The following is a 72,089-nucleotide window of genomic DNA, read 5'->3' as shown; positions in this document are numbered from 1 at the left end:
CAGTCTCTTAAGGATGCATCTTCTCTGACTGAACCCAAATCCTGCAGTTCTCTGCTGTACATGTATTGGGGGCCTCATATCAGCTGGTATACTCTGCCTGGTTGGTGGTCCAGTATCTCAGACATCTGGCGGTTCAGGTTAGTTGAGACTGCTGGTTTTCTTACAGGGTCACCTTCCTCCTCAGCTTCTTCCAGATTTTCCCTGATTCAACCACAGGGATCAGCAGCTTCTGTCCATTGGTTGAGTGTAAATATCTGCATCTGACTCTTTCAGCTGCTTCCTGGGTCTTTCAGAGGACAGTCAGGAGAGGCCTCTTTTTGTGAGTACTCCATAGGCTCAGTAATAGTGTCAGGCCTTGGGGCCTCCTCTTGAGCTGGATCCCACTTTGGGCCTGTCACTGGACCTTCTTTTCCTCAGGCTCTTCTCCATTTTTGTTCCTGCAGTTCTTTCAGATAGGACCAGTTCTGGTTGAGAGATTTGGCTGTTGGATGGCAACACTATCCCTCAGTTGATGCCCTGTTTTTCTGCTGGAGTAGGGCTCTAAAAGTTCCTTTTCTACTTTAGAGCATTTTATCTAAGGTCTCTCCCTTTGAGTCCTGAGAGTCTCTCACCTCCCAGGTCTCTGGTACATTCTGGAAGGTCTCCCCGCCCCCCACCTCCTACCTTCCAAGGTTGCCTGTTTCCATTCTTTATGCTGGCCCTCTGGGCCTCAGTCATTTTCCCCAACCCAATACCTTATCATGTTCCCCTCTTCCTTTCCCTGTCCCCCTTTCCCACACAGGTCCGTCCCTCCCTCCCCTCTTCTATGGTTGCTTTCTTTTCTCTCCCAAGTGAAATTGAGGTGTCCTCATAAGGGCCCATTGGCTTGTTAACCTTCTTGAGTTCTGTGGAAAGGTTCCTGGGTATTCTGTACTTTTTTGGCTAATATCCACTTATTAGTGAGTAAATATCATGCATGCCATTTTGGGTCTGAGTTACCTTACTCAGGATAATGTTTTCTAGTTACATCCATTCACCTGCATAACTTATGATGTCCTAGTTTTTAATAGCTGAGTAGTATTTTATTGTGTAAATGAACCACATTTTCTCTATCCATTCTTCTGTTGTGGGACATCTGGGTTGTTTCCAGCTTCTGGCTATCACAAATAAGGTCACTATGAACATAGTGGAGCATGTGCCCTTCTGGCATGGTGAGGCATCTTTTTGGTATATGCCCAAAAATGATATAGCTAGATCTTTAGGTAGAAGTATTTCCAATTTTCTGAGTAACCTCCAGATTGATTTCCACAGTGGTTGTACCAGTTTATAATACCACCAGTAATGGAGGAGTGTTCCTCTTTCTCCACATCCTCCCCAACATGTGCTGTTACCTGAGTTTTTGCTCTTAGCCATTCTGATTGCTGTAAGGTGGTATCTCAGGGTCATTTTGATTTGCATTTCCCTGATCACTAAGGAATTTGAACATTTCTTTAAGTGCTTCTCAGCCATTCGAGATTCCTCTGTTGTGAATTCTGTTTAGTTCTACACCCCATTTTTTTTGAGTGGGTTGTTTGGTGTTTTGGTGGTTGGCTTCTCGAGTTTTTTTTATATATTTTGGACTTTAGCCCTCTATAAGATGTGGGGTTAGTGAAGATTTTTTTTCCCAATCTGTAGGTTGTTGATTTGTCCTATCAACTATGTCCTTTGCCTTACAGAAGCTTTCCAGTTTCATGAGGTCCCATTTAGTAATTCTTGATCTTAGAGCCTGAGCCATTGGAGTTTTGTTTAGGAAATTTCCTCCTATGCCAATGAGTTCATGGCTCTCCTGATTTCTCTTCTATTAGATTCAATGTATCTGGTTTTATGTTGAGGTCCTTGATCCACTTGAACTTGAGCATTGTGCAAGGTGACAAATGTGGATCTATTTTCATTTTTCTACATACCAACTGCCAGTTAGACCAGCACCATTTATTGAAGATGTTTTCTTTTTTCCATAGTATATTTTTGACTTCTTTGTCAAAGATCAAGTGTCCAAATGTGTGTTGTTTTATTTCTTAGTCTTCAATTCTATTCTGTTGATAAACTTGTTTGTCACTGTACCAACACCATGCTGTTTTTAACACTATTGCTCTGTAGTATAGCTTGAGTTCAGGGATGGTGATTTCTCCTGCAGTTTTTTATTGTTACGAATTGTTTTGCTATCTTTAGATTTTGCCTTTGAAGATGAATTTCAGAATTGCTCTCTCCATGTCTTTGAAGAATTGTGTTGGGATTTTGATGAGGATTGCATTGAATCTGTAGATTGCCTTTGGTAGGATGGCCATTTTTACTATTTTAATACTGCCAGTCTATCAGCATGGGAGATCTCTCCATTTTCTGAGGTGTTTTTTGATTTTTTTTTCTTGAGAACTTGAAGTAATTGTCATACAGATCTTTCACTTGTTTGGTTAGAGTTACCCCCAGATATTTTATATTATTTAAGCCTATAGTGAAGGGAGTTGTTTCCCTATTTTCTTTCTCAGCCTGTTTATCATTTATATAAAGGAAGGTTATGGATTTCTTTGAGTTAATTTTATATCCAGCCAATTTGCTGAAGTTGTTTATCAGTTGTAGAAGTTTTGTAGTAGAATTTTTGGGGTTATTTATGAATACTATTATTTCATCTGGAAATAGTGATATCTTGACTCCTTTGCCAATTTATATCCTCATGATCTCTTTTTGTTGTCTTAGTCTAGCTAGCACTTCGAGTACTATATTGAACAGATATGGGGAGAATGGACATCCTTGTCTTGTCCCTGATTTTAGTGGGATTGCTTCCAGTATCTCTCCATTTAATTTGATATTGGTTGTTATTTGCAGTAAATTGCTTTTATTATGTTTATATATATGACTAGAATTCCTGATCTCTTCAATAATTTTAACATGAAGAGGTGTTGTATTTTGTCAAATGCTTTTTTCTGCATTTAAGAAGATGATCACATGATTTTTTCTTTGAGTTTGTTTATATAGTAGATTATGTTAATGGATTCTCATATATTTAACCAACCTTGCATCCTGGGATGAAGCCTACATGATCATGACAGATGATGGTTTTGATGTGTTTGGATCCAGTTTGTGAGAATTTTATTGAGTTTTTTTGCATCAATATTTATAAGTGAAATTGGTATGAAGTTCTCTTTTTTGTTGTGTCTTTGTGTGGTTTAGGTATCAGAGTAATGGTGGCTTCATAGAATGAAGTAGTGTTTCTTCTGTTTCTATTTTATGGAATAGTTTAGGGAATATTGGTAGTAGGTCTGATGCAATTCTGCACTAAAGTCATCTGGCCCTGGGCTTTTTTTGGTTGGAAGGTTTTAAATGAGTTCTTCTATTTCCCTAGGGGATATAAGCCTGTTTAGGTGGCTTACCTGCTCTTGATTTAACTTTTGCATGTGGTATCTGTCTAGAAAACCATCCATTTCACTTGGATTTTCCAGTTTTGTTGAGTATAGGCTTTTGTAGTAAGATCTGATAATTTTTTGAATTCCTTTAGTTTCTGTTGTTATGTCTCCCTTTTCATTTCTGATTTTGTTAATTTGGATACTGCCTCTGGGACATTTAGTTAGTTTGGCTATGGGTTTATCTATCATGTTGATTCTCTCAAGTAAGCCTTTGGTTTTGTTGATTCTTTGTATCATTCTCTTTGTTTTTATTTGGTTGATTTCAGCCCTGAGTTTGACTATTTTCTGCCTTCTACTCCTCTTGGGTCTATTTGCTTCTTTTTGTTCTAGAACTCTCAGGTGTTCTGTTAAGTTGCTAGTGTAAAATCTCTCCAATTTCTTTACCAGAGCACTTAGTGCTATGAATTTTCCTCTTAACACTGCTTTCATTGTGTCCTGTAAGTTTGGGTATGTTGTGTCATCATTTTTACTGCATTCTTGGAAGTCTTTAATTTTTTTTAAAAATTTTTTCCATGACCAATTTATCATTTAGTATAGAGTCGTTCACTTTCCACATGTATGTGAATTTTCTGTTGTTTTTGTTGTCATTGAAGATCAGCCTTAGGCTATGGTGATTTGATAGAATGCATGAGATTATTTTAATCTTCTTGTATCTGTTGAGGATTGTTTTGTTCCCAATTAAATGGTCAATTTTGGAGAAGGTACCATGAAATGCTAAGAAGAAAGTGTATTCTTTTGTTTTAGGATGAAATGTTCTGTAGATATCTGTTAAATCCATTTGGTTCATAACCTCTATTAATTTCACTGTGTTTCTGTGTAGTTTTTCTTTCAAAGACTTGTCCATTAGTGAGAGTGGGGTGTTGAAGTCTCCCACTGCTATTATGTGTGGTTCAATGTGTGTTTTGAGCTTTAGTAAGGTTTCCCTTATGAATGTGGGTGCTCTTGCATTTGGGGCATAGCTGTTCAGGATTGAGACTTTCTCTTGGTGGGTTTTTCCTTTGATTAACATGAAGTGTCCTTTCTCATCATGCTTGGTAACTTTTGGTTGAAAGTCTATTTTATTGGATAATATGATGGCAACTCCAGCTTGTTTCGTAGGACCATTTGCTTGGGAGACCTTTTCTAGCCTTTTACTCTGAGGTAGTATGTGTCTTTTTTTTCCTTGAGGTATGCTTCTTGTATGCAGCAAAAAGCTGGATTCTGTTTGTGTATTCAGTCTGTTAGCTTATGACTTTTTAATCAATGAGTTGAGTCCATTAATATTGAGAGATATTAAAGATGATTGTTAGTTCCTGTTAAGTTTGTTTTTGTAGGTGGCATTATGTGCATGTGGTTTCTCCTTTTTGTTTTGTTATGAGATAATTAATGTCTTTTCTTTGGTGTAGGTACCCTCCTTTTGTTGGAGTTACATTGAATGGATAGATACTTGAAGCAATCTTACTAAAATCAGGCACAAGACAAGGATGCCCACTCTCCCCATATCTATTCAATATATTACTCAAAGTTCTAGCCAAAGCAATAAGGCAAAACAAAAGGCAAGGGGATATAAATTGGCAAAGAAGTCAAAGTATCACTATTTGCAGATGATTTGATAGTATACATAAATGACCCCAAAAATTCTACCAAAGAACTTCTACAGCCGATAACTTCCACAAAGTGGTTAGATATAAAATTAACTCAAACAACTCAGTAACCTTCCTTTATACCAAAGATAAATGGGCTGAGAAAGAATATAAGAAAACAATACCCGTCACAATAGTCACAAGTAATATAAAATATCTTCGGGTAACTCTAATCAAACAAGTGAAAGATCTGTATGACAAGTACTTCAAGTTTCTCAAGAACAAAATCGAAGAAGACCTCAGAAATTGGACAGATCTCCTATGCTCATGGATTGGTAAGATCAACATAGTAAAAATGGCCATCCTACCAAAAGCAATCTACAGATTCAATGCAACCCCCATCAAAATTCTAACACAATTCTTCAAAGACATGGAAAGAGCAATTCTCAATTATATATGGAAAAACAAAAAACCCAGGGTAGCAAAAATTATTCTTACAATAAAACAACTTCTGGGGGAAATCATGAGAGCAATAGTGATAAAAACTGCATAGTATTGGTACAGAGACAGACATACTGACCAATGGAATAGAATTGACGACTAAGAAATAAAACCACATACTTATGGACACCTGATCTTTGACAATGAAGCAAAAAACTACAATAAAAAAAATCATTGTCAATAAAGGGTGCTGGTCTAACTGGCAGTTGGTATGTAGAAAAATGAAATAGATCTATATTTATCACCTTGCACAAAGCTCAACTTCAAGTGGATCAAGGACTTCAACATAAGACCAGATAAACTAAATCTAATAGAAGAGAAAATTAAAAAGAGGCTAAAAACTCATGGGCATGGGTGGAGGGGGGATTTCCTAAACAAAACTCCAATGGCTCAGGCTCTAAAATCAATAATTGATAAATGGAGCCTCTTGAAACTGAAAAGCTTCTGTAATGCAAAGGACATAGTCAATAGAACAAATTTGCAACCTACAAATTGGGAAAAAATATTCACTAGCCCTACATCTGATAAGGGCTAAAGTCCAAAATACATAAAGAACTCAAAAAGCCAACCTCCACAAAACCAAACAACCCAATCTAAAAATGGGGTATAGAACTAAATAGAGAATTCACAATAGAGAAATCTTGAATGACTGAGAAGCACTTAAAGAAATGTGCAGATTCCTTGTGATCAAGGAAATGCAAATCAAAATGACCCTGAGATACCACCTACAGCAATCAGAATGGCTAAGAGCAAAAACTCAGGTAACAGCACATGTTGGGGAGGATGTGAAGAAAGAGGAACACTTCTCCATTGCTGGTAGGATTACAAACTGGTACAACCACTGTGGAAATCAATCTGGAGGTTCCTCAGAAAATTGGAAATAGTTCAACCTAAAGATCCAGCTATACCACTCTTGGGCATACACGGAAAAGCTGCCTCACCATGCCATAAGGGCACATGCTCCACTATGTACATAGTGACCTTATTTGTGATAGCCAGAATCTGGAAACAACCCAGATGTCCCACAAAAAAAGAATGGATACAGAACATATGTTTTATTTACACAATGGGATAATATGCATGAAATAAGAACAAGTACATCCTGTGTTTTTCACACAAATGGATGTAACTAAAAAACATCATTCTGAGTCTTGAGTGAGGTATCTCAGACCCAAAAGGATATGTAAGTGGATATTACAAAAAAAAAAAGAAAAAAAAAGAAAAAGAAAAAGAAAAGAAAAGAAAAGAAAAACAAACAAACAAAAAAACCAGAATAGCCATGATATAGTCCACAGAACTCAAAAGGTTAACAAGCCAAAGGGTTCAAGTGAGAATGCTTTAATCCCACTAGAGAAGGAGAAGAAACCAGAAGGCAGAGGTAGGTAGGGTACTGGGTGAAAGAGCAGAAGGGGAAGGGGAGGGCAGAGGAAAAAGGGAACATGATCAGGTATTGGGGCAGGAGTTGGGGCAGGAGGGAGTCAGGAGTCAAGCCCTGAGGGCCAGCAGAATGACTGGAAACATATAACCTAGGGAAGTGAGAGGTGGACAAACCCTCTAGAATGTACTGAAGAACCAGGAGGTAAGAGAATCTTAGACTCAAAAGGAGGGACTTTAGAAGAAATGCCCAACAATAGGGAAAGTTAGAATCCACCTTTAGAAGAAAGACAGAGTATGAAGTGGAGGGATGGGGTTGCCATTCCACAGTCAAAAACTCTGACTCAGAATTGTTTCTGTCTAAAGAACTGCAAGGACAAAAGTGGAGAAGAGACTGAGGGAAAGGAGGTCCAGTAACAGGCTCTAATTGGGACTCATCTCAAGGGGAGGATCCAAGGCCTTTCACTATTATTGATGCTATGGTGTGCTTACAGACAGGAGCCCAGTATGGTTACCCTCTGAGAGGACCAGACTGAGCCAGAAGCAGCTGACTGAGCCAGAAGCAGATACTTACATCTAACCAATGGACAGAAGCTAGGGACCTAGCTTAATTAGGTCCCTATGTTTAATTAGGGAAGGCTGCAAGAATCTTCTTCTATGTGATCTGTGCCATCATGGTTCACCATGTGGAGTTAGCATCTGCCACATGGGTGGGTTGTGCAGTCAGATGTGCCCACACCAGCCACTTAGTTCCAAATTTCCTGCTACCAGATTGCAAAAACCTGCAAATACACAGTGGCATATTGATTGATAAGATGTTACTCCAGTCAGCGTGAGGGACCCTAAATGCCCAGATAGGGCCTGGCCAGCCTTTTTTGGGCTAAGGGGTTGGCATTTCAGTGCCCTGGTCGTTATAGCCAGTCTCCTGGCTGACCTAAAAGTTAAGACTTAGACCCTTGGGTGACTTCCCTTCTTGAAAGTGGTTCATACATACATTCCTCTTGCAGCTGGTCCAGAATTCCTAGATCCATGGTGGGCTGCTCTTTGGCAATTCAGGGAATTACTGCTGAAGCCTTAGTTATTTGTGTGATGACCTGAATATGTAGTTGGTTGTACATTCATGACTCATTACTGAACTCTTCTCTAGATGCCAGTATGACTAGTTCAGTAATGTCCCTATCAACCAGTGGGCACCAAATTGTCTTCTGATGTATTCCCAAGTACCCCCACTGGGATGTCTCCTGGAGAATCTCAAATCTCTGAAGTTAACACCAGAATTGAGGGCATCGAAACTTATACACCTCTGCAGTAAGGTCTGGATTCAGTACCCACTAGGTAATGGGTTCAAATAGCCACTTAATAATATGCTAGATCTGATTATTTTTCAGAGATCTTCATATATACTGACAGGGCTCTGGTAAATGGAAAGAGATTTCTTATGTCCAGGCATTCATCTATATTCACTCCCACCCTTTTATGTGCTCTACTTGTTTTCCAACCCAACTTCTCTTAGCCATGAAACCTACACAACCTCCACTTGATGATGCTACAATCCTGGATCCAGCTAAGGAACCACCTCCCCTCCACCGTAGACTGGTTTCCATGCTGCCAAAAACTGCCACCTCAGTTTCTTCTTCTCACCAGGATAACCCAGAGCCTACTAGCTCGACCTCTCCAGACCCTTACCCTCCTCCTGTGCCAGCTGCAGGTCGTCTCAATTGCCTTGCATTGGAGGCGACCTTTATTCCTCCTATCATAGCTCTAAGGCCACAGACAAATCCCCAAGTCCTTCTCCTCCAGGGACACCTGACCCCACATTGGTCCTTCCTCTAAGGGAAGTTGCTGGGATAGATGGTCTTGTCAGAGTACATGTTCCTTTCTTGCTGAGTGGACTTCAAATAGAAAGCAGAGTGGGTTCCTATACCTCTAACGCCTCTGCTTTTATTAAAATGTTTCAGTACATTATTCAATCTTATAGCCTGACTTTCCATGATGTACATATGATCTTTACTAATAATTTACTTCCTGATAAATGCAGATGAATTTGGGAAGAGGGAAAAACACATGCAGAAGGGATTCATCAAATAGATGGAACATATCCAGTTGGATCTGAGGCAGTTCCTGACCAGGATCCTTGATGGAATTATAATTCTTCAGGTGGTATCTTAGCTAGAGATAGATTTATAACATGCCTTCTGGCTAGTCCTAAGAAAGGCAGCCCCCCCTCTTTTTTTTTTGACAGAATATGAAGTTTTATTTCCAAAAAGATTACATTTCTTTTTAAACCAGAATACAGGGATGCACTTAATGTAACAGTACCTTCTGCAAAAATAGGTTACATAATACTCTGAAATGCATGGAACAAACTTATTCTCTAAAAATTAGACAGCAGGCTTTTGAAGCTCAAGTAGCCTTCAAAATGGAGACAGTAAACCCTAGTGTCACCACAGAGTGATGCTGCACATGAAACCACTACCCCTCAGCTGCAAACCACTCCTGTTCACACGGTGCCAAACACAACACCCTCGTGCCAATCCTTTGCGATGGCTCTCAGTGCTGCGAGAAAAAGTTGAATGGTACACAACACTATGAAAAGTTTCAACAGAACTATTTAAACATCTTCTCTAAAATTGAGAAAAGTAATCGTGTTAAATTTTTTAAAAAGAAAAATAGTCAGCTAGAACTCTCAAGCAGTCAGAGGTCCTCCTACTAAGCATTCAGGGAAAGTTTACAGGAGATCTCAAATTATCTTGAAGCCACAGCAGGAAGCTTGCATTAAAATCGCCTTGGAGGTCCACTCTTAAAAGGCTTAAACCCAAAGCTGCTTCCAGAGCAAGGAGTTGCCACTCATCTGTACAATCCTGTTAACTTGAGTGTTGGGTTATAATGCCTGCTCCTGCCTGGCCATCACTCATTCATCTTGTGTCATGATACCTTAGCCCCTGAGTGGGCCATGCCACTCTTTTGAAAGGCAGCCTTAAAGCCAGTAAATTTTGAAATACTCCAAGAAGTTGTCCAGGACAAACAGGAAAATCCATGTCAGTTTTTAGAATGCCTTACAAAGGCTTTATTGCAATACACTAATCTGGAACCTAAAAATCCAGAAGGTAAGCAACTTCTGATGAACTACTTTTTTTCCCCCCAGAGTTACCCTGCCATAAAAGCTAAACTTAGCCTGTTGGAGAAGAGACCCCTAACTCCACTAGCAGAAGTCTTGGCACTGGCCTTCAAGGTGTACCATGAAAGAGATGAGAAAGCCTGAAAACAAAAATACCACATGCTGGTAAAGGCTGTCGGACCAGCCTCAGTTGCTACCCTAGACTCCTGGTCTTCTAAGGCTCAGGGACCTCAAGGCCCCTGCTATAGATGGAGTCAACAAGGTCACTGGGTGAGGGCTTGTCCTACCATGGGCAAACCAAGGGGGCCATGCCGTAGGTGCCATCAGGAGGGACATTAGGCTGTCGATTGCCCTCACATTGTGCAGAACAGAGGGAAGTCACTCCCAGGTAACCTTCCAGCTGATCTCCTAGGCTTGGCTATAGATGACTGGAGGAGCCACAGCTTTCCCAACCGGACCATGTCTATCACTGGCAGGGAGCCCTGGGTAGCTATTGTGGTATGTAGTGTCCCATCTCCTTCCTCTTGGACACTGGGGTCACTTACTCAATCCTGACAGAGTTTCTGAGACCCACTTCACCTTCCTGTTTTTCTATCGACGGGGTAGGAAGACAACCTTACCTTCCTCACCAGATCCCTCCTCCCCACTTAGTCGCATTTCGGGGTGTACTTTTCACCCATTCCTTTTTGATAGTGCCAACATGTTTTGTCCCATTATTGGGAAGGAATCTTTCAGCAAAGCTGGGAGCCTTTATTTCCTTTGCTCCCGCCATTCACCTAAACCCAAGCTCGCCAGCAGTACCTCTGCTCCTTCTTCTTCCCCATCAACCTACTAACACTATCGTGTTGTTTCCTTTGCCAGCTTCTCAGGTGGGCTCCAAGTTTGGTCTGTTCAGAACCCCGTTGTTGCTAAACATCATTTTCCTGTTGTCATCCAGTTACTGGACCCTATTAGGTACATCACCCAAACTCGATATTCTCTTTTTCTCCAGAGCCTAGGGGACTTAAGCCTATCATTTCTGACCTCTTGAAAAAAAAAACTCCATTTCCCTACCTCTTCCCCCCTTCATCACCCCTATATTAGCAGTTAAGAAACCTAATGGTACCTATCGCCTGGTTCAAGACCTCAGGCGCATTAGTTCTGCAGTGGTTCCCCTCCATCCTGTTGTGGCTAACCCTTATATACTTCTTTTCACCATGCCCTCAGGAACTTCCTGTTTCTCAGTCCTAGATCTCAAGGATGCATTTTTCTCTATACCTCTAGATGCCCAATCACAGAACATATTTATTTGCCTTTACCTGGACAAATCCTGGCACCCAGTTTTCTACCCAACTTACATGGACTGTTCTACCTCAGGGATTCCTTGACAGCCCACACCTATTTGGCCAGGCCCTGGCTTCTGACTTACAGTCTCTGTCTCTCCCTAAATCTAAGATTGTACTTTATGTGGATGATGTTCTTCTTTGCAATCCTTCTCTAGAGATTAGCCAAGCTGACACCTCTGTTCTTCTAAATTTTTTTCCAGTTGAGGCTACAGGGTCTCATCTTCTAAAGTCCAACTGTCTACTCCTCAGGTCACCTATTTGGGACTAAAAATTACTCCAACCCACAATGTTATTACCTTAGATAGAAAGAATCTGATTCAGTTTCTAACTGTTCCTTCTCCAAAGGAAGAGATTCTATTATTCCTAGGAATGGCTAGCTTTTTATGTTCCTGGATTTCTTCTTTTTCCCTCCTGTCTTGTCCCTTATATGAAGCAGTATTAGGCCCCATCCATGAACCTCTTCTCAAACTTGTTGCCAAGCTCCTTCAAAGACTCAAATAGGCTCTTCTTAAGGCCCCAGCCTTACATCTCCCTGACCTGACTTGTCCTTTTTTTCCCTCTATGTAACTGAAAAAGAGGGATTTGCCCTTGGAGTCTTAGGTCACCAACTGGGACCCTCTTTTGCACCTGTAGCAAAAGATCTAACTATCTAGATCTAACCATCCAGAGATGGGCACCTTGAAAATGAGATGGGTTAGATCTAGAAAAACTAGATCTAACCATCCAGAGATGGGCACCTTGTATTCATACCTTAGCAGCCACTGAACTCCTTATTTGAGAGTCAAAACACCTAACCTTGGAGTTTCCTATAACCTATAAGTGTCCTTTCTTCTCAAAACCTGTTACAGCTCCTAACTTACAAAGGCTTACAGACTCTACCTCCCTCCAGGGCTCTTTCTCTTCAGGTAGTCCCAGTAGAAGACTCCACATTCACCTTCCAGTCATGCCCACCTCTTAATATCTTCAATCTTCTTTCTTGACCAAATAATAACCACTCCTTATTCTACTCTTGCACTGAAACTTTAGGGGAACTGTTACCTCATCCTTCATACATGCAGAAGAACACATTGCCTCAGGAAATCTATGTCTGGTATACAGATGGAAGCTTCTTTCTATATGAAGGGGCCAGAAAAGTGAGCTATGCCATAGTGTCAGACACCGAGGTTGAGGAGGCACAGGCCCTTACTACTCATACCACTAATTAACACAGGCTGAAATAAAAGCCCTCATCTGTGCCTTCCAAATTGCACAGAAAAAAATTCTTCAACATCTACACAGATTCCAAATATGCTTTCCATATCTTCCTGTCCTACACTGCTATCTGGAAGGAGCACAGGTTACTTATCACAAAAGGAGGATCAGTAACTAATGCAAACCAAATTATGGCCATGCTAAAGGCCTCCCATCTCCCCACAGCTATTGGGATTGTTTGCTGAAGATCCCACCAGATTGATGACTCTATTGTCTCCAAGGGAAACATCTGAGCCAACAAGGCAGCTAGAGCTTTGGCCCTTAGAGGCCTAGACTTGTCTCACCCTCCCCAGGACATTCTTACACTGCAACCCATATCCCCACCTTCACTCCCTGACACTTGTCAAACTATGTCCTATCTTCACCAACTCTTTCATCCTAACAGCCAAACATTGTCTTATTTTGTTAAGACCCACCTACAGGCTACTCCTGAGGATTTACATTTCTTAAAATCTATCACTGCTTCTTGCAAAATCTGTCAGATGTCAGACTCGAACTCAAGGTATCATAGCACCCCTCTTACTACCCAACAGGCTAGAGATTGCCTTTGTGGAACTGACTGGCAACTTAACTTTACTTATATGCCCACTGTCAAACATCCCAAGTACCTCCTGGTCATGGTGGACACCTTTTCAGGGTGGGTGGAGGCATTTCCCACAACTAACAAAAGGGCTCAGACAGTCTCTCATCTCCTCTCCTGATTTTGGTGTCCCAGCCTCCCTTTAGTCAGACAATGGTCCTGAATTTATTTCACAACTTTTTCAAATTCTATCTAAGGCCCTAGACATACCCTGGCATCTTCATATTCCCTACAACCCTCAATCTTCAGTTAAGGCAGAAAGAACTAAGAGCTCTCTAAAAACCGTTCTTGCTAAGTTGTCACAGGAACTTCACCTTGATTGGGTAAAACTCCTACTTCTGGCTCTTTTCAGCCTAAGAGCTCTCCCCAAGGGACCTCTCCTCATCTCACCCTTTGAACTCATTATGGATGTTCAGTCCTAATTCCTGGTCTTTCACCTAAATGCTCTCCCCTCCCAGATCATCTATTCACCCCATTACTTTGCCACCTCCATTCTCTCCTATGGAACCTTGCTGACCACCATCTACTGTGGCCACACACTGACTCCTGTCCACTGCCTGTCAACATTGGAGACAAAGTTCTTCTATCTTCTCCAAATCATTGGTCATCATCCTCTCTCCCAAATGGCAGGGCTCTTTTAAGGTAATTCTCATGACCCTTACAGCTGCTAAACTCGAGGAACTCTCTCATTGGGCCCACCTGTCTCATCTCAAACTTTTCATTTCTCCACCTAAAAATGGCTCTTTTTCATACACATTGACCCTAACAGGACCATGCTCTGTTAAGCTCTAGAATATGTCGAAACCACCTACCTTATCCCCAATCCCAGAAAATGAGTCTCCACTCCAGCAGCTGCACTCAACCTCACTGGATTAGACATGGGTTTCTTCTTCTACCCCTGCTGTTTGTTTCCATCCAGGTTAGCCCTTACATCTGGAGATTCTAGGTTCAAGAAATCCCCCCAAAATAACAAACAGTCTTTCCAAATGGGGTCACGAAACTGCTCCATAGACAGATGCCAGGAACTGATCCAAATTGTTGTCATCCCTGTATTTGTTATCTTATCTAAATATTATGATCTCTATGCTTGCCTTCTCTTTGACCAGACAAAAGATTATTGTAGAAAATGGCCAGATGAATTTGGGGGCTGCCTAAGTTGGTCTTGTCAGATATACTTGCTAGAACCATGGACCATTCATTTCTTCCATCAACACAAAAAGACACTTTTTTTCTACATACAAGACCCATGGAATTCCAGTTAGGAGACAGGAGTTGTTAGTAAGCTCTGCCATAAAAATCAACCCGGGTCCCCAGTAAGTACTATCTGCATCCAGAGAGAATATGTCTCAATTACTCAACTTCTAGATATTGGAAAAGTAGGGAAAGTAATCAAACATTCCTCTGAGGTCTTTACCTCTTTGACATCACCACTCATAAATGCCACTAACTTGTCATTTCACCTTTTGCTTCAGACTTTGACCTTGGTGTACTGTAGAGTGAAAAATTATAAAGGCCATTTTATGAAATATGTGTAGATTTCTTTGCCCTTAGACCTGGGCGAAAAGTGCAGATTCCAGAACGAGGAACTGAAAATAAGATTTCAGGCCTTCATATCCCAGGACGCTTGCTGGATGAATTACATTCCTCGAGCCTCAAGCAATAGGCCCACCTATGGGTGGAAGAGGCCCGAGGCAGGAAGACACATTCCTGACCATAAAAAGTACAAGCCATCTAGGTGGGGCTGTGACTGGAGGAAGTGAGAAATGTTTTGTAATGAAGGTATAGGGGACAGTGACTTGGTAAGACCACATTTTTGAGAAGAATGAGTGTGCAGAGTGATTTTCACATGACTCTAGATCATTTGGGCTAGATTCCTCTAAAATATTCCACTGTTCTTGGTTACCCCTCCCTCCCTTGGTCTTCCCAGTGCTATGTTCAAAATTTGTAAAACAACCAATCATGTGTAATGGCACGAAAATGCAACCAATCATGTGTAACAGCACGAAAATGCCTTCCTTTCCCCACCCCATGCTATAAAAGACCCCTTAGCCCACCATTTGAGGCCAAACCTTGCTCTTGGAGCTAACTTCCCTAATAAAGCCTCTGCTGATTGTATCCAGGTATGGTTTCTTGTGATCTTTGGGTGGTTGTGATTTCCTGAGATTTGAGGAAGGGTCTCCCGAGTATGGGGGTCTTCAGTACCAACTACTTAATGTCACCAGATCTGGTTGCTTTAAAGATTACTGGCTATGTCTTCCCCTGGAACTAACTCACATTTGCCACTTACACCCTCTCTGGTGATTCTTCTGAGTAAACTTACCTCACCTTTTTTCAGCTGCCCTGACTCCTTACTTTTCTTTTATCCCTCTTTTTGGCATGACAAGCTGTTTTAAGACTTCTGGAACATGTTTTGTAGGAATGCTAAGCTCCCTGGACAGCAATGGAACCTCAGCCCTTGATACATCATCTCTGCCACAGTGCCCTGCACTCCAAAACACATCAATTCTTTGTGGCACTCAGGTATATCATTGCCTACCCTCCAGCTGGTCAGGAGTTTGCATATTGGTACTCCTTTTCCCTAAACTAGGTACTTCAGGGAAATAAGCCCCTGCCAATCCCAGTTGTAGATATGACAGCTGCCCAACATAAGAGGGCAGTTCAGGTCATGCCACTCTTGGTCTTTGTGGGAATAGCCATAGCCATTAGTGCTGGCACTGTAATTGCAGAAATAATGACTTCCATGACCAAATATGACAAATTTACTTCTGAGTTTAAAAGCGGTTTTTAAAAAATGTCTAAGACCATGCTTACTATCCAGAAACAGATCAATTCTTTGGCAGCTGTAATGTTTCAGAACCAACAGGGGCTAGATGCCTTGACAGCTAGAGAAGGTGGTCTTTTCCTGTTTCTCCAAGAAGAATGCTGTTTCTATGTCAACCAGTCTAGGATAGTGAGAAATAAAATCCAGGAGCTACAATCAGACATACAAAATTTCAGGAAATGTGAGATTTCCAGTTCTGGGATTTTTGAAACCCCTATATGGAAGTGGATACTCCTTTTTGTAACACCTCTCCTAGTCATCTTTCTGGTGTCATTTGCTCCCTGCCTCATTAATCTTGTTTCTACATTCCTTCAACAACAAATGCAAAAAAATTCAAACCAAACTATTAATCAGTTCCTGTTACAGGATTACCAGTTGCTGTCCACAGAGGAGCCACTGTCCACAGAGGAACCTGATGTGAATATTTACTAAGTGGAGCCTGGTGGTGAAAGTTAGCTACACCCCAAAATTGACAATGCCTTTAGACAACAGGAAGTAGTTTAAGAGACTCTGTGGGTGCTCCTTTCCCCTTTTCACCGTCAGCTTCCCCCTTCTTCTTTTTTTCTTCTTTTTATGATAAGAAAAAGGGAGGTATGTTGGTATCAGGATCAGCTCCTGACCAAGTGACATCACACCTAGGTGATGGTAACCCCCCACATCTGCAGATTCATTGCCAAGGCAACCACCACACATTCCCAGAATCTATTTGACTCACCTCCCACCTTTACCTGTGAGAAGATACCTTGAAGTGTTTATAAAAAGATAAAGAGAGTATGTTCTGTGGTTGTGTGGAGAGGTATGGGGGAAGGGGATGTATCAGCGGGCCCATGCAGAGGCATCTCTTCCCCCTGAGGAACCAGTCACACACCAGTATAGTATAGAATAGAGTTTATTGAGGGCATGGGGAGGGGAGCCAGGAGGGTAGTAAAGGCAGACAGACAGAGAGAGAGAGAGAGAGAGAGAGAGAGAGAGAGAGAGAGAGAGAGAGAGAAGAGAAGTAGAGGAGTAGAGAAGTAGAGGCCAGCTATGACCACGTAGAGACAGGGGAAAAGGAAGGGGAGAGCGGGGAGGGGACAGAGAGGAGCTAGAGGAAAGAGATCAAAAGAGTAAGAGAGAGAGAGAGAGGAGGGGGCAAGCAGCCCCTTTTGTAGTGAGCCAGGCCTACCTGGCTGTTGCTAGGTAACTGTGGGGTAGAGCATACCTGGCTGTTGCCAGGTAACTGTGGAGGTGGAGTTTAGACAGAATACTAACATACCTCACTATCCAAACAAATAGGCAGACCCCTCTGACCTCTCCTCCCCCTTCTTTGCCACCACCTTTGCCCTTTTCTCCTCTAACAGAATCTCATGTGGAACAGTTTGGCCTGCAGTGGTCTGTCTAGACATGAGCTGCCAAGCCATATAACACAACAATAACTCTATAGGAAGAACAAAAATATCAATCAAAGAGACCAGTTGTATATGTAGTAGAGGTGACCTTATCAATGAGAGGGGAGGACCTTGGTCCTATGAAAGCTTGATAATGAAGACCCCCAAACTCGGGAGACCCTTACTCAAGTCTTGGGAAATCATGGCCACCCAAAAATTGCAAGACACCATACCTGGATGCAATCAGCAGAGGTTTATTAGGGAGAGTTGGCCGGCCAAGGTCAAACTGCTTGCCCACACAGAAGCAGAATTTGACAAAAGACCAGCAAGCTGAGGGGCTTTTTATTGCATGGGGTGAGGAAAGGGGGAAATTTTCTCAAGGTTACACATGATTGGTTGCTTTACAAATTTTGAACATCAGCAGGCTGTACCAGATGGGGGTGGGGGTGGGGCAGTTCCTGTAGGCAGAAGCTTATCTAGGTTAGCAGAGCATCTAGTTAGATTTAAATTACAGCTTTCTGGAACACTGGGAATACCTCAAGTGGGGGGAAACGGTAACCAAGGAAACAACATAAAACAGTAGAAAGTACACTTATCTTTTGTAAGGATGTAACCTCACCCAACCATTTATCTTGTGGTCAGCCAGTTCCTGGGACCACCCAGATGACTTGCATCTTTCTTTGTAGTCAGGAATGTGTCTTCCTGCTTTGGGCCTTCCCCACCCACAGGTGGGTTCTCTTCCCTGAGGCTTGAGGAATGTTAATCCAGCAAGTGTCCTCTGACTCACAGATAATGGTCTCCTCCTGAAATGTATCCTGGGGCAGTGAAGGCCTGAAATCTTACATTCAGTTCCACTTTCTGGAACCTGCATTCTTTTGCTTGGGTCTAGGGGTAAAGAAAAAGCCTGTATATATTTTATAAAATGGTCTTTATAATTTTTCACTCTACAATACAGCAGTGTAGGGAAATGCTAGGGCAATAAGGTGGGAGCAGGTAGGTAGGTCGGGGAGCACCTTTATAAAAGCAGGGGTTGGGAGGAATGGAATTAGGGGGTTTCTGGAGGGGAAACTGGGAAAGGGAATAACATTTGAAATTTAAATAAATGAAATGACCAAGCCAGCTCAGTCAGTAAACAGATTCTCCAGGGTAGGAATGAGGATTAAAAAGCAAAAAGACAAGTAGACAACTCTGTAGCATTTTAAGACTCTGATGAACCTTAGCTTACCAGGGACCCCCTGAGTGAACAACATGGAGCCAAGGATCAATGCAAAAGCAAGAGGAATTTTATTGTGCCAGCATGCTGGGGTTGTCCTGCATCCAAAAGGAGAGGTGACCTCAGGCACCTTTATATAGTTTCCAGGGGCAGAAGAAATAGCAACTAGGCACAATATGATTAGCATAACAGTGTGACTTTTAAACTGACTGGTCTATAGGGAATGAGGTGGCAAGGACTTCTCTTGTCTGTGGGTGGCCAATGGTCCTGTGTAATCCTGTGTAATGTGTTTTAGGGATAGGTGTTATGGTAAGTCTCTGACCCAAATAAGTCCGGTCAAGGAAAACACAACCTTAAAACATTAACCTTGTCAGGGAGAACATTTCCCGAAGTAGGAACATAAAGTAAAATATATACATTATTATACAAACAAGTGGCATGTTCACAGCAACTGTCAGCACTCTTGTAGATCCACATCCTGATGGCTCTGCTCCAGGAGTAGAATTCCATGTAACACCATCCAATCAACAGCCATACACGACTTAGCAGCTTTTCCTTTCTGTTTTGAGAGTGCAGAGTGCAAATGTTGACTGTAAGTGCATTTACTGAGTGCATGATTTGTTTGATGAAGACTGGAAGAGCTAATAAGAATGAAACAAAGGCTAACAATTGGAGCTTGAATGTCTGCCATTGGATACCCTTCCCCTACCTGGACTTCCTGATCCAGCCTCATTGGGAGAGGAGGTCATTAGTCCTACAGGTACTAGATACACCAATGTGAGGGTTGTACTCCAGGGGGGTTTCCCCTTCTTTGAGGAGAAGGAGAAGAGACAATGTGGGGAGGGGTTTGTAAGGGCAGGACTGGTATGAGAAGAGAGAGGGGTCTGCAATTAGGATGTAATGTTAATTAAAAACCAGAAATTAAGGAAAGAGTGAAAGCAAAGCAAAGAAAAAAAGAAAAAAAAAAAAAGAAAAAGAAAAAGAAAAGAAAACCAAACATTAAAAAAAACCCTTTTCCTTCTAAGTTGCTTTTGTTCCTAGTAGTTTATGATAGCCAGAGAAATCCTGAATAAGACAGCCTAGCCCTGAGATGATTTTTGTTTTGCCCTATTTTACTTTTCATAATCACTTACTATAGTTCAGTAAATAATTTGCTTGTGCTTTAATAATTTAACTGTTCCCTTACTGAGTTGTCTCCTTTAGCCCTGATCCCAGGGTTTGGGCCTAGTTTTGTTGTAACTTATTATTCCACATCCTGTTCTATTCCTGGGAGGCAAGCACTTGTGTTTTTTTGGGGGTGGGGAGAGCAGAAGGGGAATGAAGAGAAGTTGGTGTGGGGAAAAAGGAAGGGTTGGGGCAGGGACTTTGGAAGAGTGGAGAGAAGGGACACTGGGATGTAACGCATGAGAGAAAAAATTAAAAAAAATGAGAAACTTCAACATCACAAATAAAAAAAGTGATTTACTACAGTTCAGCAAATAATTTAACTGCTGTCTCTTCTCATGAAAAGTCAGTAGTGGGACTTTGAAAGCAGAAACATCCTTAAACAATCAGAAGAATAAAATGGGAGAACCTGAGAAAAGGATTGGAACTCCTGGGGTCAGATGCTTTGTCAAGATCAAGGTATAGATTGTTTAGACATATGCATATATACATACACATACACATACATATACATGTATATATATGTGTATATATATGTATATATATATACATATACATACATATATATATATGTGTGTGTGTGTATATGTATGTATGTATGGCACGGTAGTCTTTTAAACAAGCATTGAAAATTGTAATATTGTTTAGCTTACATGAAGTTTTGCAACACAAATGCCAGTTTATTTTATATATTGTTAATTTCTTGACTTAAAAATATTGGTTTTATAATCAGGGATATCTAACCAGGATTATTTATCCAGGATAAGAGAGAAAGGTTTTTCTTCTTTTTAATTTTTATTTTAAAGTTAACATTACATTTCAATTGCAGCCCCCTTCCTTTTAAAAAAGAATGGGGTTTAAAATGTTTTAGGCGTGTATTATGTTGTGGTTGAGTTTAGCCTGAGGTCAGAGGTCAATTCAGTGTTCAGCCTTCAGGGATTCCTGAGAGGTCAGAGCTAGGAAACAGTTCCTTCCCTGAAAGCAGTGCTATGTTGATTAATATGCACCAATAACTTTATGATCCAGTCAGACAAATACTTTCTTCAATAGTTATTCTTTGGTAAGAAGACACTGTTAGCTGGTTTGGTGGTTTTCAGTGTTCTAGAAATGACAATTGTTTTCATAGCTCCAAAGTCAGCTTTATATCACAAAATGTAAATTTATAATGACCCAAGTAATTTGAGAACTGATCTAGTTTCTGAAGAATTGCTTAAATATTTCTCTCTAAGCTGCTGGCTCCTAAGTCCTTATTCACAAGTCCTTATCACATTTATGGTGATAGAAGCTTATCACCATAAATGAGAGGCATCAGACTCAGTGCCTGGAAAGTGTTATTACCTGCAATGATGTATGAATTATTGGAACCCAAAGCCCCTCAGGTTATCACATGCTTCTGAGGAGAGCAGGTCCCTTGGCTTTTAACCTTCACCAGATGCTTATTCAACTATCATGTGGGTGCTAAGGACTGAATCCTCCTCAGCAAATACAACCAGTGCTCTTAACCATGGAGCTGCATCTCCAGCTTCATATATTAGGATAGTGATGAGTATTTTGATTATTAGTTACTAGGATTATTAAAATTTGTTGAGAAAATTCATCGGGTATCTATAATCCTACTTCACATAGTTTGTTCCTGGTAAATGTCTTAATTAAGGTTTTAATTACTGCAGTGTGACATCATGGCCACTGTAACTTTTGTAAAGAAAAGCCAGTAATTTGGGGCTGGTTTTAAAGATTTAGAGGTTTAGTTCATTGCCATCATGGGAGGAATTATGGTGATGCATAGGCAGATATGGTACAGGAGGAGCCGTTAGATGTATAATCAGAGCATCAGGGAGCTGGAAGAGAATGACTATGGGACTGAATGGACCTTCTGTATCCCCAGAGCCCAGCCCAGTTAGACACTGCCTCTTACAAGGTTAACCTCCTAATAGTACTACTCCCTGGTGGCTAAGGCTTCATCCCTATGTATTTATGGGGCCTTTGCTATTCGAAACACCACAGTCACTTTAGAGTTAATAAGAGTAGATACCAGTGTTAATGTTATGGGAAAATTGTTAAATTCATGACTTTCCAAGATAAAATTTAGAAGTAATTGTTTAAAATTAATCAGATGTCTCTTCTTCTCTGAATTTAGAACTACCTTGAACGTTCAGGTGGTCAAATGATCTATACTGGCAGACTGAGTAAAGGTCCTGCTTTCTAAACTGACAATATTATCATTAACAAAAGTTTCCATGACAGGAGAAATGATAGCCTTCATGGACGTCAATCATGCATGCACTGGTGACCTCCCAGGCACCAATGGTTAGTTCTAACCCAGTGACTACCATGATGGCTGGTTTTGCTTTATGGGTAAAAGAAAACTAAACCAAAACTCATGATTCTAAGAAAAGTACTGCTATGAACAAAGGTGCTCATGGGGAATAGAGGGGGAAAAGAGGGGAAGAAGATAATAATCAGAGCAAACCATGTATGTGTGAAATCAGTAAACAATATATTTAATCAATAAAAAATATTAAAGAAAAAAAAGGAAAATTTTTCAAAAGGGCTGGGAGAATGCCTCGATCAGTAAAGTACTTGCTCAGAAAAATAGGAGTTTCATCTTCAAAGCCTACATAAAAACTAGACAGGGTGACATATAAGTATAACTTCAGCATAGAGAGACAGAGTCTTGCCACTACATGTGGCTCACTGATGAGCCAGCCTTGCCTCCTGGATGAGTTCCAGGCAGTTGGGAGTCTCTGTTTGTTTGTTTGTTTTTTTTAAATATGTACAATTCTTGGGGTATTACACCTAAAATTGTCCTCTGTTCTCCCCATGTACATAAACTTATAAGAACTCATTCAACACAAACATATAAACACATACAGAATTTATAAAAAAAGAGAAAAAAGAAAACTACTTTAGGAAGCATAAAAAGACTACTCCAGAAGGGTTTGTTTTAGACTCTTAGAGTGCTGAGGTAAAAAAGTTGGTAGGACTATCTTCATAAATACAGATGTTATATAGCAGGAGACATGAATGTGCATGACCATTGGATTCTTTTACTTCTACACAGAATACTTTAGAGAAAGAACTAAATAGGCTCATTAACTATTTATCTTTATTCTCCAAAATGCCAAGAAAATAAGTGATCTTTTCTAGCCTGATTATTTTTGTGATATTGTAGGCCTTGATTTTAAATAAAGGATCTGAATTATAAAAGTCAACTGAAAATTATAGTGTCAGTTACATCCTTTGAAAGAAGTAGAATGGGAAGAGTGAGCATCTTTGCAAACAGCATTAGAATTTAGAAGAGAAATGTCTAGAGATGGAATTATACTATATTACTGATATAGAGTACTTTTGAGGTATGTTAAAGTTGGTACTCTCATTTCTAAATTAGTTTTTGTCTCTTTTCATATGTTTCTGCTTTGGCTCATCTATATTGATACTTGTGACAGTAAAGTTATAAGCATTAAATAAAAATCTCACACAATAGCTTTTGAATATAGTTTCAGATGAGACAGTACAAAAGTTTCAGAAACTTAGGTAATAAAATTTGCCATCAACCAGTTACTGGAAGATCAGTTAATAGAAACAGAAATCTTATTCAGTACATCACTCAAAATGAGTTAATTAGTCACAGGCAGGTATTTAGGAGTGTTCTCAATGTTCTGCCCTGGTGTTCAATTACATGATCATCATTTGGACTACTTAGATAAAGTGTTACAGAGAATATTGTACAATGACAAAAAAAAAAAAAAAAAAAAAAAAAACCACAAACCCGTAGGTCACTTTGCTGTGACAACTGCATTCCATATTGTCCCTGAGAATGCAGAATGCAGAATGCAGAATGCAGAATGCAGAATGCAGAATGCAGAATGCAGAATGCAGAAAAAGAGAACAAAGTGTTGAACTGACTAAAGATATCCAGTGACCTGTTATTCCTGCAAAGAAAGCACAGTAGACTGGGTGCAGAAACAATGGCTCTGTGTAATTCTGTTCTCTTCATTCCTTCCCTTAACAGGGAAAACACTTGTCCTGCAGATAATAGTATAATGATAAAGATCCACCAATAGCTGTGTTTTACATGGAACAACTCCATTTCTTTCTGTATGAGTAAGGTACCCTATAACAGAGCAAAGCTTAGCTATCTACAATGTTTACCAAATGCTAACCAGCTATTCTAACTGTGTGTCCAGAGTGCAGACATGGTGACACAGACAGAGGAGATTACACTTTGAAGGTGGTTGGATATTAAGTGCTGTTTAAGTTGGACATAATAGTTCATCACATGGTGAAGGCTGCTTTGTCAGTAGATGGCAGGTATAGAATCAGAAAACAAAGTTGTCTTTTCTTTTTTTCTTAATCTTTTTCCTTTCTAGGTGTTTGTGTTGGCATTAACATGTGCATATGTATCCAAAGCACTAGCAGGAGTTTACATGAACTCTATGCTCACACAACTAGAGAGACAATTCAACATTCCCATGTCTATAGTTGGGCTTATCAATGGAGGTTTTGAATTAGGTGAGTTCTTACACTTACTTATTTTTATATATTGATATTTTCTCTTTATCTCCTGCATTAGGCTATATAATATGACTGAGTTACATGCTTCCTGGTGTTGCTTGAATAGCCTGGTTTGTTGTGAAGAAGCTACTTATTTAAATATCTTCATGATGGCAGTTAACTATTGCCACATGTTGGGGTCCACACTAGCCCCACGTTGGGGCGGCCAAAAAATGTCTCGGCCCAAGCTCGAGTCCCTGTTCGGGCACCAAAAATGTTGGGGCCCAGGCCGACCCACGTTTGGGCGGCCACTGTATCCCGGCCCAAGCTGCCGCTCCGGTCCACGGGTTGGGGTTCAGCGAGAGAGAGAGAGTGAGGTCGGACTTGAAGAATGGAGACCAGACAGAGTGTTTCAATCCCGTTTATTCTTCAGTCTCTTCTTAGTCTAAGTCCTAAGTCTTGAGTTCCTAGTCCCTAGTGCCTCCGAGTTCCAAGTTACTTCTTCCAAGTTCTCTTCCAAGTGCCTGCTACCTAATGCCTAATTCCTACTCCAAGTTGTACTCCCTGAAGTGTCTTCTTCTTTGTCTCCTCTGTCTGATGTGTCTCCCTAATGTCTGGTTCTCTACTATCTACCTCTGCCTTTTATATGTCTTACTTCTAAGCCACGCCTCTAAGTTACACCTTTAATCATGCCCTTAGGTCTTGTCTCTAAATCTGATCTCTACACTTCTAAATCATACTCTGAAGTCACACACCTTTAATCTCACGCACCTTTAATCTCATGCACCTTTAATCTCAAGGTATCTAAACCAAGATTATCGGAGTGTGCTCAGCTGTTGTAGGCTATTGTAATCCAAGTCACATGTCAGCGTATATGGCTCAAGATGGCTGCAAAGCTGATAGCTGCTTTCTGCTAAAAGTCAGCCCCCAACAGCCACATAGGGTGACATGATTCTGTTTCTCTGGAGGGGGCAATAGGTGAAGAACATTAATATCTAGTTCTATCATTTGCTAACTCAAGGAGAAGTTAGTGTCTTTTCTTTGGCATTTTAGAAGGTCACTTTGGGACTTTAGAGAAATTGATATTCCAAAGGAAAGAGCAAATGTTTCTCTTCCCCCTACCACATCTCTGACAGCTCTTCACTCATAGTTCTTAGGAATGATGAAGGAGCTTTCCTGTGTTTGAGTTGTGTCAGACACAGTTCCTAAGAAGAGTCAATGAACTTCAACTTTTGGCTGATGAACTGGGATCTGAGAGTACAAAGGGTGAAGGAGGGAGATTCCCTCTATAAACTAAGAGACCTAGAAGTTTAATCATAGTTTTTATATCTTTCAAGGTGATTAATGTATTTGATAAAAATGGCAAGGAAAGTTGTGCTAGGGAAGAAAGATTCCTGAAAGAGTAAAGACTTTCCAGAAGAAGAAAAGGTGAGATTAATGTGAAAGGGAGATTTGGATAGAAGATGAAGCATCAAATCATTTTTTTTTTTTTTTTGTAGTGATGGAGTCAGCCCCATTTTATGGGAAGTTGTATGTTGCTAGACTCTGAGCCTGGAGAGATGTGCAGGGATGAGAAATGAGTGAAGACTGGGTTAACTCTTGAGTATATCTTTTACCTCTCAGGTGGCAGAGTGCCAGTATAATTTTGGAAGTGGATATTGGTCTTTCTTTTCAGAGGACTCACCTTAAAAACCCAATTACAGTTAATTACCTGCAATAAAGTATTTAGGTAAACAGGAAACCATTTACATTGAATTAAAATTATCAGAACCTTTAAACAACCTGTCAGGTAAGATCATTTGTGCTTTTTAACAACAAGGTAAATATTATTTCGGTCTGATTTTCAAGTAATTATTGGCTCTATGACATTTTGTAGTGTTTACAATAACCACAATGTCACAGTCATATTTATACTTCTCTTGGTCACAGAATCATGACTGCTCGCGTCACTATTGCTTCCTATTTCACTGTTAACAGAAATACTAATGTCCAGTTAGTAATTATTGAAAATAATTTTTATCCAAGTTCATGAAATCTTTATTTCCTGCTGAAATCTACTTTCTGTGAACTTTATGGATTTTAGACTAAATGTGAAAGATTTCTGTCTAAAGTAGAATATTTTAGCTATTCATAACAACACTGGCTGTTACATGTGACTTAAGGTGAAGTCTTAAGTAGAAAGACTTGTGAAAAGAAGCAACTCACATTGGCCAATGAAAGCAGTGTTTGGTGGGCATTTCCTAGGCAGTTTTGCAAGCATCCTTTTCTTAGTACAGATAAAATGTTACCTCTCTCCCCATGCCTTCCCATATACTATTTGAGGAACACAGCAAGACAATGAATGTAGGAGGTAAACTTAGCATAATATGAGTTCTTTTTTTTTTTTTTAAACAATAGGTATTTCAGACAAGAGTTTGTGTATTCAGGGGGTACAGCCATATACTAGAAAGATGCAAAAAGAGTTCAAATAGTAGGTATCCATATTACATTCTGCATTATGGCCTCAGTGACAGAGATAGGTTGTAATAAGGAGATAGAAATGGCATATACCAATCAAAATACGGCAAAGTCTCATCTACTTAGATAGCTCTCTAAAAAGAGACAGCATTGGAAGAAATACAAAGTCTTCATATATATCTTTTAAATATTTAAGATCACTTAGTCATCAAAGAAGAGCGTTGGATTTTTCTTTTATGTATAATATGAACAGGGTAAACATTTTCATCATACTAAAATTATGTAGTTTGTAGATAATTTACATATTTGGGTCTTTTCAACTCAATTTTTTTTTTTTTTTTTTTTTTTTTGTGACTCAAGGGGAAGGTAATCCTGAATATAAATTTAGGATTTTCCAGTCTGGAAGAAAACCTTCCTTTGGATCATAATTGCCTTACACTTTAAAACAATAGCCCAAACATCCTAAGCCCCAGTCCCTGAATTCTTAAGGTGGTTGTTAAACAAGGAGCCCCAGAGTCTAAATTCTGGAGAGTCTGTTGACTAAGAGCTGCTGATACTTTACTAAACCACAAATTCTCATTCCCCTCTTCCAGGAAACCTTTTGTTGATTATATTTGTGAGTTATTTTGGAACAAAACTGCACAGACCTATCATGATTGGTGTTGGATGTGTGGTTATGGGCCTTGGGTGTTTCTTAATGTCATTACCTCATTTCCTCATGGGCAGGTGAGTATTCTAGTCCTTGATGACATTTTAGATGCAACTTTAACCAGTAAATGAAGCTCAGAATTTTCTCTCTGGGAGGAGAAATGCTCCTTTTAGTCACAGAAGGAAACTTCACAACCCTTTCCTTCTATCTCTGACTATAAATCCAGAACCACATGGCAGAAGCTGCTGAGTTCTGTTGCTGGCTGGGGCTGGAAGATCACTCCCTCCTTCAATTAGATCTTCATCAGCTTTCTGCTTTCTATCTTTTCGCTCACTGCCTAAACTTGGCTCTTTCTCCTGGATATTTTCTACTGAGTTAATTTAAAATGGTTTTTCCAAATTATTTTTTAATTAATTATTTGATTTATTTGCATTCCAAATGTTGCCCCCTTTCTGGTTCTCCCTCTGCAATCCTTCACCCCTCCTCCATCCCCTGTGCTTCTTAGAGGGTGCTTTCCCACCCACCTGCTTCTACCTCCCAAACTAGCACCGCTCTTCCCTGTGGTATCAAGTTTCTACAGGGTTAAGCCTATCCTTTCACATTGAGGCCAGATAAGGCAATCCTCTGCTACACACATAGCAGGGTTCATGGACCAGCCCATGTATGCTCTTTGGTTGGTGGCTTAGTCTTTGGGAGCTCAGAGGGATCTTGGTTTGTTGATACTGTTATTCTTCCTATGAGATTGCAACCCCCTTCAACTCCCTTAATCCTTCCCCTAACTTTTCCATAGGGGTCCTTGATCTTAGTTCGGTGGTTGGTTGGAAGTATCTGCATCTATCTCAGTCAGCTTCTGGTAGAGGCTCTCAGAGGACTGCTATGCTAAGCTCTTGTCTGCAACTACAATATGGCATCAGTAATAGTGTGTGGGTTTGGTGCTTCTGCATGGGATAGAGCTCATGTTAGAGCAATCTCTGGATGACCTTTGCTTCAGTTTCTGCTCCGTTTTTGTCCCTGCAATTCCTTTAGATGGGAACAATTCTGGGTCAAAGATGGGGAGTGGATCCATGTCCCAAATGGGGGTGATGTGTATCTACTGGAGGTTGCCTTTTAAGGTTCCATTTTTCCATTCTTGGGCACTTCCACTAAGGCTATCCCCATTGGGTCCTGGGAGCCTCTTACATCCCTGGTTTCTAAGACTATCTAGAAATTGTTGAAAGACCCCCAAGAGGGGAGACCCTCACTCAAGTTGTGGGATGTCACAGCCACCCAATAACTCACAAGACACTGATCTAGATGCAAACAGCAAGAGGCTTGAATCCGGGAATCAGCTGGCTGATGGTCAACTCATAACTCACGCAGGAGCAGAGAAATTGACAAAGCGGCCTGGGGAAAGGAGGACTTTTAAAGGAAAAAACTACAAACCAGGAGGGTGAGGGGGTAACCAAGGGAACATATCATAAAAATAGTGGAAAGTCCCAGCCCATTATTTAGTTGGTCATGTGGAAAACATCCTGTACACACATTTTTTCTTAACAATGCAATCTTGCTCAACCATTCATCTTGTGCTCAGCTAGTTCCTGGAACCATCCAGATGACTTGCATTTTTCTTTGTGGTTAGCTAGTTCCTGGAACCAGCTGGTCTACGTTCTTGGCTCAGCTCTAGGGGACCTAGAGAAAATTCTGTACCTTTTAAAGAATTTTCTATACTTTTCATTGTCATCCCACACCTCAGCATATTTCTATTCATTTTCTGGCCCTTTGGGCTTCTCTCCTGTCTTTTCCTTATACCTGATCCTGCCCCCCATTTTTCCTTCTTTCTCACCTCTTCCACCCTATCACACTCTGCATCCCATGATTATTTTGTTTTCCCTTCTAAGTGGGAAGCATCTTCTCTTGGGCCTTTGTTCTTCTTAAACTTTTTATACTCTATGGGTGTGGTCATTGAGTTGTATCATGGTTATTCTGTACTTTTTGGCTAATATCCTTTTATCAGTAAGTGCATACCATGCATGTCCTTTTGCATCTGGGATATCTCACTCAGGATGATCTTTTCTAGTTCTATCCATTTGCCTTCAAAATTCATAATATCTACATTTTTAAAGGCTGAATAGTATTTCATTTTGTAAATGAGCCATCTCTATTCATTCTTCACTTCAGGAACATCTGGATTCTTTACAGTTTCTGGCTATTATGAATAAGACTGATAGGGACATACTGAAACATGTGTTTTTGTGGTATGGTGGAACATCTTTTGCTTATAAGCCCAAGAGCAGTATAGCTGGCTCTTCAGGTAGAAATACATCGAGTTTTCTTAGGAATCTAAAGATTGATTTCTGGAGTGGTTGAATCAGTTTGCAATCCCACTAGCAATGAAGGAATGTTCCTCTTTCTCCACATCCTCACAAGCACATCCAGTCAGTTGTGTTTCTGATCTTAGACATTCTGACAGGTGTAAAGTGGAACCTCAGGGTCATTTTGATTTTCATTTCCCTGATGACTAGGGATGTCTATCATTTCTTTAAGTGCTTCTCAGGCATTCAAGATTCTTCTGTAAAGGATTCTCTGTTTACCTCTGAACCCCATTTTTAAATTGGGTTATTTGGTTTTCTAGAGTCTAACTTCTTGAGTTCACTATATATTTTCTGATATTGGCCCTCTATCTAATGTAAGGTTAGTGAAGATCTTTTGCCAATCTGTAGGTTGCCATTTTGTCCTATTGACAGTGTCCTTTACCTTATAGAAGCTTTTCAGTTTCTTGAGGTCCCATTGTCAATTGTTGATATTAGAGCCTGAGCCACTGGTATTCTATCTAGGAAGTTTATACCTGTGCCAATTCACTTGAGGCTATTTCCCGCTTTCTCTTCTATTAGAAAGAAATCAGTATATTTGGTTTTATTTGAAGGTACTTGATTCACTTGGACTTGAGCTTTGTGCAAGATGATAAATATGGATCACATTTCATTTGTCTACATGTAGACCACCAGTTAAGCCAGCACCATATTTTGAAGATGCTATTTTTTAAAAACTGTATGGTTTTGGCAGTTTTTGTCAAAGATCAAGTGTCCATAGGTGTGTGGATTGATTTCTGCATCTTCAGTTCTATTGATGGGCCTGTCTGTCTTTGCCAATATGACTATTTTGTTTTGATCACTATTGCTCTGTAGTACAGCTTGAGGTCAGAGGTTGTGATTCCCCCAGAAGTTCTTTTATTGTTGAGAATTATTTTTGCCATCATTGTTTTTTTGTTATTACATATTAAGTTAAGAATTGCTCTTTCCATGTCAGGGAAAAATTGAGTTGAAATTTTGATGGGATTGCATTGAATCTGTAGATAACTTTTGGTAAGATGGCCATTTTCACTATGTTAATCCTACTGATTTATGAGCATGGGATATCTTCTCATCTCCTGTGTTCTTCATTGATTTCTTTCTTTAGGAACTAAAAGTTCTTGTTATACAGATCTTTCTCTTGCTTGGTTAGAATTATACTAAGTTATTTTATATTATTTGTGGCTATTGTGAAGGGTGCTGTTTCCCTAATTTATTTCTCAGCCCATTTATTATATGTGTAAAAGAGGGCTGCTGATTTGTTTGAGTTAATTTTCTTTCTTTCTTTTTTTTCTTTTTAAATTTTTATTGGTTGTTTTTTCAAAACGATTTATATATCAATATTTGTATAAACATATATACTTATACACGTATACATATATAAACAATAATTAAATAATAAGATGTATTTAAAAATTATGGGGGGTTGGGAAAAGTGGGAGGAGGGAGAGAAAGGGGAAAATTATGTAAATACAGTGTTCATATATGAAATTCTCAAAAAGGAATCCAGTTTTTAAGATGTTCAACAGATTAACTAACATTTTACAATATGAAAATAAATATGACCTATAATTATGTTAAAGGACATTTTAACTCACTACAAACTTTGAAGTTTAAAATGAGATCAATAAAAATTATTTTACCTAGCATACTAGCAAAACCCACAATAACATTTTATAATTCGAAGTATTTCTGAGAACAAAAAAATAGATTGTCAGGAGCTAAGTCAGCAGAACCAGAGGTACACTGTGTGTGTGTGTGTGTGTTTATCAAATCATAACTTTTACTTTTTAACATGGGGGTTATAAACAAAAAATGCAAGATGTGGGGAAGGGGATGACACAGGAACATACGTGTTCAGAGGGAGTACAGATATCTTTCAGAACAGGGTATCAGCTGGGTGAAGCTTCAGGGGTCAGGTCACTATGACTCTGCCTATGATTCACTTGTCCTTATCTAATTTGGTACTATCTGCCAAGGCTGCCTATTTACAAGGTCTATGACTACTCAGACTGGTAGATTTCCACAAAAGCTGCTTGTTTACAGTAGTTTATAGCCCTCTGTTTCAGTGTTTTTTCCATAGAGACCCAAGACTTTGTGTTAGCAGCCATGTATGTCAGGCCTATTGCTGATTTTAGGTTTATGGCTGATTTTAGGACTTTAGTGTATAAGCAGGGCTGCCCCTGATATCTTCTCCCTTCTCCAAGTATAGAAGGGCTATGGCGATTCTAATCTTGCCAAGGCGGGGATAGAGGACTGACCTCCAGTAATTAAAGGGGACCTTGTAATGGCTCCAGTCCTCCTGTCGTTGTCCAGTGAGGCATGAGGGCTATATCAGTCCCAATGTCTTCTTCCTGGAGAGGGGATACTTTTGACATCAACCCCTATGCAATCAGGCTTGTCCCTCAGGGAACCCAGAAACATATTTTTAACTTTTATTTATATTCCCTTGCAGTGCTTAGCCTCGCAGCCTAAGCAAGAATTCAGATTGCCAGACAGAGGGGGTTCTGCGTGGCCCCTCTCTGCTTGGTCTAGGGGCAGAAGTCCCCTCTTTTAGGTTGGGTGGATATGGGATTTGGGAACATCCTGGATAGAGTAACAACCTCATCTTTAGTCTCATGGTCCCCCATAGCTAACTTATGACAATGTATCTGAATAGATTTTGCTATCAGATTAGCTATCTGTTGTTTCACAAAGTTAGTCAGCCTATTTAAGGCCCAGGGACCAAAAGAAATAAGCAAAAATAACCCAATTAATGGTCCCAAGATGGAAGGAAGTAGGGTTGACAATCATGGAGAGGTTGAAAACCAATTCTTGTACCAGCTCTCATCTTTCTCTTTCTCTCTCTGTCTTCTCTCAAGACCTTCACTGGCCTTTTTCATGTTCTCTTTAACCATTCCTGTCTTGTCTATGTAAAAGCAACATTCTTCTTTAAGGGCTATACACAGTCTAGAGCTGTACACAGTCTTTTCAATTGTAAAAGAGTAAATCAAGTCCAATAAAGTCCTTCACAATTTTTGGGGGTCACTTCAGACAACGAAACAAGGGAATTCTTCAGATTAGTAATGGCAATCTCTAGCTATTTGATGTCCTTGTCAATGGGCCATCAAAGGTCTGAGTAGTATAAGTCCAGAGGCCAGCATCAGGATTAGAACTTCCAACAGCAAACACGGTAGGTGATTCATTTTTACCTGGAAAGGAAAAAGGAGGGAATTCTCAGAGAAAATTCTCTTCTCTGGATGTCAATTTTTATTCATCTTATTTATAATTGGGCTTGGTTTGTGAAGGTATCTATTTAATTCATTAATCTTTTTGGCGGCCATTTAGTTGTGCCTTCTGTGGTATCAAACAGTCATATCAATCCTCGGCCCCATATATCCTGGCCATTCCATTTAAGGGTAAGAGGGTCCTTCCACATGGTTGTGGCATAGTTTTTATTGGTCTCAGCAATGCCACAGGCAATCAGCAGCAGATTTGCTGTGAACTTTCAGTTTTAGAAAGTTAAGAGTAAACAAGGCATGCTCCTTCCACCCTCAGAGAGTCATGGAGACACTATTTAAAGAAATATAGTTCTTTTTAAATAATCTCTTTTATCAAAGGACTATTATAAAACAGCCAACAATTAATCAATCTATATAATATATCAATTAGTGAGAGCTTCTTCTACTTTTTGTAAAATTACTCCTTTTTTTGTCAATTAATTGTTGAGAGAAATTAAGATTTGCATCTCTCTTAAGAATATTAAACAGAGACATAAATTCTTTTGTGAAGAGCTTAAAATAAGATCTTAGCCAATAAGCATCTCCTGGAAACTTTTGAAAATCGTCTAAAGTAAGTAAACTATCTTTTTTTTTTGCCAGACCCATTATCTTTTTTTTATTGGATATTTTACGTATTTACCTTTCTCTGTTATCTCCTATTCCTTTCTCCCCACAAAACCCTTTATCTCATATTCCCTCTTCCAATTTTTATGAGGATGTGCCTCCATCATTCTCCCAATCCCGCCTCCTTGCCCTCACATTCCCCAACACTAGGGATCCAAACTTTCGGGGACCATGGACCTCCACTTCCACTGTTGCCTAACAAGGCCACCCTCAGTTACCTATACAAGTGGAGCCATGAGTCCCTTCCTTTCTGTTCTCAGACTGGAGGTTTAGACCCTGGGTGCTCTGGTTGAGTATTTTAGTACTCCTTCTAAAATAAAACCAAAGCACACACATGTGTCTATGCATTGTGTCTTAGGTATTGTGAGCTTTTGGGCTAATATCCACTTATCAGTGAGTGCATGCCATGTATGTTCTTTTGTGATTGGGTTACCTCACTCAGGATGATATTCTCAAGCTCCATCCATTTACCTAAAAATTTCATGAACTCATTGTTTTTAATAGCTGAGTAGTACTCCATTGTGTAAATATACCACATTTTCTGTATCCATTCCTCTGTCGAAGGACATCTGGGTTCTTTTCAACTTCTGGCTATTATAAATAAGGCTGCTATGAACATAGTGGAGCATGTGTCCCTGTTGTATGTTGAAACATCTTTTGGGTACATGCCCAGGAGTCGTATAGCTGGGTCCTCAGGTAATACTATGTTCAATTTTCTAAGGTACTGCCAGACTGATTTCCATAGTGGTTATACCAGTTTACAATCCTACCAGCAATGGAGGAGTGTTCCTCTTTCTCCACATCCTCGCCAGCATCTGTTGTCACCTGTGTTTTCAATCTTAGACATTCTGACTGGTGTGAGGTGGAATCTCAGTGTTGTTTTCATTTGAATTTCCCTGATGAGTAGGGATGTTGAATAGGTCTTTAGGTACTTCTCAACCATTCGAGATTCCTCAGTTGAGAATTCTTTGTTCAGCTCTGTACCCCATTTTTTAAATAGGGTTATTTGATATTCTAGAGTCGAGTTAATTTTCTATCTAGCCACTTTGCTGAAGTTATCAGCTGTAGGAGTTCTCTGGTAGAAATTTTAGGGTCACTTATATATACTATCATATCATCTGCAAATACAGATGCTTTAAGATCTTCCTTTTCAATTTGTATCCCCTTGGTCTCCTTTTGTTTTTCAATTGCTCTAGGTAGAACTTCAAGTGCTATATTGAATAAATAGGGAGAGAATGGGCAGCCTTGTCTTATTCCTGATTTTAGTGGAATTGTTTCTAGTTTCTCTTTATTTAATTTGATGTTGGCTGTTGGTTTGCTGTATATTATGTTTTATGTATTATGTATATTATGTTTTCTTATGTTTAGGTAAGTGCTATGAATTTCTGATCTTTCCATAAATTTTAACATTTTGTCAAAGGCTCTTTCACCATCAAATAAGATGATCATGTAATTTTTCCCCTTGAGTTTGTTAAATAGTGAATTACTTTGAAAGATTTTTCTTTTATTTACCTGTCTGCCCCTGCATCCCTAGGATGAAGCCTTCATGATTGTGAAAGTGATTTTTTTGATGTCCTCTTAGATTTGGTTTGTGAGAATTTTATTGAGTATTTTTACATCAATATTCATAAGTGAAGTTGGTCTGAAGTTCTCTTTTTTTGTTGCATCCTTGTGGGGTTTAGGTATCAGAGTAACTGTGACTTTATAGAATGAATCAGGTAGTGTTCTTCCATTTGTATTTTGTGGAAAATATTGAGGAGTATTGGTGTTAGGTCTTTTTGAAGGTCTGGTAGAATTCTGCAGTAAAACCATCTGGCTCTGGACTTTTTTTTTGGTTGGGAAGTTTTTAGTGACTACTTCTACTTCCTTAGGGGTTATGGGACTGTTTAGAAAGTTTATCTGATCATGATTTAAATTTGGTACACGATATCTGTCTATAAAATCATCCATTTCATATAGATTTTCCAGTTTTGTAGAATATAGGCTTTTGTAGTAATATATAATGAGTTTTTAAAAAAATTCCTCAGTTTCTATAGTTATCTCTCCCTTTTCATATTTGATTTTGTGAAGGATATCCACCCTACCCACTGCAGACCCAAAGAAATCTTCAGATGGCTGATGTGGATATTCTTTATGGAAAATATCCACTTACAAGTGAGTGCATTTCATGAATGCCCTTTTGAGTTTGGATTACCTCACTCAGAATGATATTCTGGAGTTCCATCTATTTGAATGCAAAACTCAGGATGTCCTCCTTCATAATAGTTGAGTAGTATTTCATTGTGCAAATAACCACATTTTCTGTATTTGGTCTTCAGTTGATGAAGATCTGGTTTGTCTTCAGTTTCTGGTTATTACAAATAAAGCTGCCATGAGCATACTGGAGCATAGGTCCTTGTTGTATGGTGGAGAATCCTTTGAGTATTGACAAGGAGCAGTAGAGCTGGTTCCTCTGGTAGAACTATTTTTGATTTTCTGAGAAACCTCCAGATTGATTTCCAGAGGTGTGGTGCAAGTTTACTATCCCACCAGCAATTGAGAAGTATTCCCTTTTCTTCACATCCTCACCAGCATGTGCTATTGCTTGAGTTTTTTTTTTTTTTTTTTTTTTTTTTTTTTTTTTTTTTTTTTTTTTTTTTTATCTTAGCTGTTCTTATAGGTTTAAGATGAAATCTCAGATTCATTTTGATTTGCATTACTCTGATGTATTTTACAGTAGGATAAGTTAACAGATGATTGAGCAGGGACTGGGTGATATTGAGCTCTCTCCAAAGTGTGCTCAACTTGCAATTTTTAGAAAGAATTCTTTGCTCTTCTTAAGGAGAAAAAAGATTGGGATTGCTTGCCAGGCACCAATCACTATTTGAGCTACATCTCCAAATTTAGATTTCTTTACTTTTCAGGAAAGCAACTTTCCCCTTTTGGGTTTTGAAACATTCTTAGTGCCATTTTATTGTCATTTGGGGGAATAAATGGACCTAGAATGAGCAATTCTAAATTTGAGCAATTTAAAATTGAATTTTAAATGGATAATGAACTAAACAAAGGCTATTTTATGTTCTCAGGTGTTTTTGAAGGCTACTGTAAGTTTGGTGACATTTTCCTCTGTTTGCATTCTGTCATTTTCTTTCTAGGACAGTGATCCCTGGGGATTTGTTCAAGTTAAAGGACCATAGTTTATTAGCATTATTGGTCTCATGAGACTATGTTGCCTGATGATAGATTCCGTTACTTCTCCTTATGATATGTGGATTCTTTTCTTCTCTTGTAGCTAATGATCACATGGAAGAATAGGTGTTTGAATTCTCAGAAAAAAGAATAGGTCCACAGCTTAGAGAACCCAAATGAGGTGTCTTGTTTTGTGTTCTTTGTGTCTCTCTAAAGAGTTTATCTTCTTAATTTTACTTTATTGAGTCTCTCTTTTTTTTCTCTCTCTCTGCTTTTGTTCTTTATCTTACACCAGTTAATTCTAGTAAACAGAAGTCACAGGGAGTTGACATTTGAGAATGCGAGTGCTATGTCTCCTAAATGTAGAGATTTGTGAGATAAGTGTAAAGAAATTGAGTGGGTTTTGTTTTGTTGTTTTGTTTTTTATTTGTTTGTTAGGTTGGTTTTTTTACTTCCAGTCATTCAGGGTTTTGCTTTGCTTTGTTTTATTTTGTTTTTAAGAGAGGCTCTAATGAGGCCCAAACTTGCTGTGTAGGTGAGGGTAGCCTTGAGATTCTTATTCTTCTATCACTATTTCTCAAGTGCTTTGTTGACATTCACTGAGCACCATACCCAGTTCATACACTTCTGGAACTTAACCCCAGACCTACATGTTCAGCTTAATAATACAGTCCTATCTATCTATCTATCTATCTATCTATCTATCTATCTATCTATCTATCTTCATCATCAATTTCTCTATCTCTATCTATTTTTTATTTATGCGGTGTGTAGTGTGTGTCTGTCTGTGTGAGTGTCTATCTGTGTGTGTGTCTGTTTGTTTGTGTTTGTACATGTGAAGATCAGATGACTATTTTATGATGTCATTCCTCTATTTCATCTTTCTGCTTCATGTGGGTTTTAGGCATTAAACTCAGGTCATCAGGCTTGTGCAACAAGTGCTTTACATGCTTCATACACTGTCCACACCATAGGATTCATGATGATTAACTTCCTGCTCTGGAAATGTCTTTACTGGCTCTGGATGCCCTATTTTCAGGGAAGATTAGTTAGTAATCTGTAGATGCTCTCCTTGCACTCAACTCCTCACAGTGAATGTTTCCTGTGTCCACACAGATACGAATATGAAACAACGATTTTACCTACAAGCAACTTGTCCTCAAACAGCTTCTTGTGTATGGAAAACAGAACCCAGATCTTAAAGCCAATGCAAAACCCATCAGGTTGGCTCCTGCTTCTCGTTGCTTTCTGCTCAGCCACTTGACCATAGAATGTGCTTTTATGAAGGGTTTTAATACCACAGTGGGTTTGGTAGACATGTAAGATGAATGAACACAATTTATTTCCCTCTTAAGGGAAGAGAGATGTCTAATAACCAAGAATATTCTTTCTCCTGAGTTTGAGTATACGTCTTAATAATTCTTTGTTACTCAACCAACATTATATATTTAGTCCCATAAAGAAAAATGACTTAGAGAGATACATTTAGAAATATAATTTATGTGATTGGTCTAGTTTTGTTTTCTCATGCTATAATGAAACATTTACCTAAATATATGCTTACAAATATTTATTAGTTGTCATTCTACTTGACTGTCAAATACTCATATGGTTTTCTCTTGTTTTAATGCAGAGTGTGTGAAAGCAATGAAATCATTAATGTGGGTATATGTACTGGTAGGAAACATTATACGTGGAATTGGTGAAACCCCCATCATGCCTTTGGGTATTTCCTATATAGAAGACTTTGCCAAATCAGAAAACTCTCCCTTTTACATTGGTAAGTATGAGAATCATCATTAAGAGGGTAGAAATCAATTATTGATTTGGATGCTTTATGGTTTTCTGAGGATAAACAAAGTGCTACAATAGTTTAGGTCATAAGTTTGCTCAATGGGGGAATCTAATCGTAGGTCCAGATAAGTTCCTTCATTAAGCTGCCTTTCACTATTGAAGAGCCCCCTTATCTCCTGACTCTACAGTCCTCTGATGCCACCACTCTATCTTAAAATTATTAAGAGATTCCCCAATATTTCCTGAAAAACATTCCTTAAATTCAGTTGTTTTTTTTATTTTTGTTGCTTTTAGGCTCTTTTTCTTTCATCTGTAAGTTACAACGGCTTTATTATTGGATACTTTATATCTGTAGCATTTTAAAATTAAGCCAGTAGTATTTTAAAATATAGTTTTAACTTTTATCCTCCTCCCATGTGTATGCACACACATGCATGTTAATGTGGTGGTCAGAAAACAGAAATCAGATGTTGTCCTGGGGATTGAGCTGGGGTCCTTGGGTCAGGTTTTGTGTACAAGTGCTTTCAGGCAGACCCTATAGTGTTTTCTCTTGTTGTGATCTCATAAACATTCTTCAGAGTAAGCCTTACCAAACACAAGTTTTAATCAGGTATTTTATACCATGTTTACCATACCAACTGGTTTCTTATTTACTAGCTACTGTCTTTTATTACTGTGGACTCTGTACCCTGCTTTTCTATGAAGTTAAGAGTACTGTTTCCTTCTTTATGGAAGATTTGTTTATCACTTTAACATATATCTCAGTTTGTTTTTTTTTCATTGTATTCCTTGATATTATTTTTTCTTTTTAAAAAAATCTATGCATTTCCCAGGAAATAGCCAAATACTATCCATATTCTTATGTTGTCCTTTAAATAATCAGAATTTATTATGAATAATTGCTTATGTCTGTGAGTAAATCCACCTTCAGTAGATTAAAAAAAATCTATAACTGTATATAGCAGTGTTTCTCAACCAGTGAGTCACAATAACTTTGGAAGTCATGTGACCCTTTCACAGGGTACAAATAAGACCACTGTAAAACACACTTATCTATATTCCAATTTTTAAGAGTAGTAAAATTACAGTTATGCACTAGCAACAAACATAATTTTATTATTGAAAGTAATCACAACATGAGGAATTATATTAAAGGGCCACAGCTTTAGGAAGTTTGAGAACCACTGGAATATAGGATCTTTTCCAATAAGGTAGACATATAACTTTAAAAATGAACAGCATAAGAGAAGACAGGAGTAGGCTTAAGATTAATCAAGATAAATTAAATTTTAAAAATTTCTGTTGTCATTTTCTTGGAGACTTATTAGTTTGATAATATTCTTTTGCATTTTAATGTAGTCATCTCTTTAGATACCTTCACAGATATCATGAAAGAAAATACAAGCACTTTTCTAGAATAAGCTGTTAGAATATGGATCTTTATCCATAATCAAACATGTTTATCTACAGAGTTTATCAAAATTCTAAAGACAAATTGTACACATAAATATATAAAATATATAATAGCTATATTAAGGTGAAAAATACCATTATGTATATTATATTTAGTACAAAAATAGCTTAGTTTTCTACACGACTAGCTATATAATTACACATCTTATTACAGTTATACCATATAATCCAACAGGTGAAGCACTTATTGAATAAACTAATCATACCTTAGCAGAGGTGCTTAATAAACAGAAATGGGGATAAGAACTCCAAGAAATAGTCTGAATAGTGCTTTCTTAACTTCAAAGTTTGTGAATGTCAATGAGGCAGGAAAAACAGCTTCTGGAAGACACTGGAGTGATAAAAAAAGACTGAATTTGATCAACCTTTATACTTTAAATATGTTTTAACATTGGAATGGAAATCATGGAATGTTCTGGATTGGGTAAGAGGTTTTTATCTATGAAAGACTATGAGTTCCATCAAAATTTACAAAGATCCACCCTGAGTACATGAAAGGCATGACTCAAGGAAGGAAGAGACACAGAAAGACAGAAACACAGATGACATGGAAAGATTATCCTCCCTGTACAGGGATAGCTCATCAAACCAGCTAAAGGAAAGACCATTCACAAAATGTCAGATTGAAAAACCTGGATGCTGAAATGTACATTTTCAGGACAGATGATAACTTCTTCAATAAGTGATGCTAGAAGGATCATAGCACCAGTGGATATTCATAAAGACATTTGAACTGTTAAATTTATGGGTTAATTGTTTCTGTTGTAGTAGTTAAACTGTGCACAGTTTTTTAGCTTAAACAAAAAGGGGCAAGATATAAAAAAATTTAATATAGCAACATGGCAGCTCTGGTAAAGAATTACATCCAAGTATCTTCTAGGTCTATGTTATCTGACTGGAATGCAGGCATGCTTTGCATTACAGCATGATCAAGCTAGAGTACAAATTCTTCATCATTATATACCTTTTATATCCCAAACAATCTAAGTATGGTTAGTTCATAGAAGGAAACAATCATGTGTGAAAGTGATATCTACTTGAGGGGAAGACAAATTGATGAATCAGAGAAAGACTTGGCAGAATGAATCAGAGAAAGGATATCCTCAGCTCTCACAAGAATAGGACAGGAAAGAGAGGCTACTTAAGAGCAGCACAGAGAGAGTGAAGGGCATAAAGTTGACTTGTGCTGAGTTGAGACGTTTGAATTGAGTTTTTACTACGAGTTTCATACTAGGACAGCATTACAGAAACAGGTTGCAGAGATAGAACAAACTAGAGACAAATAAAAACAGAACAAGCCAGAGATTAAGAAGGAATCAGAAGGTTAAAACATATTGCCAGGACCTCTTATTTGCACTCACAGCACACTGACATACCTGATTCCCACCACAGTCTTACTTGTCTCCCAGAAGGATTGTTCTAACCAAGGGCAGAGGTAAAATCCCTGCCATATCCCCCATGCTGACTGAAATCAAGGAGACATGGGCTCTGTCCCTTCCTGTCAGATCCCCATCTCCCTCCCAGTCCTTATTTCCAGAAGCATTGGTAAGAGATCAGCACCCCTTCCCCAGCTCTGCCTTTCTCCCAGAAGGTCTGCTCTAACCAGGGCACAAAAGGCCTACTTTAATCAGAGTCACAGCTTTGCCTGCCTCCCAGGAAGTCTGCTCTAACACTAGACACACATCTTCACCGGCCCTTGCTCAAATTTGGGACACCCAGGCTAGCAAACACTAGAGACAACCATATGATGAAAGGCAAGTGCAAGAAAATAATCAGTAAAAGCCAATGCCATATGACACCATCAGAACCCAGCTCTTTATAGAATGATAGCAAGCACTGGATATTCTAAAATATCGGAAGAGCAAGATTCTGACTTTAAATCCCATCTCATGAAAATGATAGAGGCATTTAGAAAAATAGAAATAATTTCCTAAAGAAATACAGGAAAACACAGCTAAACAGGTAGAAACTCTTAAAGAGGAAACAGGTGAAGGAAATGAACAAAATGGTCCAAAACTTAAAGATGGAAATAGAAGCAATAAAGAAAACAAAATTGGAGGAAACCCTGGAGATGAAAAACTCAGGAAAGAGAACAGGAACTACAGACACAAGTATCACCAACTGAATACTAGAGATGAAAGAGAGAATCCCAAGTGTAGAAGATAGCATATAAGAAATTAATACACCAATTAAAGAAAATGCCAAGTATAAAAAGTTCCTAAAACAGAACGTCCAGGAAGTTTGAGAGAGAATGAAAAGATCAAACCTAAGAATAAGAGGGATAGAAGAGAGTGAAGATTCACAGTTCAAAGGGCAAGAAAACATCTTCAACAAAATCATAGAAGAAAACTTTCCTAATTTATAGATAGTAAGGTCCATAAAAGCACAAGAAGAGTAGAGAACAGCAAATAGATTGGGCCACAAATGAAAATTCTCCAGATACATAGTAATCAAAACACTAAATGTATAGAACAAATATAGAATATTCAAAGCTGCAAGGGAAAAAGCTAAGAAACAGAGGCAAATATATCAGAATTACACCTGACTTCTCAACAGAGACTCTAAAAGCTAGAAGATCCTGGATATTGTCTTGCCATCTCCAAGAGACCACATGTGCTAGTCAAGACTACTATGCCCAGCGAAACTCTCAATCATCATAGATGGACTAATCCAGCCTCACAAAGAATACTAGAAAGAGAACTGCAACACAAGGAGGTTAACTATATCAAAGAAAACAGAAGTTAACATCTCACAACAAACCCAAAAGAAGAGAATGACAAACACATAGTACCATCTCTAACAACAAAATAACAGGGACTAACAATCATTGGTCATTAATATCTCTTGAAAACACAATGGACTCAATTCACCAGTAAAAAGACACAGGCTATCAAACTGGATATGTAAACAGGATCCATTATTCTGCCACATATAAGAAACACACCTCAGCAATAAAGAAAGATACTACCTCAATGTGAAGGGTGGGAAAAATGATTTCCAAGCAAATAGTTCTAAGGAACAAGTTGGAGTAGTCATTATAATATCTAATAAAATAGACTTTCAACCAAAGGTAATCAAAAGAGATGGCAAAGGGCACTTCATACTCATCAAAGGAAAATTTCACCAAGATGAACTCCCAATTCTGAATATCTTTATCCTAAATGTAAGGGCATCAGTATTTGCAAAAGAAAGTTTACTAAAACTCAAAAAACATATTGAACTCCAGACAACAATAGTGGGAGACTTCAACCTCCCACTCTCATCAATGGACAGATCATGAAAACAGAAACTAAACAAAGGCACAGTGAAACTAACCAAAGTTATCAACCAAATGGACTTAACAGATTTCGATAGAACATTTCACCCCCAAACAAAAGAATATACCTTCTTCTCAGCACCTCATGGTACCTTCTCCAAAATTAACCATGTAATCGATCCAAAAGAAGCCTCAGCAGATACAAGAAGATTGAAATAATCTCATGCATTCTATTAGCTCACCACAGACTAAGGCTGGACTTCAACAATAACCAAAACAACCAAAGGCCCACATAGTAATGGAAATTGAACAACTTTCTACTCAATGATAACTTGGTCAACAAAGAAAAATTAGAGACTTTCTAGAATTGAACAACAATCAAGGCACATAATACCCAAACTTATGGGACACTATGAAAGCAGTGCTAAGAGGAAAATTCATAGCACTAAGTGCCTTCATAAAGAAATTGGAAAGATTCTATACTAGTAGCTTAAGATCAGGTAAATGATCTAAACAGTCTTATAATGCCTAATGAAATAGAAGCAGTCATTAAAAACCTCCTAACCAAAAACCAAACAAACAAAAAACCAAAAATCCTCTCAAAACAAAAACAAACAACAAACCCAAAAAACCTCAACCAATTAATCAACAACAAAAAACCCATTTGCAGATGATTTTAGTGCAAAAATTCTACCAGACTGTCAAAGGACAGCTCACACCAATTCTTTTCAAACTATTCCACAAAATAGAAACAGATAGAAGACTACCCAATTCATTTTATAAGGTCATAGTTACCCTGTTACCTAAACCCCCAAAGACACAACCAAGAAAGAGAACTTCAGACCACTTTGGCTTATGAACATCTACACACATTACTCAAAAAAATTCTTGTAAACAGATACCAGGAACATATCTAAACATCATCACAATCAAGTATGCTTCATTCTGGGGATGCAGAGATCATTCAGTGTACAAAAATTAATCAACATTATTTACTATGTAAATAACTTCAAAGGAAAAAAAAGTCACACGATTAGCTCAGTAGATGCTGAAAAACCCTTCAACAAAATTCAACACCTCATTATGATTAAAAGATTACAAAGATCAGGAATTCAAAGCACATACCTAAGTATAATAAAAGCAATATACACCAAGCCAATAGCCAACATCATATTAAATGGTGAGAAAATTAATTCAATCTTACTAAAATCAGGGAGAAGGGATGGTTGCCCACTCTCTTCTTGTCTATTCAATATAGTACTCGAAGTTCTAGCTAGAACATAAGAAACCAAAAAAGAACAAGGTGCTACAAGATGTAAAGAATTTAAGGTGTCACTATTTGAGGATCATAGTATACATAATACCCAAAAATTAAACCAGAGAACTCCTGTAGCTGAAACATTCAGCAAAGTGGCTGAATATAAAATTAACTCAAAGAAATTAGCAGCCCTCCTTTATACAAATGATAAATGGGCTGAGATAGAAATTAGGGAAACAATACAATAGCCTCAAACAATATAAAATATCTTAGTGTAATTCTAACAAAGCAAGAGAAAGATTTGTATGAGAAGAACTTCTAGTCCATAAAGAAAGAAATTCAAGAAAACCTCAGAAGATCAAAAGATCTTCCATGCTCATGGATAGGTAGGAGTAACATAGTGAAAATAACCATCTTGCCACATGCAATCTACCAATTCAATGCAATTCCCATCAAAATGCCAACACAATTCTTCACAAACATGGAAAGAGCAATTCTCAACTTCCTATGGAAAAACATAAAATCCAGAATAGCCTAACAAATTCTGAATAATAGAAGAACTTCTTTAGAAATCACCATCTCTGACTTTCAGCTGTACTAAACAGCAATATTTAAAAACAAACAAACAAACAAACAAAACCACATGGTATAGATATAGAAACAGACAGGGTGTCGGCAGAATAGAAATGAAGAACCAGATATAAAGCCACATACATGTGGATACTTGATGTTCGACAAAGACCTTAAAAACATACAGTAGGACAAAATAAACACATTTTCAAAAAAAATGGTTCTGGTCTAACTGTTTGAGTAAGTTAGGAGTATAGGGCATAACAACTGAACTGAACCAGCCAGTGAGTGTTTAGAAAGAGTTAAAAAGTCTTGCATCTCCACATCTGAGTAAACAAAAACAACCTTGACCCAATGTGGAGAGTACTTCATTAAGACTTTCCTTTCAGATAATTCTAGGTTGTGTCAAATTGACAATGAAAGATAACCATCACAGAGATTCTCTGAAAACACGCTACAGCAGCATCAAAGGACCTTGCTCACATCATGGCTTTGTTGGGACTGTCTGTGATGATAGTACAGCCTTTGCCCTTATCTCAGCATAAAAAAGAATTTGAAATGTTGCTTTAAGTAATGACGTTTCTGTGTCAGTCATCTTTCTTTCACTTTAATAAACACCCGAGTTAATGGTTTGTAAAGAAAAAGGATTAATTTGGCTCACATCTTTGGGGCTTTGAGTCTATTTCACTGGACTGTGTGGTTTGGAGGCCTGCCATGAGGGAGCTCATTATGGTGGAAATATGCATGAAACAAAATCATTTATCTTTTAACTGGGAAGCAAATATAATAAGTAGGAGAATTATTCCATCATACTCCAGTGGTGCCCCCTGGGAAACAAGTCTGTAAGAGATGGGGGGGTACCCTATATTAAAACAATTGGAGCTTCTTAGTATTTACAAGAACCAATGCATGTATATTTAACATATATGTGATCTATATATATATATATATATATATATATATATATATATATCAGGCTTAATTTCTTTATATGTTGGATATATAAAAATATGTGAGGTATGTAGCTCATTGGATTTGATGTCCAGCTATATAAACTAAGGGGAAGAAATCTGACTATGTAATGACCTGTCTTGTTTGCTTCCAGGGATTTTAGAAGTTGGAAGGATTATTGGACCAATGATTGGACTTTGGTTGGGACCATTCTGTGCAACCATTTATGTAGACACAGGGTCTGTGAATACAGGTAACACAATGAATTTTATTTATAAAGTCCAGTCCCCAGATTGTGAGAGAATACTCTGGAGTGCTATTATCAATGCCTCTTTTGACCAGTTAATTATCATAAGCAAATTATCACCACTTACAAATGGTAGACCCAACAGCAGCAAAGGTAAGGGTAAAATGCCACATTCTGATACAATTTTTTTATCCCCTATCATATTTCAGTCATACTATTGTGCTGGGAGTGAGTCCCAGTATTGGGGGGGAGGGTGGTCTCTTTTCTTCCTTTCGGTTCTTCTTGAGGCAGTGGAGGGGGAAGAGCGTCATTGGCAGGGGTAAGACTTGGTCTTATAAGATATTTAGGGTTGCTGTATAATAAAAGTTTACTTATCTATGCTAGAAAAGTTTACTTACTATGCTACTGTAGCTGACCTGCCCACTGATATCCTCTGGCCAGAAACTGCAGTTTCTGGCACTTAGCATCTCATCCTAAAAACAACAAAGGATTAAGTAAATAGCCTTTGTTCTATCTCAGCAGGAACTGTTGGGCTCTAACTTATGCCTGCTAGTCTGAGGTCACAGGAAGAAAAGACAGAGAAGTTATTATGGAGTTTATTACTAAGTGTAAAAAGTTTCCTATGAAAGCTATCTAAGGGGAAAGGTCCTAAGTGGGGAAAAGGAAAACTCCTATAGGCAAAAAGAGAAAAATTCTATTCTATATACGACTCTAAGTGGGGAAAGGCAAAATTTCTATTCTATCTCTCCATTGTATCTGCCTCTCATTTCTTTGTCTTCGGTACTTATATATTTTTCAGAATACATGATCACATGTTACAAAGTTCTTCACAATTTCACATGAAAAATCAAATCATAAATTGAAATAAAAGTTTACAACAGAGAATGTTTACATGGATATCCATTAGGAGTAATTATCTGGCTAAACATCCATCACCTGTCTAGCTCCACAGGTTTACTGAAGGTTTAAAACTATAACTAAGAAATTAGTGAAGTTTTGTGCAGATAAACCCAGGCAATATTTTATCTTCTGTCCTAGCACCTATAATAAATCATGAGTTCCCTTTTAGTGACCTTTGGTTAATTGTTTTACAACCTCTTGGAATGTGCTCTGAATAGGAGAGAAAGTCTGGTTACTATCTAAGAGCAATTAACTGATGACACTTAGGAGACTGGCAGAGTTCTCATTGCAGTTTTGACTATCAGAAAGAGACCTAATAGCAGTCCCACTATAAAAGAGCTTAATAATCCTTGGTATAACTTTAGAAATTCTTATAGGATCATCATTAAGACTTAGGAAATAAGCTATTTGGCTATATAACATAATTACAAGACAGTATATCTTCGTGGATCTGCAGAGATTTGCTCCAAAGGTGTGTGCTATTACTTAGCGATTGTTACATATGTTTAATAATAATATGAAAAGCATATTAATAGCAGGAATGTTTCCTAAAATTAGTTCCTTACAGCCTTGCTGAATAAGGACTCACTTGTGGCAGATAATATAATACTCCAAGGCAAGCATTTCAGGATGATCACCTGCTAATTATTACCTTGTCCCATTATGGATCCTGACACTATTGGTTTTAAAAATTTCTTACATAGGTTTTTTTTTTTTTTTTTTTTTTTTTTTTTTTTTTTTTTTTTTTTTTTTTTTTATTCAATGAGACAGTCAGTGTGGATAACAAAATATCTTTTAGTTCCATGATGAGTAACAAGTTATAAAGGTTTCACATGTCAAGTGAAAATACTCATTTACTACTGAAAAATATATCACCAACTGCTAGGTAAAATTAGTTAATTTTTAATGAATAAACAAAATGAAAATAATAATTGGATAATATGCATTTTATCTTATTCTCTCTCTCTCTCTCTCTCTCTCTCTTTCTCTCTCTCTCCCTCTGTGTGTGTGTGTGTGTGTGTGTTCTCTGTGGGTGTTGGTACCTGCTAGGTCAGAAGAGGATGTCAGGACTCCTGAAATTCTACTTACAAGAATTGTGAGATTTCATGTGGGTTCTGGGAATAGAACTCAGGACCTCATTATAGTTCAATAATAACCCTTTAGCCACTTAACTGTCACTGCAGCCTCCTTCCACATTGACTGTGATGTTTTGAGACATGACTACATCAGGTTTAAGCTAGTTGCTTAAATGTGTCTCAAGTGTTGTTTAAGTCTTTTTGAAATGTAGTTTCAAACATTTCTCCATGTAGTACTCCAGAACTTCTTCTTGTTAGTTTTAACTTTGCTCAGTTAATCTACCTCAGATACCTTTTTTTTTTTTTCTAAAAGTATAAATTATCCCAGTGGGGTTAGAGATGCCAAAAATCTCAGCACTAAGAAGCAGAGGCAGAGGATAACAAGTTCAAGGCCAAACAAGAACAAGTGATATATACAAAGTCTATGCTCAGATGAAGTCATGATGTGTAATAATTTTCTACAGTTTACACAAGAAAGAATAATGTAAGCTAAATACAACATCTATATTTCTTTACAGACGACCTGACCATAACTCCCATGGACACACGCTGGGTTGGTGCTTGGTGGATTGGCTTTTTGGTCTGTGCAGGATTGAATATCTTGATTGCCATCCCCTTTTTCTTCTTTCCAAAAACACTCCCAAAGGAAGGACCAGAGGATAAGTCAGATGAAACTATAAACAACAAAGAAGAGAAACACAGAGAAAAAGCCAAAGAAGAAAAAAGGGGATTCACTAAAGGCAAACAGAAAAACTTTAAACTCTGGTTTAGATGGGTCTGTGGGTAGTTGGCACTCATCACTTGTGCTGAGTTGAGATAGTTTGTCATTAATCGTCCCTACTTAGATATGATAAACTTTTTTCAGAGTTACCACTTAAAAAGAACTGATCTGATAGGGAACCTGACTTGCCTTAGACTAGACCTTGTGAAAAATTGAAGTCAATATTCATAATCAATGAACAAATATATTTTTCCATCTGTCCGAAAATCCCATTTTACAGAAAATATTGGTGTAAGTAAAAATAAAATACAAGTAGCCAGAAATCCAAGCTAAAGCTAAATATTAAAAAAATCTATTCAATTAAAAAAATGTAAATTTAGGTGTGAGCATCCTTGAAGTCAGGGCTGAAAGAGAAAACATGATAGGTGACATAATCCTCTATATTTAAAGGTGTGTGATAGATTACAGGACAGTTGCTCCCTTAGAACAGACTGTTTTACAAGCAGGGATGTTATCAACCAATGAGGCAGAGTAGAGATACTAAGGTGGGGCAGCAGAGTGTTCAACAGTGCACATTCTTTTTTTTTTTCTTTTTCTTTTTTTCCCCTTCTTTTCTTCCCCTAGCCCTTGCCCCCGCTTGTTCCGGGCCTCTTGCTCCAGCCCAAAGTGCACTGTAGCTGTCTTCAGAGACCCATATGAGGGCATCAGATCTCATCACGGATGGTTGTGAGTCACCATCTGGTTGCTGGAATTTGAACTCATGACCTCCTGAAGAGCAGTCAGTGATCTTAAACAATGAGCCATCTCACCAGCCCAACAGTGCACATTCTTACAACTTAACTGTAGTGTCATAACTGTGTGTGTTGAGACCTGTGCAGTGTTCTCAAGAGATCAGGGTTAGTCTGAAAGTGTATAGCTGGAAGATGGGAGGGACCCGTGCTTTACCTATCAAATGAGGGTAAGAGTGCATTGTATTCCTGGGTTTCTGTGTTGTTCTGGCACAAACTATTGTGGAGAGCACTTTATTGGTGATATTGCTATTTCCTCCTTCACACACAGCCCCCAGCATCTATGTGCACTGTATAGTCACATGCCTGCCTTAAACACTATGGTCCATGACTAGTAGCCAGTGCACAGGTTTGAACATTCTTAGAATTATGATTATGGTAAGAATTCTCCCAAAAGGGCAAATACTGACTGTTCTGGGAGCTTTGTGATCTGCCAAATCAACCTAAATTCCAAAACAAGAAAAGAGCCTACCAGAGAGTAAGGCATACGGATAATAACTGTGAACTCTAGAGAGTTATTTAAGAGAACAGGGATCTTCACAAATGTGTGAATTCAAAAGTTCCTAGGAATACAGTCTGCAGCCATCTCACCCATAAAGATTGATTTGCAACTAGAGTTCCTTTGCTTTTATTAAACTGTTCTGCCCCCACTTCTAAATGGTCTAGTTTTAATACTATTCTCTCATTAAATCACAGGCAATTTATTAGGGATACTATATAATTAGAAAATAAGGCCCTCAATATATGAAGACATGAAAAGAAAAAAAATCTAATAAGTGTAAATTTCACCCAAACTATACTCAGTTACATTCAGTCCATTTCCTAGGGAAAGGCTTTAAACCTGACTCCCAGCTTCTTAAACAAGGAAAATTTTTGGTTCAGTCACTTGGAAAGTACTTCATATATACCAACTGAATCAGCGTTCCTTACAGTGAGACCTTCATGTTGAGATGTTTATGGTTATCACTAGGTGTTCAAATGCATGGCCTGCTGTGAAGCTCTGCAGAGATGCTGAGGTTGTCTGGGCTACTGCATGATTCCTGGAGAATTTCCCAGTTTTTAAGCTTATCCATTCTTGCATCTTTATGATAGCCTCAGTGTCTGGACTCAAACATCAACAAAATGAGTTCCTTGCTGATTCCAGAGAACAGACTCATCACTCTTTAGTGAAATCAGGATATTAATAGAAGATACAGAGAGAAAAATAAAACAGAGCGTGTCCACAGACTTGATTTCATCTCCTTATAGTTTTGTTTGGTGGCACAATTGTGTTCTGGTTCATACATAACCTGTTGTGTCACTAACTTCTAGATTTGACTGAAACAATGTTCTAGAACTTTAGCCCCGAAGGGGTAAAGATCTATCAAATGCATTGGTGTCACAGGACAGAATCTGTGAGAAAATTTTAGGGGAGCACTGGACACAAAATGCAAGGCCAGGTTGACTTGATGGTCTTGACACTCTCTTGTTTCAGATTTCTTTCTTTTCATGAAGAGACTCTCCTGCAATCCCATTTACATGCTTTGTGTTCTTACAAGTGTACTCCAGATAAATGGATTTGTCAGTATTTTTACTTTAAAGCCTAAGTACATAGAGCATCATTATGGAAAATCCACTGCAGAGGCAATCTTCCTCACTGGTATGTAGTTACTTTATTTGCTTGGTAGCACTTCCCCTCCCAAAAGGACATGCTTAAATAGCATTCCAAGGACAGGATAAGTGGTAAAATAACATGACTAGTAGATCAAAATGTATTTAAAATCTCTTAGGATATTCTTATAAATTTCTCTTTTCAATATCTAGGAAAATTAAGGCATAACAGGGAAACAAATAGTCCAGAAATATCCTCTAGTTATGTCTCCAATTTGAATGGAAACCAGAGTTATGGAAGTCTTGGGAGGTAGCTCATGTCAGTCAATTTTCAGACAAGAAATATGCTAACTCAAAGAGGAATACAGAGTTATCTCACTGGGATATCCTACTTTACCTTTAAAAACTGGCTATCACAGACTGCTAGCATCCACATTATCTAGGGTTCTCTGAGAGTCTAGACCCCAGTCCTCATCTTCAGATGTATAAAATTAAATGCAGTGGCATGGAGCTGCAAAAGACAGTTAAATTCTTCCAAGCCAGGGGCTGATGTTTTATGAGTGCAACTTAGCCAGGAATTTCTCCTTCATTTTCCCTTTTTTCCCCTTTGATTTTTGGCTGTGAAAAGAGAGCCAGGGATGAACAATGCTGGGCAACATACATTACACAAAATGCTTTAACTTGGTAACCACGCTCACAGCAGCAACCTTCAGAATCACCTGGAACTGAATGGGAATCAAATTCCCAAAAAACAGATTGGAAAGAAATATGCAAAGTATTTAATATATACATATATCATATGCATGTATATGTGTCTGTTTGTGTGTTATGCTTATAAAGTCTTTATAACTTTTTGCAAATGATTAAATAAATGCTAATAGTCTTTTTACAGTGACTTTATTGGGGCGTTGCAAAACCTCTTTTTATGTAATTTGTGAGGGAATAGGAGTTACAATACCTGAATATCAGAAGTAAATATCGGAACTAAATAGCTTCTTTTATTTTTTTGAACTAAATAGTCTCTTAAGTAAAATGTATTAGACAAACTAGTAGCATATTTATTTTTCTCCTGTTTTTAATAAATATTATTTTACTTACACTTATAGGTCTTTATACCACACCAACAATGTGTGTTGGATATTTAATTAGTGGTTTTATTATGAAGAAGTTCAAGATTACTGTCAAGAAAGGTGCATTTGTAGCGTTTTTCCTGTTCATGTCTGAGTGCCTTCTATCCCTCTGCAACTTGATGCTAACCTGTGATAACATTCCAATTGCCGGCTTAACTACCTCTTATGAAGGGTATGTTGTTTCCTTATGAATATCATAAGAGTTTTACAAGTAGTAGTCCACTTTCCTCCATAGGTTACATATGACCAGGTGATTTTATTACAACTTAAGGGTAATGATCCATGGTTATTTTGTAGCTTCTTTCTACCCTCTAATTCTATACCAGCCCATGGAAGTTATATGCTTATTAAAGATGTATGGGGACCACAAGTGACTAAATTTATGATTCTGTATTTATATATGTAGTTGTCATGGTGATTTCCTAGTCTACTTTAAGGTGTGATAGCAAAAAATAACCTAGGCTTTGTAGCCTAAATTATACATGTATTTTATTCTACCATAAATAGAGAGTTGTAAAAGTTGACTGTATAGTCTGCAGTCCTTCATAAGTTTCTACAATGGACTCAAATTTAGCATAATTGAACCTAATAATAATTATTGAAGCTAAGTCTATATATAATATATAAAACATATATATATATATATATATATATATATATATATATATATTCTCACCGGTGTACTTATATCTTATGTACTCTGAAGTCTTAGATTTTATATTTCAAGTGTTGCCTGTCCATATTTTGTATTAGCCTTGGAAATTAAAAACTTAGTTTAAGACACAGTTATATAATCAACCAATCCATTAAAATGTAGTAAAGCATACACTTGGAGATTCCCTTCAAAGGGCTGAGGAGACAATAAGTTGTAAAATGCTTGCTGGGCATGTAGGAATTCCTCATGATTGGCTATTTATAATAGCAACTCCTATTGTGAGCTGGATAGGCTAGGCAGAAAAGCATTCGAATTTCCTGGACCTGCTAGTCTAGCATTTTCAGCACTGAACAGCATGGGATGTCTCTAACATCTAACAAGATGGAAGGTTATATTCTGGCCTCCATATACATGCTGTTGTACATGTGTGTCTATGCACAAGTGCAGGTTCACACACACACACACACACACACACACACACACACACACACACACACGAGACAGAGACTAACAGTAAAATTTTTTAAAAATCCTTAAGAATTAAAAGGTATGAATAATTTCAAATGTAAAGTCATAACTATATGTGTCACCAAATTTGTATCTCTTTTTAAGATAAGAATTTTTCTATTCTTGTAAATGTAGAAATTGAAACTCAGGGGGGCATTATTTAGTATACAGAAAATGACTTTAATATCATCAATTAGAACTGTACATACGGAGTCCATCTCCAGTCATGCTGACTCCACACTGTATTAGAGGGACAGGATTTGAATTCAGCCTCTAGACTCCTGCCTTAGTGTCTTTCAATCCTATTGTGAGTGCTGGGCACTTTGTATCTCTGAAGTTCATGTCTGGTTAGTCAAACCCCTCTGTTTGCAGGGGCAGAATGTAGCATCTATCTAATAAGTGGAAATTGCAGATTTTCTTCAAGACAACCCTCTCTCACTATTTCCCATAATGCAGATTAGTGAGAGGTTAGCCTTCTACATTTTAGCTCTGACAGCACAGTACTTTCCTACAGAATAGGCACCTAAGGTTTGTTTCTGAAGTAAATGACAGGAGCAGTCATGAGACCAGTAGAGAAGATAACTTGTGTGCCAAAAAACCCAGAACAGATACAACGCTTTGATATCTGTATGATTCCTGTTTCTGTTCTGGGGGAGAAAATGAAATCAATCTCTCTGTCTCTCTGTCTCTCTGTCTCTGTCTCTGTCTCTGTCTCTCTCTCTCTCTCTCTCTCCCCCTCCCTCCCTCTCTCTCCTTCACTCCCTCAATTCTTCCCTTCCTCCATTCCTCCCTTCTTGCCTTCCTTCCTCTATCCATTCATCCCTTCCCCTTTTGGTTTTGTGCATCTGAGTGCATGCATGCTGAGATGAAAAGAAGAAAAAGTGCTCGTGTGGGTTTTCTGTATCTGTGACATTATTTTAAATCATTTCAGCATTCAGCAGTCTTTTGATATGAAGAATACGTTCCTTGCTGACTGCAACACAAGGTGTAGCTGCTTAACAAAAACATGGGATCCAGTGTGTGGGGACAATGGCTTAGCATACATGTCTCCTTGCCTCGCAGGCTGTGAGAAGTTTGTTGGAACTGGAATCAACATGGTAAGAATCCTTTCAGTGTTTGGGCTGCTGTTTGCGTATTGCATGTCTATGAACTAAGCCTACATTTACTAAAAAAAATTAGTCATGCTCAAAATAGATAAAATAGATTTATATTTTTTGTGAACAACTCATTTTATTTTGTATATACATAAGTAACCTTAAGATTCTTAGATGTTATAAAAAAAACCCTGGCAAAGTCTGAGCATTATTTTATAATGTCAAAGCAGTAGAGATCAGTAGTCAAATGACGTGTGTTAAAATCCTCTGGTTGGTTTGGAGAGATAGTTCAGCTGTACAGAACACTTGCTGCTCTTTCAGAAGACATATTTAGTTCCTAGCACCCACATGAGGCAGGTCACAACTCCAGCTCCAGGTCATCTGTCATTCTCTTCTGTCTTTCTCAGATACCCACATGTACATGCCTGTATACACACGATACAGACACATACACAGAAATTAACATTAAAGTTAAGACTTTAAATTCCTCAGGACAGAATTTTTTTTCTTTGTTGTGACAGGGTCTTGTGAGTCTCAGGATGGCCTCAGACTTGCTGTGTAGTTGAGGTTGACAGAAAACTTTTCATATCATGGGCTTTTTGTCAACTCTTTTATTATTATTAATTTAGTTAGTTAGTTATTGTGTTTTTAGGTGTGTAGTATGCAGGAACATGTGCATATGAAGGCCAGAAGATAACCTCAGCTGTTGACTTTCAGGACCATGCACTTTGTGCCTCTGAGTCAGGATGTCACTGGTCTGAAACTTTCTGGTTCTGTTAGGCTGCCTAGCAAGTGAACCCCAGGGAGTCACCTGTTCCCACCTTCAGATCCAGGGTTGTGAGCACATCCACTTGCATGCACCTTCCATACCTGTGCTGGGCTGAGAACTCAGGTCCTCATGCTTGTGCAGGTGGTTACTGACTGTTATGTCTCTCCAAACCTCATCATGGCAGTTTAGTATGATAAAGTCACATATTTTTCTTGATGTCAACCTGTTGTAATACTTAGAGTTGGTTGGTAATCAAAATGAAATATTAACTTTGATTTTTAATCAGATCTACAAGTAGAACAATGAAAAGTATTGACTTTTATTTTCTAAATGAACTTCTTGGCAACGTGCCTTTGTTTGTTAGTGAGCAGCTGATTATTCCACTAGTATTCTGAAATACAGTTTGTTTTAGCACTTAGTACTAATGTCCAAATAATACAAAGCCATATTTTTACTTTCTCAAAATTGCCAGATGGCAATGACATATTCCTTTAATCCCAGCACTCAAAAAGAAGAGGCAGGAGGATCTCAGAGTTTGAGACCAGCCTGGTCTACAGAGTGAATTCCAGGACAGCCAGGGCTAAACAGAAAAAAAATCCTGTTAAAAAAATCAGAAAAAAATGCATAGACTCTAAAGTTGGCTCAGTGTGTAAAGGGATTTGCCACTAAACTTTACAACCAGAATTATATGCTGGGACCCATGTTGTATAAGGGGAGAAGTAAATCTCATAACTTATTCCATGACTTCTACTTGTATGCCATGGTAAACACATGTCCGTACATAGATACTCACATGTCTACACACACACACACACACACACACACACACACACACACACACATCTATGAGAAAACACAACCATTGAAATAAATGTAAAAATATGAAGCGTGCATTAAGGCTAACTAAATTTTTGTAAGTTTATTCCACGTATTTTAGAAAATAAATAATATCTAAAAACTGTACTTCTTTATATATATTTTTATTAAGGTATTTATTTACTTTACATTCCATTTGCAGTTTCTCCTCCCCTCTATCCTCTCAGTGCCTCCCTATACCTCCTCCCTCAATTCATTCCTCCTGCCCTTCTCCTCAGAAAAGGGGAGGCCTCCCATGGGTATTAACCAGCCATGACATAACAATTTGCAAGAAGACTAGGAACATCTTGTATTGAGACTGGATAAGGCATCACAGGTAGTGGAAAGGAGACAAAAGGCAGACAATGTACTCAGATACACCCTCTGCCCCTGCCTTAGGAGTTTCACATGAATTCTCAGTTGCACAACTGTTCTGTAAGTGCAGGGGGCTAGGTGATTCCATTGATGCTCTTTGGTTAGCAGTTCAGTCTCAGCCCATATGAGCCAAGAATAGTTGATTCTGTAGCTTTTCTTGTGGTGTCCCTGACCTCTCTGCCTCTTTATATTTTATGACTGAATTCTGAGATACAAAGAAAACAACAACAACAACAAAAATCAATAAGAACATCAAAGAGTGATGGAAATTAAGATGAACAGAAACCTCAATTTTATTTATTTAATATTTTCTATTTATGGTGTTTGTTCCCAACTTGGGTTTACATTTAAAGTAGATGAGTGTTCTTCCTCTGAGTCACGTCACTGACCCAACACCTTCCATTTTGATCTTACTACCTGGCTGTGTGAAAAAATACTAAAGGTTTAAGTCTGATATTCTTCTTCCTTAAATGACACATTATTTTGTTGTTGTTGTTGTTGTTGTTGTTTTATTTTATTTTATTTATTTATTTTTGGACAGGTATTTCAAAATTGCAGCTGTATTCGGTCATCAGGAAACTCATCTGCAGTCCTGGGGCTGTGTAAGAAAGGCCCTGAGTGTGATAACAAGCTGCAGTATTTCTTAATCATAACGGTATTTTGCTCCTTGTTCTACTCGTTAGCACTCATACCTGGATACATGGTTTTTCTGAGGTAAAAAGTAACTCTTTTATTTATCTTTCTATCATTTCTTCTTCATAGTGTATGCATATGAAAGTATATGCTCTCTCTCTCTGTCTCTGTCTCTCTCTGTCTCTCTGTCTCTCTCTGTCTCTGTCTCTCTCTCTCTCTCTCTCTGTGTGTGTGTGTGTGTGTCTCTCTGTGTGTGTGGTTCCTAGAGCACAGAAGCAGCTGAACACCTGTTAGAACCTCCAAACATGCTCTAGGGAGAGGCTCTCATGTTTATTCCACTTTATTCCCACTTTCACGCCTCCCTCAATTTTTCAATTATTTTACTTCCTGAAGTCAACTCTTCAATTGAGTATGAAAAAACATGGCTAATTGATGTTTTAATGTATTATTATTTAAAATACTTATTGCATATGTACATATGTGTGTGTATGAGAGTGTTTGTGTGTGTTTGCATGCCATGTCATGCCTATTGAGATGACAAGACATAGCCCAGGAGATGGTTCATTTTGCACCACTTGGGTTTTTCGATACTGAACTCAATTTGTCAAATTTGGTGGTAAGGAACTTTACCTACTAAGCCATCTTGTAGGCCCTAATGTGTGATTTCATGATGTAATGAGTGTAAAGTGTATTCAAATTATTTTTCTCATGTTTCTTTGATCTTTCCTGCTGAATTTGATGATTGCAATATAAATGATGGAAAATACAATAATACTGTTTGGATGCTATCGTTATTCATTTAGTCTGTGGTGCTTTCTTAAACTCTTTTATGGAATCACTTCCAATATAAAGATCTCAACAATTTTACATATTATGATTTTCTTATCAAAGGATGTATTTAGTGGGAAAAGGCCAAATTAAAAAAGGGCTTCTACATTCCTAATTTATCAGAATATTTTTTCCATTTTAATCCTTATGGCTTTGTAGTTTAGTTGTCCCTTTGAATGTAGTTTATGGAGCCATCTCAAGTCTATTTTTATAGGCAACATAGGAGAGACAAATGTTTAAAAAATTTAAATCTAATATCAAAGTAGTTTCTGCATTGTCATTGCATGCTCAATGGATTCTTTCTCTGTTTATCTGTGGGACTGCATTTACCATCCTTTGAATTTTTATATGACATGTGTTAGATTTTTTTTTTATCAACATGAGAAAATGCCTGGCAAACAACTTAAGAGAAGAAATGTGTATATGGTTTGTGGTTTCGCATTTTGAGGTTCATTATAGCAGGTATGGCATGGTAGTGGCTATAGTCACCAGGAAAATTTTCCTCTATGTTAACCGACAGTGTCTAGCTGTTGATGAGCTCAGCCCTGCTTTGCATGTGTGGAGGTCAGAGGCCAGCTTTCAGGAGTCCTTACACTCCTTCTTCTGTGTAGACTTTACAAAGGTAGAGCTGTAACATTCTCACTTAAGGATGAGAAGCCTAACCATTAGAATCACGAACTGCCACTTTCATTGGAAGGATGTTAGGGCAGTTATAGATTCACACGATGAACCTTTATCCATTTCTGTATATGTTTTTCAGGTCTATGACGTCTGAAGAGAAGTCACTTGGAGTTGGATTACAGGCATTTTGCATGAGACTATTTGGTATGAGGAATTTCCCAACATATCAGATCAATATTAAGTGCTTAGTTAGCCAATTAATTTTTACCGAATAAGAAGATACAATTATCTTGTCAAAACAAAATGCAACTCCTACCTTAAAGGGAATAAGAGTTTATTCTCTAATCAAACATGAGTGACCATGATATATGGTTATCCAAATATGTTCCAGCAGCAAGACAATTTTATGTTGTTTATAGTTAGAGAACAAAAGAATCCATGAACAAGGTATTTCTCAAATATATCTGTGGAAACATCAGGTAGGTTGATTACAGCAAAGCAGGTAATTCTCTGTTCTAGGCTCAGATGCTATCTGGTGGCATTCTTAGTGTTTGGGTGAGTGGAAGGTAGTGCTTTTCTAAGCCAGTACTTCCTCAAAGCTTCAAGGGAGAATCAAACAGATATATGGTCTGAGATACACAGATGGGGCAAGGAATGATCAATAAAAGGGGGTAAACATAACCTTGTCCCTGGATCTGCAATATTCCAGCTATCCACATCCAGGAAGTTCCTATGACCTTGCAGTGTATTTAACATAGGTGTTCTCTGCCCACTTGACACTGAACTTCAGTTCACAAGCTTCATATTTGGAACTGGCTACTTGTAATTCATCTGAGAATGAAGTAACTGTAGAGATGAAAACTGTTTTCTCTCTTCTTTAAAGACCTTAACTGAACTTAATTTTACCTTTCATATTTTAAAAGATTCAAGAATAAGATGGAAAAGAAATGGTCTTGTTAGTTGGGTGTACAGAAAACCAATAGAAAATATTTCAGAAAATACATGGTGTTTATGATTATGAACTCCATGAATGGTTTCTTAGCATCTTATATATAACTGTCATTTATTGTGATCTAAAAATTTACAGTTAACTTACAATTTCTAAAAGTAAGTTTAGAACATGTGATTCATAATTTGTTATTTTTTTTTTGTAAAAAATAGATGAATTGAAGTACTTCCAGATAAAATAACATATTTTTCTTTTTTCCTTATTTGTGTCAATGAGCCTTTGCTTTGGTTACATTTTAATTTTTTGAATTTTTTTTTGTTTTGTCTTTTTCTCTCTTCATTGCAGCTGGCATTCCCGCACCTATTTACTTTGGTGCTTTGATAGACAGAACCTGTTTACATTGGGGAACTCTGAAATGTGGTGTGCCAGGGGCATGCAGGATATATGAAGTAAATAGCTTCAGGTAAAGATAAACTTTGAGACCAACTTTTGTAATATAAAATTTCCTCAATTCATATTTATCTTTTTTGAGTAATAAGATTATGTATGGCTTCATTTTCAAAACACAGACAGATGGTATAACTTCCTTATTTAGATAGAGCTTAGCTAGTATGGCAGAATGCTAGATACAAACAAGACAGCCAAGTCCAGATACATAGGATAATGGTGCAATATGTGGGAGCAAAATCTTTCAGCCTCTACTACCTCATATCTATAGACAGAGAGGAGGGACTCCATTCCACAGAGGTTTGGGATGACAGGGTCCAAGAACATCCAGGCAGCATGGATTCTGGCATTCTAGCTCTTAGAAAGTTGCATGTTGCAGCCTAACTTGAGAACCTCAAATCTGTGTAGTACCATGCAACTTCACCAAAGTTTCCAGGTGCTGTGGCTAGGGCTATATTGAAAAGGGACCCATTATTTAAATTTATCTGATGGTCTAATCTCTGGAAACATATAGATGCACCACTGCACATACGGCTAGCTGTCTCATGGATACAACTTGACTCAGTAGAGTGATTGTTGTACAAACCCACTGAGACTGTGTCATGAGGAGAGAAGGTTGCCAACACACAGAAATAGCTGAAGGTATTACTCTCACATACGGAAAGACCAGAGAACACACCATTTGAAGTGGACGCATCCAGTTGTGTGTGGTTTAATGCTGCTACTTGATCTAAAAGCAGTTAATTACATGATTCCCATCACTTTTATTGCTAAGCAGGCACTAACAGCATACTGAGAGAATGATGGGTTCATTCTTGCTCCATCCCCAGTGTCATGCCAAGTTGACCTTGAAACAGACTCTGGCTCTTGTTACCTTGCTTCACCTCTCAGGTACAGTTTTCAAAGAAGCCCACAGAGAAACTGGTATATATATATATATATATATATATATATATATATATATATATATATATATATATATCACATTGTAGCAATACTACTCCTTGCTCCTTAAACTTCTTCAGCCAAATCAGCATCTATGGCCTCATCATGCTCTGCTTCTAGATAAGCATTATACTGAAGAGAAAAGTGTGAGCCTTTGTGCTGTCCAAAGTGATGGGTCAGTATATTGAAGAGAATTTCAATATCACAAAAAATCCATTGGTATAACAGTATACAAGTGCTGAAAGGAGAAAACATGAAAAGTGACTTCATGATGTCTTATATATGTGTGATTAAAATTTGAGCAAACCAAACAGAAAAGAGTCTCTTTAACCTTATTTAGAGCTTTCTGGCTTAGTATTTCAGAGAATAGGTGATCATGGCAGAGTAGGTATGGTGGCAGAGTCTGTGGTAATGTCAGGAAAAGCATGGTGACAGAGTCTGTGGTAATGGCAGATGAAGCATGGTGGCTAAGTTTGAGGAAGCTGGTCATCTTGAACATTCTTTCAGAAAGCACTTAGTGCTGTAAGCCAAGCCTATGGTGCCCACATTCATGGGTGAAATTCAGTATCAGCTAAACCTTTCTAAAAGCATCCTCATAGACACACCTAGAGATGTATTTCTACAATGATTCTCAGTAACATCAGGCTGATAATAGAAATAAGCCATCACCAACATGAAGAAAATATGTTGAAAAATATGAAGAAAAGTTTCATGATCATTTTTTTCTGACATTTTAACACACAATGTAGATTAGATAAAATGCATGGGCACAATTCTCACCAGACACATTTCTTGGAAAACTAAATGATCTGTAAGAATATAAAAATTTACCTTTCCCTTAATACATTAAGATTTGATACAGATTAGTTGTTTTCAATAGGCACCGTTACCTTGGATTGCCTGCAGCTCTCAGAGGATCAAGCTTTCTTCCTGCATTCTTCATTCTAAGATTTCTCAGGAAATTCCAATTCCCTGGGGAAATTGACTCTTCAGAAACTGAACTTACCGAGATGAAGCCCATAGAGAAGGAAAGCGAGCATACAGATGTGCACAGAAGTCCTAATATCGAGAATGACGGAGAACTGAAAACCAAGCTGTGATGAGTTTTCTACTGGCCTGTGCAAGGCCATGAACAGAATGTACACTTGACTAGTTTTGAATCATGAGAGATGAAATAGAAACCCTTACCTTTAAGGGTTATAATTATAAAATAATTACTGATATCATCTTTAGAACTTCATGGCAGTACTTAAGATTTTTCTGGTGAAGACTCCCCACACTGAACTTTAAAACTGCCTTAATTTTCAAAGAACATTTCCTCTTTAAACTCAAAGGAAGTGTGTGTTACTCATATATCTTCAAATAGATTTAAAAGATTCCTATTCCAGAAACACTAATTTTATTGAATTTATATTTCAATATTGGAGGTAATTAGAGCTGAAAGTATGCTTCCTGGTTGTATCATATTGAAATAAATTGTTCAAATTCATTCTTTCTATGTGCAAGGTGTGTCTGCATGTGTCTTCAACTATTTAGGAGTTGTTAACTTTCTTTTGTTCATTCTAGACTTTTGATGCTTTGGAGATTAGACTCTCACTAATGTATCGTCTCTTGTTTTCAATTCCTTCTTTCATTATTCATGTCACACATTTAATCATTTTGTTTAGAACACTGACAAATATAAACAGATTATTAAAACTCATTTAGAAAAATGTCTCTTTTTTGTTTTTTAGCAGTTCAAACCCAGTCATGAAACTCTTTCTTAAAATCGAGTATTTGAGATAGCCAATCTTTTCAAAGGTACTTCAAGGAGATGAGCTGTATCTCAGAGGTACAATGTGTCGTAAAACATATTTAATCTCAAACAGGAGTTTCTACCTCATCTTTGGATATTTTATCTAGTTCCCAGATAAAAGACACACAACTTTTATGTTTATAATAACTCATTAAGGCACTAAAGCTGAGCAGATATCTACCCTCTCAGCTTTTATGTCTACTTCCTTATCAATAACCCTGAGTTATAACTTGCCATATTCCATCTGGGAAGCTCTTAACTCCAATTGACCAACCTTCATGGCCATGTTTTCATGATTCACTTACTCCATGGTGTCTCTCCTCTCTTAGTCTTCTCCCTCTCATCCTCATTGTCTTTCCCCAGAACTGCACCCTCCTACAGCCCAAATAACCAAACTTGCCTATCTCTCTTCTGCCCAGCTACAGGCTGTAGGCATCTTTATTGAATCAGAACTAACTTGAGGGACAAAGTTACATAGCATCAGTTGCATGTGTGCGGATTCTTTTATTTCTGGAAGCAACCAGGTCATGAGGGCCAGTATTTAGCATTACAATGTTATGACCAAACCTCAACAACAATGCCTAATACATGAGAAGCCTCATGTTAAACCCCAAGGTGCAATAATATACTGACAAAATAAAGTAAAATAAACCAATGGTAGTTGAAGTATGAGGCTAATTTTCATATTCAGGAGGAGTCTTTGGCTTGTGTTCATTTTATTCATATATCCTGAGATCACATGGCTGTTAACTTTCAAAATAATCTTAGAGTAAAACATTTGAAGAATATGTAGGGGAGGATGGCCTTGTCGGGCACAGGTCGGAGAGGAGTTTCTTGGTCCCATAAACAACAAACACAGAGTGTGTGGGGGGAAATGTGAGGTGGGGAGCAGGAAGTGGAGGGGTAGGTGTGGGCACTGCCTCATAGAAGCATGAGGAGGGGGAATGGATAGGAGGTTTCTGGGGGGTGGGAGGAAGTGGGGTAAGGGGATAAAATCTGAAAGGTAAATATAATACCCAATTTAACAAAAAAGAGAGATGAAAAAAAGGAAGAAAAGGAGAAAAAAAAGAAAAAAGAAAGAAAAAAGAAAAATAGGAGATTTAATAACACAAAGGGAAGGATTTAGAAATTTAGGAGACAGTTTATGTTAATGGAAACAGCATCATAGAAACTGGAAAATCACACCCTCATAGAAGCACGAGGGGGGGGGGTGGGACAAGGGGTTCCTGAGTGGTGGGGGGAATGGGATAAGGGGATAATATTCGAAATGTAAATATTACAACCAATTTTAAAAAGGGGGAAAAAAAAGAAAAGTTGTTAGAACCAACATCTTTAAAAAAATGTCAGCCCTCTAGGAAAAATTTTTTTTTTCTTGATACTAAAACTTGTTCTGAGAATTGTATATTGCAGAATACACAGCCTTGGTGTATCTACTTATCAAGCATACTGAGCAGACCAGCCCAAATCTTCGATGTCCTGGAATTCCAGCTGGATGCAGTGAAGACACAGTGTCAGAGGCTTATCAATTTACTCTTCCCCCTGCCCCTCTTCTAATATCTCAACGCCCTTAATCAGCTTGAAGAAGTTAAAGAAGAGTCAACGCCTCTATTCCCTGGGCTTGGGGACTAAGGTGGTTAATATTGGTCTGCCTCTCTAGGGAAAAGTAGTGATTTTGTTGGAACAGGGAGAATTAGCTAGGGCTTATTGCATAGCCATAACCTATTGGTAGAAATCTGTATAATGAATATCAAGATGAAGTTATAATTTGTTAAATGGTACAAAATTTACTTTGATTTCTAATTTAAGGATTTCATTGGCATGAGCTTCTTTTATTGATATAAAAGTGAGATGAATATTGATACTCTCATGGGCATTGTGCCTGTATAACACATTTAAGAATACAAGGCTTAGACCCAGTACTTCTTTAACTTTTCAAACTGATTTGGGATGGTTAGCCTATGAATTAAGGGACTATAGCAAATTAATGGCTTTGAGTTTATTGTTAGGGTGTTTTCCATATTTTATTTAGAAATAGCTGAGAGGAGTGAACAGACAACAGTCCAGGTTACCTTACATGGATTGTTGGTTTTCAAAACATCAGAAGTCCACAGAATTGATGTTACAAATATTTATATATTAATGTTCATTTTGATTAGAGACCTGTCTGCTCCTGACAGCTTCCTGTATTGGATTTTAAGAAGAAATTGAGCATCCTTGGAGTTACTCCAGTTGTGCGGTGACAGCCACTAGGCAAGAATTGCTTCTTTCCATCTACAGACAAATTACTGTCCAGAAAAGGACACACTTGCAGAATAGTCAACTGATTATATCTGCCAAGACAGAGTAATCAGCCCTTAATAATTCTGCATCACTAAGGTCTGTCAGATAATTCTGGGCCAGAAGGCTGAAGATCAGATGCTCCAACGTTCGGTAGTATATGGGCTTTTCAGGTGTTCAGCAGTCTCTATAAATTGGCTAAGTTTTAGAAGCTATGCTTAGTGCTTCCCATAATTTCAGTTAACTCAGTCATTCTGGACTTCTGACGGGGTTAAAGACCTATAGTCTCATAGCCAATCCTGGCTATTTACTTTGAGAGAAAAGATCTGAGTGGATGTTTTTCACCTGACATTCATTCTAAAGCCAAGAAAAAAGCCAGGTTCAAAACTAAGTGTTTTAGTTAGGAGAGATGACAGAGGTTCTGGTTAGTCAACAAAATGATGGACTTGGTATTAGGACTATCTTGTACCTCACTGGTACAATTAGGAATAAGTATGCTCTAACTGTATTTTGAGAGAAAAGTTTTATTTTAACAGGAAGGGTGATATGTAGGAGGAGCTAAGGGGGAAGGAGTACTGAGAGGAAATGATGGAGTAAGGAGAGGAGAAGATGAAGGAAAGGAGAAGCTAGGTGATGATAGAGAGAAAGAGAGAGAAGGGGGGGCATGGAGGCAGATGTTCACGTGTCTCCACCAGTCAAAGATAGTTGATATATCTAGGTTGGGTATTGGGTTACACTTCTGATTGAGCATTACCAAACTTATAAAGCCTTTGATTAACATTTAAAAAAATTGTATAAAAGCAAAAAGGAAAAGGGGCCATGGGATAGGGGTTTTCTAGGGAGGGGAAATGGGGACTGGGGTGGCATCTGAAATGTAAATGAAATATAAAATAAAAAAAGTATTTTTACAAAAAAAAAGATATATCATGAGGAAAAAAAGAAAACATTTGAAGAAGGACCAGCCAGATGACTCAGCAGAAATGATGTCTGCCAGTAAATCTGTCAAGGTGAGTTTAATCCCTGGGGCCAACATGGTAGAAGAAAACCAATTTTTAAAAGTTGTTCTTTGCCTTCTACTCAGATACAGTGAGTGGTGTACATGCCACACTCCTAAGCAAGCAAGCAAACAAATATACACATAAGTTAAAAACAAGAAAAGTTTTGTTTGTTTTTTTTGTTTTTTTCCCAAAACACTTTATTTATCAGTATTTGTATATACATATATACTTATACATGTATGCATATATACATATATACATATATATATGAAAAATAATTAAATAATAAGATGTATTTGAAAAGTATGGGGGGTTGGGAAGAGTGGGAGGAAGGAGAGAAAGGGAAAAATTATGTAAATACAGTGCTCATACATGAAATTCTCAAGAAGGAAACCAGTTTTTTATAATGTTCAACAGATTAACTTGCATTTTACAATATGAAAATAAATATGACCTATAATTATGTTGAAAGACATTTTAACTCACTACAAACTTTGAAATTTAAAATGAAATCAATAAAAATTATTTTACCCAGCATACTAACAAAAAACACAATAACATTTTATAATTCAAAGTATTTCTGAGAACAAGAAAATGGATTGTCAGAAGCTAAGTCAGCAGAGCCAGGGGGACACTGTGTGTTATTTCTTTTTTTTTTCTTTTTTTATTATTATCAAATCATAATTTTTACTTTTTAATACAGGGGCTATAAACATGAAAATGCAGGATGTGGGGAAGGGGATGACACAGGAACATACGTGTTCAGGGGGAGTACAGATATCTTTCAGAACAGGGTATCAGGTAGGTGAAGGTTCAGGGGTCAGGTCACTATGACTCTGCCTATGATTCAGTTGTCTTTATCTAATTTGGTACTATCCACCAAGGCTGCCTATTTACAAGGTCTATGACTACTCAGGCTGGTAGATTTCCACAAAAGCTGCCTGTTTACAATAGTTTATAGACATCTGTTTCAGTGTTTTTCCATAGAGACCCAAGACTTTGTGTTAGCAGGCATGTATGTCAGGCCTATTGCTGATTTTTGGCTTATGGCTGATTTTAGGCCTTCAGTGTATAAGCAAGGCTGGCCCTGACATCTCCTCCCTTCTCCAAGTATAGAAGGGCTGTGGCGATTCTAATCTTGCCAAGGAGGGATAGAGGCCTGACCTCTAGTAATTAAAGGGGACCTTGTAATGGCTCCAGTCCTCCTGTCGTTGTCCAGTGAGGCATGAGGGCCATACCTGTTCTGATGTCTTTATCCTGGAGAGGGGATACTTTTGACATCAACCCCTATGCAGTCAGGCTTGTCCCTCAGGGAACCCAGAAACATATTTTTTAACTTTTATTTATATTCCCTTGCAGTGCTTAGCCTCGCAGCCTAAGCAAGAATTCAGATCGCCAGACAGAGGGGTTTCTGGGTGGCCCCTCTCTGCTTGGTCTAGGGGCAGAAGTCTCCTCTTTTAGGTTGGGTGGAGATAGGACTTGGGATAGAGTAACATCCTCATCTAGAGTCTTGTGGCCCTCCATAGCTAACTTATGATAATGTATCTAAATAGATTTTGCTATCAGAATATCTATTTGTTGTTTCACAAAGTTAGCCAGCCTATTTAAGGCCCAGGGACCAAAAGAAATAAGCAAAAATAACCCAATTAATGGTCCCAAGATGGAAGGAAGTAGGGTTAACAATCATGGAGAGGTTGAATGCTTGTACAAGCCCTCATTTTTCTCTTTCTCTCTCTGTCTTTTCTCAAGACCTTCTCTGGCCTTTTTCATGCTCTCTTTAATTATTCCTGAAAAACAAGAACATTTTAAAGACTGACATTTGCTATAAAATTGGGATTAATAAAATTCAAGGTAAGCATTAAAAACAAAATCAAGTTGTGGTGGTTTGAATGAGAAATGTCTCTCTCAGGTGGAGACAATATGACATTTTGGTGGACTATTGGTAATGCTGCTTCGGGAAGATTAGGGTATGCATCTTTTATGAAGGATGGGTATCACTGGTCTGGCTTGAGAGTTAAAAGCTTCACTCTTTTTTCATTTCATTCTCTGTTTTGTGTTGTTGTTGAGGATGTGAAAACTCATATTTCTGCTGCATTCATCATGCCTGCTGCCTGCTATCATGACTCCTTGCCACAAGAGACTCAATCCCTCTGGAATCATTCGCTAAAACAAACCCTTGATGGGTTGCTTCATGGTGTTTTATCATAGCAGTGAAAAGAAATAGATATAGAAATCATCTTATTTTGTGGCTGATAAAGAATATAGAAAAATTTAAGAACCAAGAGACTTTCTGTCTGGGTTGCCAAGTGGCTACATGTTGATGTCTGAGGGTTGTATAGAAGTGGCTCTCCCCCTCATCTGGGCATTATGGGAGAGCTGGCCTGGGTGCATGAGATCAGTAGAGCTGATGCCACCTGCAGCCACCTGCAGTATTTGGGAGAGCAGGGCCCTCACATTGCAGGAATTGTAGGTGGACCAGCCCAGAGAATATGAACACAGGAGGGCTGATCCTGCCACTCAGCTCCAGGGTAGTGAAATGGATGAGGAAGAAATTTCCTTCTTCTTTTTTACCCCTCACCACCTGCACCAGCGGAGACTTGGCCTTGGGGAGAGATGAGAGCAGGAGAGATGCCATAACCCTCACCACGGAAAACATTCTGGAGAGTAGACTATGCACCTCATCTGAGCAGCACAGTAGAGTTGACCCTGATGGGGAGGGAGCAAGCAAACTGGCCCCTAGGATGTGGCCAAGGGAGAGTTGGTTCTACCTCTTGTCTGCCATGCAATGACATGAGTAAAAAAGAGATGCCCACTTCTTCACTTCTTGACACTTATAGCAGAAAAGAGAGGCCATGACAACTGGTCATGTCCCTCACTGGCTGCAATACTCAGCAGAGAGCCCTGTACCTCCCTTGTGAGGCAGGGTAGAGCTGGCTCTCTTTTTGGGGGTTGTAGGTGAGTGGCTCACAAGGATGTGTGGGACAGTGGCCTGACCAGTTCAGATACCTCTCAGGCCAATGTGGTGATCCAAACCCAAAAACCATAGCAAAGAGAAAGCAGACAACCTAACTGTAGAGCTTTCTAGAGTTATCTGCTAATTGTTATGACTTCCTGAATTAGTGTGTATTGCAAAAGAAACATTTCATGGAGATGGAGAGACAGATCAGGAGTAATGAGCATGTGCTGGCCTTGCTCAGAATCTGAGTTTGGTTTCCTCTATCTACATAAGGAATCTCACAACCACTTGTGACACTACCTCTGGGTGATGTTTCCTTGCTTGTCTACATAAACTAACACTAACAACATCAAAATAACAGTAATTAACAACCACTTGTAATTAATATCTCTTGATATCAAAAGACTCAATTCCTCAATAAAAGACACAGGTTAAGAAAACAGATACAAAAAGAGGACCCATCATTCTGATGTATACAAGAAATGTACCTTAGCAATAAAGACAGATATTACCTCAGAGTAAAGGGCTGGAGAAAAGATTTCCATGCATGTGGACACAAGAAGAAAACTGGAATAGTTATTCTAATATCTTAAAAATGGTATGTCAACCAAAATTAATCAAAAGAGACAGGACAAATCACTTCATACTTATAAAATGTACCATGACAAAATCTCAATTCTGAATATATATGTCCTAAATGCAAGGGTAGCCACATTCATAAAAGAAACACCTCTAAAGCTTAAATGGTGCGTTGAACTCCACACATTTATAATTAGACACTTCAACACACCATTCTCACCAATTGACATGTCATTCAATCAAAAGTAAACATAGAAATAATGAAAATAACTGTTGTGGGCTGGAGAGATGGCTTAGTGGTTAAGAGCACTGACTGCTCTTCCAGAGGTCTTGAGTTTAATTGCCAGCAACCACATGGTGGCTCACAACCATCTGTAATGGGATCTGATGCTCTCTTCTGGTGTGTCTGAAGACAGTTACATTGTACTTATATAAATAAAATAAATAAATCTTTTAAAAAAGAAAATAACTGTTCTTATGAATCAAATGGACTTAACAGGTATTTACAGAACATTTCACCCAAACAAAAAGAATATATATCTTCTCAGCACTTCATGAAACCTTATTCAAAATTTTGACCAAATACTCAGTCAAAAAGCAAGCCTCCAAAGATGCAATAAATTGAAGTAATACCTTGTATCTTATTATGGATTGAAGTTGGACTTAAACAACAACAGAAGCATGAGAAAAGCTACATACTCATGAAAACTGAATTACTCTCTACTCAATGGTATCTGGGTTAGAGAAGAAATAAAGAAAGAAATTAATGACTTTCTAGAATTCAATGAAAATAAAGCATAACATAACCAAAGTTATGAGACACAATGAAAACATTGCTAAGAGTAAAGGTCATTGCACTAAAGTCCCATATAAAGAAATTAGAAGATTCTCACACCAGCAATTTAACAGAAGCCTGAAAGATCTAGAAAGAGAAGCAAACACTATAAAAAGAATTAGAAGGCAGGAAATAATCAAAACCAGGGCTGAAATCAATCAACTAAATACAAAGAAAATAAAGCTAATACCAATACTTCTCAAACTATTCCACAAAATAGAAACAGAAAAAATACTAACTAATTTATTCTATGAGGACACAGTTACTTTGATACCTAAACAAAACAAAGACCCAACAAAGAAAGAGAACTTCAGACCAATTTCACTTACTGAATAGTGATGTACAAATACTCAATAACATTCTCAAAAATGAAATCCAAGAGCACAACAAAGCATCATTCATGACAATCATGTAGGCTTCACCAAAGGGATGCCTGGATGGTTCAATAGACAAAAATCCATTAATGTAATCTTCGATATAAACAAGTGAAAAGAAAAAAGTTACATGAACATTTCATTAGATGCTGACAAATCATTTGACAGAATCCAAGAACACTTTATGGTAAATGTCTTGGATAAATCAGGAGTTCATGGCAAATACAGAGAATAATTAGAGCATTATTTAGCAAACCAATAGGCAACACCAAATTAAATAATGAGAAACTTGAAGCAATCTCACTAAAATCAGGAACAAGACAAGGCAGCACACTCTCTTTTTCTATTCAATTTAGTACTTGAAGTTCTACCCAGAGCAATAGCACAACTAAAGGAGATAAAGGGAATACAAATTGATAAGGAAGAAGTCAAAGTATCACTATTTGTGGATGATAAGATAGTAGATATATATGTGACCCCAATAATCCTACCAGAGAACTCCTAAATCTGATAAACAACTTCACCAAAGTCCCTGGATATATAATTATCAGAAAGAATGCATGATAGACAGGAGCCTAGCATGGCTACCCTCTGAGAGGCCCAACAAGGAGTTGAATGAGACAGATGCAGATACTTATACCCAACTAATGAACAAAAGCCAGGGACACTTGTGGTTGAATTAGGGAAAGGCTGGAAGAAGTTGTGGAAAAGGTCAACCCCATAGGAAGACCAGCAGTCTCAATTAACCTGGACCCCTGATATCTCTCAGATACTGAGCCACCAATGAGGGAGCATACAATAGCTAGTATGAGGCCCCTGACACATTTACAACAGAGAACAGCCTGGTGTGGCCTCCGTGAGAGAAGATGCAGCTAAACCTTGAGAGACTTGAGGCACTCAGGAGTGCAGAGGCCTGGCAGGGTAGAGTAGTGTTGGGATAACCTCTTGGAGATGGAGAGGAGGAAGAATTGGATAAGGAACTGTCAGTGGGTGGACTGGAAGGAAGATAAGGACTGTAAAAAATAATGAAAGATAATTTAAAAAGAGAGAGAATCAACAAGATAGAAAAACCCTTAGAAAAACCAACCAAAAGACAGAGAGATAGTATTTAAATCCAAATGGATGATTTTCTAGATAGATACCACTTATCCAAGTTAAATTAAGATCAGGTA

At 38.2% G+C, this 72,089-nt stretch overlaps 1 protein-coding gene across 1 annotated transcript; it reads left to right on the top strand.

Annotated features, from left to right (window-relative positions):
* Positions 1-20,059: 20,059 nt before the first annotated feature.
* On the top strand, positions 20,060-62,781 carry LOC117715196 (solute carrier organic anion transporter family member 1A6-like). Its single transcript, XM_034511883.2, has 14 exons — positions 20,060-20,151; positions 24,063-24,204; positions 27,237-27,369; positions 37,788-37,894; positions 38,305-38,451; positions 46,128-46,226; positions 48,715-48,936; positions 51,180-51,344; positions 52,402-52,597; positions 54,519-54,684; positions 57,222-57,394; positions 58,902-58,966; positions 60,057-60,174; positions 61,984-62,781. The coding sequence occupies exons 1-14, from the start codon at positions 20,092-20,094 to the stop codon at positions 62,201-62,203; spliced, it is 2,013 nt and encodes a 670-aa protein (XP_034367774.1). The 5' UTR covers positions 20,060-20,091; the 3' UTR covers positions 62,204-62,781.
* Positions 62,782-72,089: the final 9,308 nt, after the last annotated feature.

This window comes from Arvicanthis niloticus, chromosome 9 (genome assembly GCF_011762505.2).
Source record: "Arvicanthis niloticus isolate mArvNil1 chromosome 9, mArvNil1.pat.X, whole genome shotgun sequence".
Taxonomy (NCBI): Eukaryota; Metazoa; Chordata; class Mammalia; order Rodentia; family Muridae; genus Arvicanthis; species Arvicanthis niloticus.
This window is presented reverse-complemented; position numbering and strand designations above follow the sequence as displayed.

What these genes read in the sequence shown, in the direction of transcription:
- LOC117715196 (XM_034511883.2), top strand. Translation starts at nt 20,092, where the DNA reads ATGGGAGAACCTGAGAAAAGGATTGGAACTCCTGGGGTCAGATGCTTT. An exon ending in AAAAAGGGGATTCACTAAAG is followed by an intron (nt 48,937 to 51,179) that starts GCAAACAGAAAA and finishes CTCTTGTTTCAG; the next exon opens with ATTTCTTTCTTTTCATGAAG. An exon ending in TTAACTACCTCTTATGAAGG is followed by an intron (nt 52,598 to 54,518) that starts GTATGTTGTTTC and finishes AAATCATTTCAG; the next exon opens with CATTCAGCAGTCTTTTGATA.